This window comes from Giraffa tippelskirchi, chromosome 12 (genome assembly GCF_054371585.1).
Source record: "Giraffa tippelskirchi isolate mGirTip1 chromosome 12, T2T-mGirTip1v1.2.pri, whole genome shotgun sequence".
Classification (NCBI taxonomy): domain Eukaryota; kingdom Metazoa; phylum Chordata; class Mammalia; order Artiodactyla; family Giraffidae; genus Giraffa; species Giraffa tippelskirchi.
The window spans coordinates 90,889,776-90,961,864 of NC_137286.1; the positions used below are offsets into that span (position 1 = coordinate 90,889,776).

Sequence of the window (72,089 nt, forward strand, 5' to 3'; positions counted from 1 at the left end):
TCAAATTATTAAAAAAAACTTTCCACATGCAATTAACCTCCTTTGAATGTGTAATACAAAGCTAAAAACTTAGTAAGTACATAATATCAATTGATGACTAACAGAAATATTTGTTCTGTCAAATTATCTTTAAACTTAAATGTGATTCTATTTACAGACTCATAATTTTAAATTTAAAAGAAATTTTTATTCTTTAACATCTTAAGTATTTTTGATTCTGAAAAATACTTAAGTTAGAAAAATTAAGATATCTGTAAATTATTTTTTAAATGCAAGAATTGGCTGGTAAGTTTAAATAGCTAGTCAAGAAGGCTAGGTGTGAGATTAAAATAAAAGTATAAGATGGAGTAATAGTTACAATTTGGATATTTTGTTAAAAACCTCAATCTTAATTTTTATCAAAATTGAAAAAGTAATTTTTCCACTTAGCAGTAGCTCAATAACAATATTAATAAAAATTAAAAAAAAATTCTGAGGATCACAGGATAAAAAAGTTACTAAATATATTTGTTTAGTATGAAAGCTCTCAATAAAAAAGAGTAACAGGAAATATTAACAATTTTTAAAAATTAAGACATTTAGAAACAGTAATAAATTTAAAAAACTATTACCCAATCAGTCTTAGTAACTACATTTAAATCAGGCTGCATTTTTCTCTTCCAAGTGACTCTAACCATTAAAATAGGAAAGTAAAACTAAGCCAAATCACATATGTTAATGAAATATAAAAAGTGGTTTGTGGTGCTGAGAACTGAAATTTTACTTCAAAATGCTATTAAATAAATTAAAAAAAACTAAGTCCAGATATTAATTAAATACTGCGTTTTGAAAATGCTCATCAGAAAATACAATTCTAATGCATTAGGTCTATATGAACAAACAGATTAAGGATCTATTTGCTAGTCAAAAAAAGAAAACATAAGATACACACTGGTACAAAACTACTTCAAATAAACATTAAAAATTTTTTCATTAAGAAACTGTATCTACTCTTTAATGAATCCTTGGCAACATGGTAAACCTCAAAGAAAATGGTTACAGCTGACAAACTGCTTAAAATAAGTTGTCCTTATATACCTGCATTATACATCAGTAACAAATAATGAATAATTTCAAGTCCCTTCATATGTAGATACGTTAAATTACCTCTATTCTAGTTTATCCAAATATTCTTTTCCCCTAAGGATAACTCTTTCAATAAAACCAGAACACTGAAAGTATAACTGTATTTTATGAAAAGCTAAGAATTTTCCTGAAAATAAACATTATTTAATCCTGAAAATGCATTTAACCAAAAATATAAATATTTCACAAATTAGACAAATCTATCAATGAAAAAATATAACATGATAAATCCTTTTCATCATATCTTGTTATAATGAACTACATGTTAAGGCTTAGTTAGATAACCATGTTTGTAAATTTAAAACAGCCAAAATCCTTACAAAATGTCCTTTCAGGGGTAGTTAAGGGATAGCCAATCACATACAGCAGTAAAAGCCCTTATTAACCTGTCTCCTAAAATAACACACACTACTAATTATGTTAAAGTTTCTTACTCTGAAGAGCTGACCAAATAAAATGGTTAATATCTGCACAATTCTTTTAGATGTTCTTAACTAAGCTAAAAATTTGGAAGTTTATAAGTTTTATAGATGGGACAGTTTTCTAATTCTAAACACTTGTATCCAAACAGTAAGTTTTGACAATTTCAGAGATCACAAATCATAAACTCTCTAAATTAGGAATAACTGTGTGGATTTACATCTTTTTTCACAGTATAAACTCAAAAGCTGTCTCTCTTCCCCCATTTAAGGCTGTGTATAAAGATATCTGGATTCAAAGTGATAAGCTGAACTTGGATTTTTTTCCCCTTTGATAATTGTATTTTTTCACTTTTTCCCAGAAATTATATTTTTTACTTTTCATTTTAATATTCTCTCACCTAGAATACACTGGTTAAGTTAAAGGGGAAAAAATTGTAGTCATTTTCATTCTATCCAAATTAAGCTGCTTTTTTTAAAAATAGCATTTAAAATTAAAGTTATAAAGATTTTCTGCATCTTGTATTTATCTCAAACAACCACTTTACAGTACAATGACACCAATATCTGAACTTCACTCTTATATCAAGCTGATTTCTATCAAATTCTATCATTTTACTTAACTATAACTGTTAACAGATTCACATTCCTGGATTATCAAATGAAACAGAAATATCTGATTTTTTATTTAGATATGTATCTCAATGTTCAAACATTTTAAAACACACATCTGATAATATACTTAAAACATTTTTTTAAAGACACTTTTTAAAGATAAAAACAGTTCTAGGACCATATGATAATTACACTTCACTCTTAAGACTAAATTACACTTTTCTTATGAAAACAAACCTTTGTAATTTCCTGTATCTTAAATGCATAAAGCAAGTATTTTTTAAGTGAAAAAATTTAAAGAAAAAATTAGTGTGTTTTTTTTTTAAGTAAACCTCACTTTATTTTGCAAATAGCGTTTTAAAAACATTATGGTTAATAATTTTCCATGTAATACTTTACTACTCAAAAATTAAGCAAAGAATACACTGTAATACTGTTCAATAAGTTCTCATTACACCAAATTACAATTCAGAAGACAGCCAAAATTTTATTAGCTAACTATCTGAAAATTTCAATTAAAACTATAAAATAAATCTTCTTTCAAAGAAAATAAACATGCTAGAAAAGTTTTATCTGTGATAAAGTATTTTGGAGGTAAAGACAACAAGCCACTGGAAGTTTTGGAATCCTACAGTTTATTTTTAAACAGTTTGCAACTTTTGATATGAACAATTTAAGTATTTTACTCAGAGTCCTATGAGTAAGAGGCTAGTTTCTGCTTAGAAAAGTGGATTTTTCAGTTTCAACCAAATTGCCACTTTTGGTTAGGACAGTACTTGGAATACTTCAAATTCTCTTAAAATATTCTCATTAATTTTATCTGATTTTGCAGGCTCCATCTACTACTATACCTGTCAAAGAGCAAAGCAAAGCACCAAATTCCATTTGATTTAAACCTACCATTTTATAATATAAAAAATCCATTATTTAAGTCTTTTATATATAACAGTGTAACAGTAACCTTAAGAAGAAAAAAGAAAGATTATATATATTCATTTTTAGAATAAGTAAATTCACTTGGAGTTGGACCAAAGACCAAATGATAAGAACATTAATTATATATAAAAAAGTTTTAATAAATCAAGAGAACTCAACTATGGCCACTTCACTGGATGATTTCTATCTATTAATAAATCTTTATTGATTTTAGCTCACCAATAAGTTCCAGCTTTACAAACTGTCTAGCTCAATTATATTGCAAGGATATAAAATTGTATGCTTTTAAATTCATCAGTATACCTTAATCTCCTATCATGTTCCAATGCATTATATGTTCAATCAAAGAAGTTAGGTTGTTCTCCAGAACTGGCTCTCTCCTAAAGGTCAAAACCTGCAATAAAAATGTCATGTATTATAGCATGAAGACACTCAACAGATTTCCGCCTCCTGCAGTTTCACAGTTGATCCCTGAACACAGAGGTAAAATCTTCAAAACAACCCTAATCTTGCCTATGTTCACAGAAACCCTAACTTGAAAATAATGTTTTAAAAATAGAAATATCTTGATTAGAAACACCTGTGATATGCTTTATCATCCGAAGCCTCTTCAAACAAATCAGATTAATATGTTTCTGCTTTCATTTCTCTTTAGGGCATTCATTTTGAAAGCAGTGTAGATGAGTGTGTGTTTATGTAGGTAGTTGTTAGAGGACTGGTCAAGAGGACTCCATAAGGAAATTAGAAATATAGTTTGTCTATGCTTCTTAAACTCATAAAATCCACACAGTTTAATACGTTTTCAAGGGATAGAGCCAAATTTTTAACTACTTTTCTTCCCAAATTATCTTTTAATGATGACAGAAATTACCACTATTTTTAACTTTAGTCTTTTGTCAAGCCTGAGTGAATAATAACACTGCTATTTCCAAATGTGTTCAGATGTCACAGTCTAACAGAAGAAAATTTAGAATTTACTTTTAAAACAAATTAAAATATTTGTAAGTAATAAATGGATGAATGCTGAGCTACTGTTTTGTTTAATGTGTCCAAGTAGAGGTGGTGTAACTAAATGTATGTAAGGGTGTTTTCCTTTGTTTTACCTGAATCTTAATAACTTAGTGACAATCAACTGTATAAAAATATTAAATAGTTAAATTACCAAAGGCTTATAATACATATATGTGAACCACAACACTCTGAGTTTTCCATTTTTATTTAAAATAAAACAATCCTTTATTCCTCTGTAGTCAAGTATCTGATTGTTTAATGACAAAAAACACACATATATAACTCACAAACACTAATCCTGAAACCATGACATTTAAAAATATTAGAATAATTTCTACACAGTCATTGCCAAAAGATACAGTTTTCTATATGTGAATATAGAGAAGATGAAGCTATCTTAATTTTAAAAATCACAGGATAATAGAAGAAACCAATATGTATTCCATGCCAAATGTTAAGATTTTAAATAGTAGGGAAAGAAAAAATACTAAATAATAAAGTACAAAGAGGTTCAGACAGAAGACAAATATTAAACCAAATGTTTATGATAAAAAAGATGTTAAAAAATCTTGAAATACTAAAATTCAAATCTATTACAAAACACAGCTTTTTACACTTTGAACTTATGACAAGTCTTTCCAGTACAAAGACTCTTTAGTGTAATGGGACAGGATTAAACAAAAGTGTATGTAACGTCTCAGAATTTGATAAAAAATATTAAGACTAAAATTCATATATCTTTTTAATATCAATTCCAATACTTTAAACTTGTCCTTCTAAAAGAAAGATGCTTTAAAGTATCTTTAATACAGGCAAAGGAAAAAAAAAGGCAAGAGGAAATAATTTCCCTACCAGAAAGCAGTCTTCTTAGGAAGGTTCTACAGTCATTTGTTCATGCAAATAATAAGAAAAATCCATAAACACATATTAGTAATGTGATACTCTACAACTGATTTACTTATTAATATTAATAATGATTTTAAAGTTCTAGCACTGTCACTTGTAAAAAATGCAAAAACTGCTTAATCTCATTTTTGACACTTATTTGAAAGAAAAGTGGTAGTTTATTACTGATTTCCTTTGGTCTTAAGGGATTTGGGGCTACCAAATCTCAGAAAGTCATAGTCTGAATTCTAATTACATGCCAAAATTCTTGCCTGGCACATAGTGTTTCTAAGTTTGCTGAATTAAAACAAAACAAAGTAAAACTACATGTATAGTAATACTTTGACAATTCTTTCTAAGATGGTGTTTTCTAGTTATAATCAGACCAATAATCTGTTTCTTCTAAAAAAGGGTTAAAGAGAAATCAGTGAAGATTACTCAAGCTTCATTAAACAAAAGGGAAAAAAAAGGACAGTCAATATTAGGCCAATATTTTAAAATAAGACAAATTTTTTATAGAATAAAATTTCAAAATCATGTGTAAGTTTATACTGATGTTTTTAACTGGAGAAAGCTTATGTATCATGTAGAAGAAATATCTAATATAGTCACTGGACATTCTTTTTTTTGTAAACCAAATCAACTGACTAGTTATTTCTGATTGAAGTTATTTTGTGACATTCTGAACAGTTACTACATATTGTTTTATGTAGAGATAAAAACATATATGTCTCCACAAAACTAGAAACAAACAAAAATGCAGTACACAAAGCATGATGAAAGAAGGGCTCCAGAATATGAAAGCTATTTTGAAATTTTCATCCTTAGCTCTAGATGAACATTAAAAGTGATTATTAATTTGATTAGGAAAAAAGCTGTGTTACACACAAACACCTGAGGCTACATTTTGTAAATGTACAACTAAGACAACTTATCAGCATTAACACAAAGTCTAAAACTGGACTTTTATAAAACAGAATGAAGGGCAAACAAACGAAGAGCAATGCTACCAGGAAGACTGATACCTTGCCTTCTCTAGTTCCCTCTGCCCCAAAACATGCAAACATAGCTTTAAAAAGAGCTGAGTTACAGTATCAACACCTTTCCCCACCATTGTTTTCCTGTGGTAATGTAAGACTTTTCTAGTCCTTACAATAAAAAATAAATTAGAACTGTCCATTTTTGCAGAGAAATATAGTTAATATACTTAATATACATCTGTTGGAACTCACATCTACATGCCCACAAGCCTAAAACCAAAATCTTCCTCTTACTAGCGCCACGTAAATGGGAAAATATTGTGAATGCTGTGGATTTTATTTAGGTGCTAGTGTGTTCTCAAGCTTCAGTGTAGTATTTACAATAAAGGAATCTCTTCACTTCTTTTCAAGATGCCTTATTAAACGTAACAATCCCGCACCTATCACCTCCTAGAACAAACAAAAAACCCCATAAACCAAAACATTAAAAAAGTATGGTTAAATTTAACCAGCCTGGTGGAATTTATAGTCTTTCCCCACCCCACCTTCAAAACTCTACAAGTCATTTAATAATTTGAATGAAAATTAAAGCTCAAAACCTAAAACAGCAAAGCCTGCTGACTCTGGTATTTTAGGTAAAATTACATTAAAAATAGAAATAGAGGTTCATACAATTTCATTAAAGCAAATTTTAGAGAGGATAATTAGCATTTCTTATGAAATTTTCAAGAGATGATTCAAAATAAACAGCTCTGAAAAAAAGTAATGAACATAGGTTGTGTCGTTCTAATTCTTGTTTTGAAGGCAATATAAAATAGTATGATTTATAAACTCAGCTATTGCATTTATTAACATAAATTATATTGATAGATTACAGAGATTTACAAAAAAGTCCTAGGATCTTTTCATCTGAATATTTTCTAACAATGTATATTTGACCTAATATGAGAATACAAACTCTTTAAGTGTCAAAATTTCAATTACTATTCATAAAAAGTATAAATTTCTATTAAAAAATCTTTCAAAACCCATCTATGGCTATCTTGTTTATCAGTGAGTTTACCGATTTTCTTTGTAAACCACACCCGCTTTTTATCAAGATACAATTAAACGGGAATGACAAGCTTTGTAATAAATAGAAATACATTCACGGTTGTCTCAAACAACATCAAACAAAAATCAACTGAAAATCAACCAAATAAAACACAACACATCCACAGTGTTGTATACTATACATTTCTTCATAATGAATTTATGAATGAAATCATACACACTGCACCTGTGCTACTTACCTGTTGTATTGTCTAAATTAAGCAACATATATTTCTTGCAAATAAGGTTTTAAGTCCATTGCAATGGCTAAATTAGCAAAACCTATATATTTTAAATTATCTGTGAAACGTTTAAAAAATGTATTCAATTTCTGTGGGAAATGTGGAAAAGCTCATTCTTAACATTAAGAAAATTAAAGTTTCTTTTCATGGAAATAAACAATTCTTCCGTAATCTGCATCTGACAAATACATGTGGCTTAAGATGAAAATTTTCTGTCAGAGGAATAACCCCCCCCACCCCCACGTCAAACTCAGTTTTTAACCAATAGAGAACAGGGGCAAATATATAAAGTCTTGTAATTTCAGCCAGCAGAATTACAATTTTGCGAAAATTGTCTTCTCTAGGTTTTACTTTTAATATACATTTCAAAATCACTCGAAAAATCCTTTATGGAAGAAAAAAATACTACACACCAGCTTTTAAACTCCTCGTCTTAACGTTTCATTACGTGGTTTTCTAAAAGTGTAAATTTTTGGAAAGTCAAGAATTATAATCTAGTGTTCAACATTCAAACCCCCCAGTCCCGCTTCCTTCCAGCCAATCAGGGGTAACAAGTTCGGTGTTTTGGGAGCTCCGTTAGACACCATTTGAAAAACATCACACTGCGCTCTCCTATTCTCTTCGGGAAAAGATTCTAAGTGAGGGCGGGTCCCCCAATCTTTACAGAAATAAGAACTCAATCAATCGTTACATCAATTCCAGGGGCGGGCGGGGGTGGTAAACTTTAGGCAGGCAGTCCTAAGAAGTGTGTGACTGAAAGCGTTATTCCTCTTTTTCGAACAACTGAATAGCTGCTGCAAAAATCAACTCCTGCATATTCGCAACCCAGAGTCGCGCGCCCCATACGCAATACATCACACTAGCAAAGGGTTAATCCAGGGTGCCTTCAGCGCAGAAAAGGACTTAAGATCCAGTACATTTTTAATGAGAAATTTTACAAAGGCCATTATCTACCTATAAAGTATTAAAGTTAAAGCCGTCACTGGCTCAAATCATTCAAGTGCAGTCGAGCAAAAATTGGTATAAACTACGAGGAGGAAAAAAAAATCACTAAAGGGAAAGGCAAATAACAGTCCTTTCCCCTCCGCCTCGAAGTCAAGAGCGCTCCCAAGAAAAGGTGGGGATTGCAAAATTACCGTTAAGTTCTCCGGGGAAAGACTTTTCGGGAGGAAAACATCAACACAGTTTCAAAGATTGCCTTTTTTTCCTTGCGACATGTTTCAAAGGCTGGAGAAGGAAGAAGTCTTCTAAGAAAGAGTGACTCGGAGAAGGAAATCGCAAGGTCGAAGCCCCATCTTTCATCTCACCCAAGAACACTCCCCCCGCCCCGCCACCCCACCAAGAAAGCACGACACCGTGAGAGCTAACGACCAAAATCCCGAGCAAAAAGCGAAAGTCCAGCATCCTTCCTAGGAGCCCGCTAAAACCTCAAAAGCCTGCCCCCGCCCCATCTTGCCCAAATCGGAAAAGCCAGACGCGGGTCAGTGCTACCCCTGCCGGGACCCAGGCGCGCGGAGCCGGAGGGCGGCGTGGACAGACTCACATCGCGAGGGCATCTCCCGCTTTGGCGTCAGAGACGACAATACACACGGCTGGGTCCCGCGGGGAGGACTGTCCGCGTGTAGGACCGGAGGCACCCGCTACGCCGGGTCCTCAATTTTCCGCCGACCTCAAGTTTCTTGTCACGGGAAGACGGCCGCCGCGGGCCGGGGAAACTGCGATAAAAGACGGCTCGGTTCGCCCCCAGCGGGGAGGGGGCGCTCGTCCCCCTCCTCCTGTCAAGGAGACGCGGCCAGCCGAGCCCCAGCGCGCCCCGGCCCTGGCCCCGGGCGGGGGGTCCCGCTGACAGATCCGCTGGGCGGCGGCCGCTGAGCCGCAGCGCGTCCGCGTCCCGCTCAAACTGCAGCTCCCCTCCCCCCACGCCCGCGACTCTCCGCGCTCCCGCCACATCCCGCCCGCCGCCGCCCACTCAGACAACCCAATTACCCCTCAACCCTATCTCCTTGCATTTTTTTTTTTTTTTTGCGATTAAAATGAAGGCGGACCCACTGCCCCCACTCCCTGCACCCCCCACCGCCTGCCGGTCCCACCACTGCCACCTCCCGAGTCCCGCTCTGCTACTTCTTCAGGCTCTTACCCGCTGCGCCAACCCTGACGAGGCTCCGCCAAGTGCCCTTTGCTCGAAGTAAATTTTTGGGATTTTTTAGTGATTTTTCGGCCGAGTCCTAGAGGCGCTGTAGTCTCGGACAGGTTACTCCGTCTCTCCCGCTAGATTGATGAGATCAGGCATCACTCGAAAATGGCGCCGAAAGCGCTGAGGCTCCTCATTCAAATTCGTTAGAGCCAACCCCGCCGCCCCGGGGCATGCCGGGAACGCGGGCTGCCTCCACAGCTGTCAATACCGCCTCCTAACCCCCACTACGCTAGCTTTCCCGACACTTCTGCTCATGCGCAAACTCCTACTCCAACCCCTCGCCCTGAACATGCGCAGAATCCTCGCGTGTTCGCCGCGCTCCCTTCGCTTCCTCAGCAGCGGTAGTCCTACCTCTTTTCCTGCGCGTGCGTGCAGCTCCTGCACTCAGCCGCGGGGCTGGAGGGGCCGTGGGGACTGTGGGCCCGAGGGTCCATAGGTGACATTGTCAGTCGATAGGCATTTATTCTACTGTTCGAGGGAAACAAACGGGTGCAGCTTAGGTGAAAAGAGAAACAGCTTATCGCCAGTGTCTAAACTAACAACGGAATGTGTCTGGGAGCGTGTGTATGGATACGCGTGTACTTTAGAGCAGCCCCGCCTGTGTGCAGAGCTCTTGCTGTAAGCCAACGCTTTACGGGAGCTATCGCACTTAAGAACAACTTTATGAGGTAGGTACTGTTATTCTCCGTTTGCAGACCAGGCCCAAAGAGTTTTAAGTAATTTCCCTAAGGTAGCACAGGTAGCAAGCACGTGGACGAGTCCGCATCTGTCAGATTCTGGAGGCAGGGTCATTCTCTACCTTGTCTCTCTCACCGTCTTCTCATTCTTAAACATTCTGCCGGGGTTTGGAGAGGTGAATGGGTAATGGGCAGTCTTTGGGATCACTTAGGGTGATTAAAAAAAAAAAAGGTTGATAAGGGAGCTTAATCTAGCAAAGATGAGTTTCTATTGTGCCACGCATTGGTAAAGTAATAACAACTAGATAACCATATATTGACTGTACTCTGGGCTGCCATGGTGCTAACTAAACGCTTTACGGGATGATCATGTTTATTGCCCACAACAGCTCTGTGAAGTAGGCATTATCTTTATTTTACACAAGAGGATACCTCAGACTGAGATTAAGAAACTCGCCCCAAAGTCTTAAAACTACTAAACGGAAGCACAAGACCTAGGCAGATCTATCCAGTGTCAAAAAAACTGGGCACTGTGGTAGGAAGGTAAATGATGATAAGTTGTCAATATTGAATAACTTCTTTAAAAACCTTTTAACCATTCATTTGCTTGAGAGAATTATTTCACCTGTTGCCAGGGTAGTTAAGATTAAAAAAAAAGACTGCCTTTGATGTTAAATGATTACATTTTAAGATTATTTTAAAACTGGTTGCTTTTTTCCTGATCCCAAGTTATTATGAATTCTCTAAAGAATCCAACAGTTAAAAATCTGGGGCATTGTTACACTTTTTTCTAGTTTTTATTGTAAGACAACTTGTGATGAATAACTGTTTGAGTATACAAAGACATACATCATTGTGAGAGTTAAATTAGACGAGTGTGAAAATGCCTTAAGTACTATGAAGTAAGGAAATGGGAGAAGGTAGCATGGTTTGCATTACTGAGGTACAATCAGAAGAGAAATGGATTTTAATAATTTAATAATTTGAATCATCAAGTAGTATTATGGCTGCATAGTATGTGACTTATATCTCTATGGTACTTTTTGTGCACTGGTTAAGTGAATGAACTCTGGAACCAAACTGCTTGTGTTGGAGCTCATCTGTTATTTACTAGCTTTGTGACCCTACAAGAGTTACTTTTTTCTCAGTTTGATCTTTTGTAAAAGGATTAATGCTTCATCCAGTTGTTTTATGGATGTGAATGAGCTAATATATTAAAGGTATTTGAACAGTGCATGGTATATTAGTAAATGTTAGCTATTGTTGTGGGTCAGTCATTAACACTAATCTTTGAAGGTGGTTTCTTTAGAGGTGTTTTAAAGACCAGATTACAGTTAGGGCCATTAGGAATTAGCATTTGTGTTCAAGAGCCTCTTAAAATGATAAATCAGCCAGGCAAATTATTTTTGCCAAATGGAGTGATGATTTCTGTCAGATGAATAAAGATGTTAATTTGTTTTGCCATTTCATAAGAGTAACCTATGAAAATGGAATAGTTTTACTGCTCTAATTATTAAAGGGAGAAAAGGGGAAAAATTAGGCCACTCTAAAGCATAAAAACCATTCAAATTTCTATCATCTAGAGATAAACACATATTGTTTCTAATTTAACAATATACCTGTGGAGAAAATCAGCTAGCTGCAGTCTGGATAAGTGGTATATTTGGGGGAACTTATTTGCAAGACTGTACTAGAACATCATGAATTGGTAAAATTTTTATCCAATCCATCCACTTTTAAGATTTATTCTGTCAAGAGAATTCCAAAGTGCTGATATTAATAAATAATAACATTTATTGAGTACCTACTATGTTCTATATGTCAGCTAAGCATGTATATCCATTTTCTCCTTGAATCTTCGTAATAACTCATGAGGTAGGTGTAATTATTGTCTCCATTTTGCACAGACTAAAGTTTATATAGAGGTCTCTTTTAGAAGAATTAAGTCCTGTTTGTTTCAGATCCTATTTAACAAAAGATTAAAAAATCCTTCATTAAAGTTTCTTGATTCACTAATATGGGAGAAAAGAAAGTCAAGTAACTCGCTCCTTATGCCTGAACAAGAAAAACCCAACTGGAAAAAAAAATGGTTTTGAAACTTGAAGAATTTTATGTTTGACCACAAGGGGGTGCAAATTCCTGAACTGAACTTGAAAGCAAAGGAAAAAAAGAGCACTTTTACTTAAGATCTTCAGATTCACAGGTAAAAAACTAGTAAGAACACCTTCCTTGAACTTTAATACTTCACACAGTGATACACTTGATGAGAAGAATGAACTCAGTTATTTAGGGACTCAGTTGGGGCAGACGTTTTCAGCTTTCTTTCATCTTCAATGCAGTGAAGAGTTAATCACCCTACTCCCACCCCTTTCCACCCACCTAGTTTGTTTCTCTGCACACTCTTCTTGACTTGTCATAAGAGTAAAACTGAAGTCATAATTTAAAATTTGAGGTTTTACTTTGGAAACTGCCATGCAATCACCAGCAAATGAATGGTAAATAATGGGTAGTGTGGAGAGCAGAGGTCTTGCAATTTCGATGCTTTTTTTTCCCTCCTGCTGTTTCTTAAGAGTAAGCTGCAACTGATGGAATGTTGGCTTCAACGTATTAGCTTATTTAGATAAACTGTGAAAGTTATAGGTCTGGTCATCTTTTAAGGAAGAATGAAGCCTCTTAAGAAAACACTGTGAACAGGAACCTGAAAACTCAGTACACACTGGTGAATGTTTTAAAAACAATTTGCATAGACGCAAATTGCAGAGATGTAAAAGCTACATAAATAGCTTTTATTTTCCTGTTGGTCTTGTTTTTCTGAGGTAGACTTAACTTTTTAAAAAAACTTTTTTTACTTGGAAATAATTTCAAATTTACAAAAAGTTGCAAAAATAGAAATAGTTCAGAGAACACTTGTATCATTTACTTGCTCTTTTGCAAAAAGTCTCTGTCTCTCTCCAAATATATGTTTCTTTATATGCAATTTTTTTCTGAACCATTTGAGGTTAAGTTACATACATCTTGGCCCTTAACCTCTAAATACTTGTGTGTATTTCCTATCAACTTCATAAATTTACATTGAAAAAATACTTCAATCTGCCATTGATACAGGCGTTTTGCAGGATGGTCCTTGTAGCACTTCCCCCTTCACTATAGGAGCCAGTCTGGGGTCAGGTACTACATTTAGTGGGTCTTGATTCTAGCTTCTTTTACTGGAACACTTTCACAGCCTTTCTTCATCTTTTATGACTTTGACATTCTTAAAGAATATAGTTTCTCCCTCCACCCTCCTTTTAGAGAGAACATTCCTTATTTTGTTTTTGTCTGATGCATCTTTATTAAGTTAAATTGAGGTTTTGCATTCTTAACTAGACTATGGCACAGGTGATATTGCGTCCTTCTGAGTACCACTTCTGGAAGCATGTGATGGCCATATGTCCCTCACTGATGATGTTCATTTTGATTATCTGGTCTTTATGTGGCCAGAATTTTCCAATGTATAGTTAACTGGGTTTTTTTTTTTTCCTTCCTGGCAAATAAGCAATCTGTGGGGAAATACTTGAAGATACAGCCTGCTCATCAAAGTTCCCATTTAAATTTAGGATATGTTACTGCCCATATAGTTTTACAATGATGGTTGTAACATGATTCAACAAATCTATTAGTCCTTTGATATTGACCAGTCAGTCTACAGCATTCTACTGCAAACAGAGGGCCCTTTCTTCTCCTCTGTTTATTTATTATCTGCAATTACCTTATGAATTTCTGTGTTTTTCCACTTCTGTATTTTGTTTCATTGTGTTCTATCTATATTTGCATGTTTATATTTTGTACATTTTTTTCTGAAACATTTCAAGGTAAGTTACACACATCATGACCTTTCACCTCTATTTTAAAGTCTGTATTTGATTAGTTTTGGTGTTTGAATTGTCCTAGATTTAGCTAGTGGGAGCACCTTTAATCTGGGTCCTATGCCTTTGTGGTATGCCTACATCATTTTCTGGGAATACTTACTTGCTTTCTGGTATACTAAGATGCTTCAAGTCTAGCTCCTGCCCTAGCCCTGGAGTTAGCTTTTTCTCTAAAACAGCCTGTTTCGTCTTAGTGAAAATGGTATTAGAGACCAAGGTTAGGTTCATTGCTGCTTCTTGGACCTTTTAGGAGACAGAGTTAGGAAATATATATGTGTATATGCACATTAAAATATGCATATTACTAATATATGTATCTGTTAATAACATGGGTTCAATTTTAAATTATCTTTATTATAACTATAATTGAGAAGATATAGCAGTTTATAAAGTTCTGAATAAAGTCAAATCACAGTTCACATTAACAACTCATGCAGTTTTCATGTTCCCTTAATAAATATCTGTACATATAATTTTATAAGGTCAGAATGTGAAATAGTTTTGTCTTTTTCCACTTAACATGTAAGAAGCATCTGAATTACTATGTTAGTTTTACAATCTCATTCTGAATTTCTCTGCTACATTATCATTTAGTAGATTCTACTTTTCCTCTGTTGGTAGATATCTAGGTTGTCTCTAATTTTTAGTTATTACAAATAATCTTGAAGTGAATATTTCTATGCTTTTCCAATTGACTTTCTTTTTTATTTATTAGATGATTTCTCAGAAGGGGGAATACTGGTTCCCAAAAGGTAGCTATGTTTTGATGAGTTTGATATGTAGTGGCCCACAGATGAATCAAATGTGTGAACAGGATATATAGAGATGAGAAATATGTAATCCCTGTTAGCAAGGAGCTGAAAATCCAATAGAGGAAAGATAAATTCCTTAAAATAATAATTTGAAGTGTATAGGAAAAACATTTAACGCAGGTTAGGAATAGGTGGCTCAGGAAAGCTTTCTAGGAGGTGGTGGTTGAGCTGTGTCTTGAAGGATATCTTGGTGAAGACTTAAAGGATTGGAGTTGTCCAATGTAAAAGAGAGAGCAGAAATAGGCCATTTAGAGCATTTTGAACAGAATCATAAGAAAACAAGAGTCAGAAGGAACCTGGCATGGTCAAGAAGATTCAGGTAGCTTGTGTGATTTGTGGTCTAGATGCCTTTGGAGGAGTTAGGAAAGGTTAGCGTGATCAAGTGGATAGAGGTTTAACCATGAAGGGCCTTACATGTCACTTTTATATTGATGCAGTTGAAAAATCTGAAACCAATGAGTAATACCAGATTTATATTTTAGAAATTCTCTTTAATAAGGGTACTGGAGAACAGATTAGGAAGTGCAAGAGCAGTGATAGAAGGTCCTGCAGAGGCTATGGTATCAATAGTATCCAGGCAAGAGATAAAAAGTACTTGAAGCACAGATTAGAAATGATGGTGAAATAAAGTATAAACAAAATTGGATTTACTTCTTCAGTTTTAATGTGTAATTATTTACAGGTAACTGTTTAGCATCTACTCTGTGTTATGTAGGGCCTCCCTGGTGGCTCAGTCAGTAAAGAATCCAACTGTAGTGCAGGAGACCCGGGTTTGATTCCTGGGTCATGAAGATCCCCTGGAGAAGGGAATGGCCACCCACTCCAGTGTTCTTGCCTGGAGCCTGGTGGGCAAGAGTCCATGGGGTCACAAAGAGTCAGACACGACTGAGCGACTTAACACTGTGTTATATATTGTTTAAGGTCCTGAGCATCTAGGGGTGAGAAAAACAGCCACAGTTCCTCTCTCTGTACTAAGAGAAAACAAGGATTAAGTTAATAATCATACAAATTGCCATTGTGATAAGTACGGGATGCCATGAAAAATACAGGATGCTATGAAAGCATACACAATGGGGACTTACCACTGGAGATTTAAATAAGGCCTTTCTAAGGGGTGGGGGTGGGGGGGTGGCTCAGATGGTTAAGAATCTGCCTGCAATGCAGGAGACCGGGGTTCGATCCCTGAGTCAGGAAGATCCCCTGGAGAAGGGAATGGCAACCCACTCCACCATTCTTGCCTAGAGAATTCCATGGACAGAGAAGCCTGGTGGGCTACAGTCCATGGGGTTGCAGAGTCAGACATAACTGAGCAACTGACACTTTCAAAGGAGGGACAGTTAAACTGAGACTTAGGAATTAGTAAGGCCAAAAAAACGGAAGACCACTCAAGGCAAAAGAGGAGCATATGTTAATGTCCTGTGCCAAAAGGACCAGTAAATTCAATGCCCATATGGTTAGAGCAGAGTAAGCTAGGATGGAGAAAGTTGAAGCTAAGACAAAGAGGTTTAGGAGCCTTTGTATATGGAGGAGAGAGAAGGAAGCATGTGGTAGGATTCCTTTGTTTCTGGTGTGGTACCATTTCCTGAGACAGGGAAAAACAGAACAGGTTTGATGGATTTTGACATGTGAAATATTGATTTTTATATGCCTTTGGGTTAAGTACAATCCTCCCATCCTCTGGAGAGATAACTGGATATTAGAATTGGTGTTTTGATTTGGAAGTCTGGAACTTTAGGGGAAGTTCTGGTGTCCGTTGTTGTCTATAGATTTAGTAGAATTTTATCTGTTTACTACAACTTGACTAATTGTAGATGGTAGTTTAAACTGTGTGATTGAAGGAGATCACTGCAGGAGGTATGTAGAATGATAGAGAGGTTCAACACAGAATCTTGGAGAACATTGTTAGCTACACAAAAAATGTATATACACAGGAAAAATTTTGCTATAAATGGTAAAGACACATGACAAATCAAAAAATATTTTTTAACATATAAAGCAGATAAAGGGTTAATAAGAGATAGGTCTATAAGAAAAACAGAACAGTTAACAAATACACAGCGAAAGAAGAAAAACAAATACAGGTTTTTCTTTTTTAAATAAGTTCTTGGAAACATTTTGTTTATTAATCCAACTTTAAGTACTTAAGCAAAGCAGAAGTTATAGAAGTTATAAAATTCTAAAAGCTAAATATTTAAGAGACCTTTAGAAACCTCCTTGAAAGTGATTGCTGGTAAAATTTATAAAGACTAACCAGAGCTTCAAGTTGAATTTAAAAGTCAAGGAAGAACTAAGTTTTTTAGTTCATAACTTTGATAAGAATTTAAATGACCTCTGAATATTCTTTTCAGTACACAAAAGCCATTTAAAAAAACCCCTCAGATTGATGGTATGAGTGAGGAAAGGCTGGTGGCAATGTAAGTTAAAGCAGACCTTTTGGAAAGTAATTTAGCAATAATAAAAAGGGTGATAGAAATATTCATCTTTCCTGCCAGAAATTCCAATTTCAGGAATCTAGTCTAGATGAAATAAATCTGAACTATGGGAAAAGATCTACACATGAAGATGCCCAGAATATTAAATATAGTACTAAGTAGCAGAAAGGGAGGATTGGGTCGGAATGTCCTGTAATAGTAAGATTATTAAGTAAATTGTGGAAAAATCACTGGATTTACTATTAGCATCATCACAAAATGATGCATACCAACTGGAAAACTGTAAGTGCAAGATGTAGAGGTATAACTAGGATGATTGAAAGTGAAGTCATTCAGTCGTGTCTGACTCTTTTCGACCCCACTGACTGTAGCCTACCAGGCTTCTCTGTCCATGAGATTCTCCAGGCAAGAGTACTGGAGTGGGTTGCCATTTCCTTCTCTAGGGGATCTTCCCAACCCAAGGATCGAACCGGAGTCTCCCACATTGCGGGCAGATGCTTTACCCTCTGAGCCACCAGGGAAAATGATTAGAACTACTTTAAAAAAATACATAGAAGGGAAATACAAGAAAAAACTTTCAACCCATATCAAGGTTTTCTGATCAAAGCTAAACACGTTAAAAAGCCAGTCTAAAATTTGGCATTGTTGATACTATCAAACAATCCTTCTGTGGAACATGGCTATTCTATGAGCTAGTCCAGTGATTCTTAAATGTTCAGAATTTGTTGATAATCGCAGGCCCTGTCTCTGGAATTGTGTGCACATGTGAACTGTTTGCATGTAATTTTATTAGAGTTGGATGATGGTCAATGGAGTTCCTGAAGAAAAGCAGAGGAAAATGGTTCATTTATATGCTTGGCAGGATACTGGTTCTCTGAAAGAAGTCCACATCTTAATCCCTAGAATCTGTGAATATGTTGTTACGTGGCAAGGGGTATTCAAGTTGCAGACAGAATTAAGTTTGCTACTCACATGACCTAAAAAATAGATTATCCTGAATTATCTGAGTAGACCCAATATAATTCCACAGTTTTTCTAGATGTAGAAGAGGGAAGCAAAATAGTGTCAGAGTGGTAAGATGGGAGAAAGACTCAACCAGCTGTTGCTGGCTTTGAAGACAGAAGCGGGCCACGAGCCAAGGGATGAGGGCAACCTCTAGAAGCTGGAAGAGCCGAGAAAACAGATTCTTCTTTAGAGGCTCCAGAAAGGAACATCGCTCTGTCTACACCTTGATTTTAGCCCACTGAGACCCATTTGGGACTTCTGACTTCCAGAACTGTAGAATAATACATTTCTGTTGTTTTAAGCCATTAAATTTATGGTAATTGTTAAAGCAGCAGTAGGAAAATATTGAATAATATATGTAAACAGTAACTTTACATGTGTGTTGATATGTGGCTGTGGTAGTGAATATGCATACATAGAGATGTAATTCCTGGTTTTGAGAATTTTGTAACAGCCTCGACGCTGTCCTTGTTCTGTGTCTTCAGCACAGTTCTGCTTATTCACTCAGTTGTGTCCAACTCTTTGCAAACCCATGGACTGTAGCCCGCCAGGCTCCTCTGTCCATGGATTTTTTCAGGCAGGAATACTGGAGTGGGTTGCTATTTCCAACTCCAGAGGATCTTCCTGACCCAGGGATCGAACCCAGGTCTCTGTGTCTCCTAATAAAGATTTAATGGGAATGAATGGTACTTAGCACCAGTTATTCTGCCACCTGAACAAATTTGAGAATTACCTTTTTTTTTTTTTACTCTCATGTTCTGTGTTCTTATAATCTGTGAGTTAAAATGGTAAGAATATAAAATGTTAAATATTTGTTCTATATTGATTGTAAAGCCTGTTTTTTTTTTTAAATTTATTTTTATTTTTTAACCTTTTATTTTGTATTGGGGTATAGCCAGTTAACAATGTGTAGATAGTTCAGGTGAACAGTGAAGGGACTCAGCCATACATGATCCATCCTTCCCCAAACTCCCCTCCCATCCAGGCTGCCATAAATATAACAGAGTTGAGCAGAGTTCCCTGTGCTATACGGTGGGTTGTCGTTGATTACCCATTTTAAATATAGTAGTGTGCATCCTGAAGGCTGTTTTCTAATTGAAATAAATTGATGTTTTTTGAGCATCTCTTATGGACAAAGTGTTCTGTTTTAAAACTGTTTTGTACTTGATGATTATCATATATTTAAAACATTGTGCTAAAAATAGCTACAGTTAGGATTTGTCCCCTAAAAAATGTTAGGAATATTATAACTAGTAAACTAGAAGAATTATAATAAGGCAAAAAGAATAAGGTTTATTGTATAGCATGTGGAACTCAGCTTAATGTTATGTAGCAGCCTGGATGGGGGGCGGTGGGGGGAGAATGGATGGATACATGTATCTGTATGGCTGAGTCCTTTCACTGTTCACTTGAAACTGTCACAGTATTGTTAACTGGCTATACTTCAATACAAAATAAAAAGTTCATAAAAACAGAATAAGGCTTAACAATAATGGCTGGTTTGAAAATGTTTCTTATCTGTGTCATGTATCTATCCATGGCTATTTAGTTTCTACTATGAGCTTTTAATTTTTCAAGTTTAATATTTACCTGGAAATTTTAAATTAAGCCTCTAATCAGATGAGTGTATATATATTTGTATATACACATATATTGATAAAAATATTGTATATATTGGTAAAAATACCAAATCTAGGTAATTTTCTGTACTTTTTTGTTTAATGGATTCATTCAAAGTACTGTTTTGTCTTTTTTTAGGTCTGTGAAGTGTCAGACCTCAAGATGGACAACAGCTGTTTCATTAGATACAGCATCTAGTTCTCCAGTCATAAACCTGTACAACATTCAATGAAATTTGTTGGTAATGTAATGAGTTCTTCCCACATATTCACCCATTTACATTCCCTTTTTAAAATACAAATGTGTCTTTTATTTCAGATATTGATAATATCTTTGTTCTGTGAAGTAACTTTGATAGTCTTTCTCTGTAATTAAATTGACAAAACAATGATACAATCCTCCTCAGAAGGTACTTAAATGGTTCATAAGTATATGCTTTAGTTAATTAGGTATCAGTTTATAAGTACTTTATTATACAGAAATATTTTGGGAGGACCCTTTAAAAGTCATCAAAGGCAAAAAAAAAAAAAAAAGAAACTACTTTTAGAGTAGCTTCTTTTAGAATAGTTTCTTTTTAGAGTATATCCATGTTAGTTATATGAGAGAAAATTTACACATGGATCAGGAGATATACTTCTGTTTGGGGAAATTTACTTTGCATGGTTTTGAGCCCTAGTTTCTGAAAGTGGCTTAGGACATATGCATACATATTTTCTACTCTGATTCTGTTATGATTTTTCCCTATATGAGAAATTGTTTTGCTTCTGTATTCTTGGCCACAGATTGTAGGACTGAGTTAAAATTCATTTAGTTATTAATGGTAATATTTACTAACGAAGTGTGAATTACCCTGCTCCCAACCCGTTACAGGAAGGATACTTGGAAAGGGATAAACCTATTTGTTTCAGTTATCTACCTTCTAAATAATTAGTGTGAAAGTGTTGACCTCAGAGGATATATTAAATATTGTTCTGAAATATTGTTTTTAAATAATTTAAATTTTCTTAGTAAAGGAAAGTTAGCCTATTCATGTTTGGAATCATAGACTTTTATTAGTTAAAGCACACCTATTTGTAATTGCCCCCTGGAGCTGCTGAGAACAAATTCATTCCCATCTACGTGTGATAACCCCTTAAGTATGACCATTAGTATTTTCAACCATGAGGACAACTGAACCTTTACTCTCCAAATATCCTTAGTTTCTTTAGTGGCTTATGATTTTAAACACTTCATACTCTTTGTTTCCTTTTCTGGTTATTCTCCAGTTTAACAGAGCTCATCTCAAAAAGTGACACCCCAAATGGTAGATCATGTACCATATATGGCCTGAAATACACAGGGGTCGGTTAACTTTTTGTCTAGCCATTAAAATGTGTGTATTTGAGGAACAATTTAAATAATATAAAGGACTGGTAAATAATAAAAATGGGTATATTCTTGACTCTGTGTCAAAGGAAAATTGAAGGGATTTAATAAATAAACTTCACATTGAGTGAAGTGGTAAAGAAACTGCAGGAGACAAGGAGATGTGGGTTTGATCCCACATCTTCCTGGGTCAGGAAGATCCCCTGGAGGAGGAAACAGCAACCCACTCCAGTATTCTTGTCTGGAAAATCCCATGGACAGAGGAGCCTGGTGGGCTATAGTCCATGGGATTGCAAAGAGTCAGACATGACTGAGGAGGCACACATGATAAATAAACTTTACGATGAGTAAAAAACATTTAATGGCTTTCTCAGGGCTTTCTTGACTTGTGAAGAACCTTTTCCTAGAAGTTGAGGAGGATAAGAATCTATTGACATTCATTTCTTACTCATTTCTAGTAGACAGAAGTCAAATTGGAACTCTCTGGGCTCTAGGAGATATGACTGAGGCCATCTGACCAGTTTGGCCTCATGCTACATTTCTATTATTAATATGTAAAAAAATGTTTCTTATAGAAGAAATATATAGGGAAATAAGGAGAATAAAATACCTCACGTTCTCTTTTGGCAAAGAAATGCTTACGTGTTTTAAACAAATTAACTTTTTAAGGCAGCTCTGAAGAAGTAATTTATTTTAAATAGGTGAACAGTTTATAGCTCTTATGGGAACACTTTTTCCTTACTTTTCTTCATCGTAGGATTAGGCCCTATGTTTTTAATTTAAGTCCTTTAATTTTTGCTGTTAACATTTAATTTACTTGATGACCCCATACTGTTAACTTTTGACCCAGTGAACTTGGATGGTATATACAGACCACATAGCTAATTTTAAAGAAACCCTTAAAGAAAAATAAGGTTTGAAGTGAAACAGAAGATTAAATTCATTACAGTGTTCCATGTAGAGAAGTAGCACACATATACTTAACCAAAGAACTTTTTTCCCCTTTTGGAGGATGTATTTTTATAAACACGGGGTTTTTACAATTAGATGTTTATGCTGTTAGCAGAACAACCCAAAACTGGTGTGACTTAACTGTAGTACTTCTAATAAACTGCAGAACCACTGATAGAGTACAGTAGATAGGAAATCTTTTCCTGACAAATTCTTATAGCATGTGGCTAAATCTAATGGTCCTTCCATCTATCTACTTATACTCAGTTTCCTTTCCTATTATATAAGATTGAGATTCCTAAAGTTTAATCCTTAGATGTGAAAAATGTTAGCACGTATCAGTTTCAGTTCAGTTACTCAGTTGTGTCCAACTCTTTGTGACCCCATGGACTGCAGCACGCCAGGCTCCCCTGTCCATCACCAACTCGTGGAGCTTGCTCAAACTCATGTCCATCGAGTCGGTGATGCCACCCAACCATCTCATCCTCTGTCATCCCCTTCTCCTCCTGCCTTCAATCTTTCCCAGCATCAGAGTCTTTTCCAATGAGCCAGTTCTTCACATCAGGTGGTCAAAGAATTGGAGCTTTAGCTTCAGCATCAGTCCTTCCAATGAATATTCAGGACTGATCGCCTTTAGGATGGACTGGTTGGATCTCCTTGCAGTCCAAGGGACTCTCAAGAGTCTTCTCCAACACCACAGTTCAAAAGCATCAATTCTTTGGCGCTCAGCTTTCTTTATAGTCCAACTCTCACATCCATACATGACTACTGGAAAAACCATAGCTCTGATTAGATGGACCTTTGTCGGCAAAGTAATGTCTCTGCTTTTCAATATGCTGTCTAGGTTGGTCATAGCTTTTCTTCCAAGGAGTAAGTGTCTTTTAATTTCATGGCTGCAGTTACCATCTGCAGTGATTTTGGAGCCCCCCAAAATAAAGTCTGTCACTGTTTCCATTGTCTCCTCATCTGTTTGCCATGAAGTGATGGGACTGGATGCCATGATCTTAGTTTTCTGAACGTTGAGTTTTAAGCCTGCTTTTTCACTCTCCTCTTTCAGTTTCATCAAGAGGCTCTTTAGTTCTTCTTTGCTTTAGTTGTTAATTATAATAAAGTTCAAAGCTTCTTCTAAATTACTTGATGTAAAGATACTTTATGTATAACTTTTATTTGCCCTTAAAACTGGATCTGCCAACTTACTTTTGAACATTTCCTCCCTAATTATAAAATAGTCTATGAGTCCTGTCATTTATTGAACTGTGTAAAATGCAGCTTAATCATTACTATAGATAACTTCAAATATGTCACATTTACTTTATTCAAAAATGAACACAGGGTTAAGCAATAACTGCTGTGTGCTAACCACCATTAGGTACAGGGGTATTAACAAGGCTTCTAGTATCTGGAAGTAGTGCAAGCTATATATGTTTCTGTATAAACATTCATAGGGCTTCCCTGATGGCTCAGTGGTAAAGAATCTGCCTGCCAATGTAGGAGACCTGGGTTTGATTCCTGGGTTGGGAAGATCCCCTGCAGAAGGAAATGGCAACCTACTTCAGTATTCTTGCCTGGGAAATCTCATGGACAGAGGAGCCTGGCAGACTACAGTTCATGGGGTTGAAAAGAGTTGGATATGGCTTAGTGACTAAATAACAACATAAAACCTTCATAGTTTGTTAGTAAAATAATGTGATTGTTGTTTCAGAGTGTAAATACTAGAGGGAGTGTTAGAAAATGTGCTTTTATTTTGTTTTTTAAATAAATGGAAGTACTTTTGTGTAGTTTTATAGCCATGGAGGGAAATAATGAGATTTTGTGCTGGGATGTTATGCCTGGAATAGAGATAAGAGTCTTGAATGACTCCCTAGTCCCCAGCTTGGTTGTACAGTACAGTTTTACTGGAATAGAGACAAATGGAGGAGGAATGGGGCTTCTATGTATGTATGTATATGTAAAAGTGTGGAATGGAAAACTAGGAAAGGGGAGGGAGATGAGAAACTCAGTGAAGACATGCTGAATATGGAATATTAAGTGCCAGTGGGGTATCCATGTAGAGAAGTTGACTAGGGAGCTCAGCATCTATGTGTCTGAGGCTGAGGAGAAAGGCCTGGGCTGAAGGCAGATATCATTAAATAGGTGATAGTTAAAATCAGGTGATGCTATTGCTCATAGAGATGGAATATATGGAGAGGAAATGAGAAGCAGCATTAGTAAATGGACAGATTAAGAGGAGGAAGATAAAGAACCGATAAGAAATAGCAGAGGAAGGGAAGGCAGCACCAAGTGAGCTGTGCTTGAGAAGCCGATGGGAGAGAAGATTCAGAAGGAAAGAAGTCAGGAGGGTCAGACAGTAAACACGAGTGGAATAAATTGAAAAACATGATGGCAACTTTTAGTGTTGTTTGCCAGAATGTTTGCAGTGCACATTCAGTGTACTGATGGTAGAATTCTGTTTGTGTTGAGTTGAAAAGTATATTAAAATTGAGAGAGGTTATATTAAATTTATATTATTCCAAGTCTCCTCAGCTCACTCGCTCTCTCTTTTTTTTTTGTCATGCCGTGCAGCTTGAGGAATCTTAGTTCCCTGAGCAGCGATCAAACCCAGGAACCCAGCAGTGAAAGTGCTGAGTCCTAACCACTGGACTGCCAAGGAATTTCCAAAACTTTTCATCTCTTATTCAAAATAGAATTAAAGAATGATAGTTGTAGGGAGGAAGTTAAAAGATAGAGGAGAAGATTCTACAGTGAAAAGAGTTTAACATATTTATAAAATGTGGGGAAGAGACAGCAGAGAGGAGAGATTAAAAAGAGAAGGGATGAAAAAAAAAGAGGAGGGATAAAGGTAAAGCAACACCTTAAGAGATGAGGAAATACTCAATACTGATACGGGATCAAGGTTGTAAGTAGCGCAACTGAGCCAGAAAAGAAAAGGATGGATATTTTTTCCTCTGAGATTAGAGAGGAGGCAAACATGGTTACATGTATAACTTAAATTGTGGGACAGAAATGGAGATTCATGGCTGATACTTTTGATTTTTTTTTCTGATAAAGGAAACATAAAAAATAAATGCATAGGTGAGTTCAAGTAAAAGTATAATACATGCTATAAGGAATGGGAGAGGGAGCAAGGTTATAAGCAGGAGAGATTGATGAGCCTGGGAATCTAGGCTGGATAGGAAATGATGTGAAGGTATGTGAAAGATTGTGGTTTGAAAGAAAATGGAATAGTTGAGAATTGAGGTTAAAATAAGGTAAGAAAGCAGGTGTTAAGGGAGTAAATAGAGTGAATAAATTTTCACACCTGTTTTTTGTTCATATGTATTTCTGAGCAAAAAGTATTCAAGTATAATATACTTTAATGACCGAATACATATTCTATTATAGACTATTAGGTTGTAAAATAAGCAGTTTCTTATTTGGGAGTCTTTACATTGATTCCTGCCGATTTTTCTCTACTGGTAAAAGGAACAATAAAATAATTAAATTTTTGACTTATTTCCTTAGGATGCAATCTTAGAATTAGATTTTCTGGTAGGTCTTCATAATGAGCCTTTTTATCTTGGGGCTTCCCTGGTGGCTCAGATGGTAAAGAATCTGCCTCCAATACAGGAGTCCGGGGTTCAATCCCTGAATTGGGACGATCCCCTGGAGATGGGAATGACTGTCCACTCCAGTATTCTTGCCTGGAGAATTTCATGGACTGAGGAGCCTCGTGGGCTACAGTCCATGGGGTCGCAAAGAGTCAGACGTGACTGAGCGACTAACACTTTTTCTATCTTTATTTTAGGCCTATTTCTAACAGGCTTGTTTATGTGCATTCTTACTCTATCCTGGACTGGAATCAGAAAATTGGACAATGTTGCAGGTTCTGATTGATGAAGGCACACTGACAGCCATGAAATTGAGAACTGGTAAGTAAAAGTCCTTCTTCACGGGAATAGTGATGGGTGTTTTAAAAACTTGGAATCAAGTACACTTTTTATGAGTACAATAAGAAATGATTCATGAGCTGAATAACAGGATATAGTAGTCAATTTAGAAATACATATTCAAATTAAATAAAAATCTCTATGAATAATATGCATTTGTTGACAGCATCCAATTTTAGGAAAGGTTTTAAAAAATCATGAATAATCATCAAAGTCACTGCTCCTCAGACTTTTCCACAACAGTTTGGTTAATAGTAGAGAAGAGTGAATAACTGCCCTAAAATCTGGGTCCCAAGATAGAATTTTCATTTTTTTTAGAATTTTCTTTAGTTTTGCGTTTTGTCTTAAATTTAAAATGAAAGTGCATTATATACCATAATAGTCCTATGGTTAATATAAATATAATGCTTATAATTTTTTTTCAAAATCTCTGAGTAAAATTGATATTTTAGAAGATGATCCAAGTTTATTCAGCTTTTAACACCCTGGAATATTCAAAGTTCCTATTGCCCAAAGCTGGATTTGTACAGGCAAGGTTCTAGGCTATTTCATGGTTGTACAATACATTCCTTTTCAGTTCTTTCTCCTACAGTTTAGCCAAGGCTATTTATAGTAGTATATGGCAGGGAATTGATTAATTAATGCTTACCCACATTGAAACTGAGAGTGTTACAGAAACTGAAAATTCACAGAGTGAAATTTCAACAGACTACACTACAAGAAATGTTAAAGAAGTCCTTCAGACAGAAGGGAAATGATACCAGGTGGAAATACAGATTTACACGAAGGGATGATGAGCACTGGAAAAGGTAACTACGTAAGACTTTTTTCTGTTTACTTCTCTTTTAAGATAATCAACTGTTTAAACAAAAATAATAACAATATGTTTTGAGGGTTACAACATGCACAAGTAAAATATATGAAAACAATAGCATAAAGTCAGGAAGGGAAAAATAAAAGTATGATATTTGCTGTACCTATAGTAGTGTAATATCACTTGGAAGAAGACTGATAAGTTATATATACAGACTATAAACCCTAAAACAACCAGAAGAATAATAAAACAATATTAGATAGTAAGCTAACAAACGAGAAAAAAGGGAACCATAAAAATTTCAATCTGAAAAAAGGCAGAAAAAGGAAAAAAGGAACAATAAACAAATGGAACATAGGATAAATAGAACAAACAGAAAACAGCAAGATGATAGACTTAAATCTAATCATATCAATAATCACATTAAATGTAAATGATCTAAAAATCCTTATTAAAAGGCAGAGATTATCAGATTGGATAAAAGCAAAACACTTTATATACAAAACCACAACAATGTTAAGAATGAAAGGATGGAAAATACCATGCTGATGCTGACATTAGTCGAAAGAAAACTGGTGTTAACATAGCGAAAGAAGTAAGATTTCAAAGTGAAAAATATTACGAGATAATGAAGGTCATTTCATGATAATAAATGGGCCAGTTAATCAGGAATACATAACAACCCTAAATGTTTATGCCCCAAGTAACAGTAGGTTCACAATATATGAAGCAAAAACTGATAGAACTGCAAGGAGAAAAAGAAAAATCTACGATTACAGTCAGAGATTTCAGTATGCCTCTTTTAATAATTGCTTGAAAACGTTGAAGCCTAGCAAGGATGTAATAAACTTAAATAACACTATCCAGCTATATTACCTAATTGACTTTCTAGAACATTCCACTTAAAATAGTAGAATATACATTACCTTTAAAGTATACATGAAACGTTTACCCAGAGTGAGCATATTCTAGGCCAGGGGTCAGCAAACTATTGCCCTACTGCCAAATCTAGCCTGGTTTTATATTGCCCTGTGAACTAAGAATGGTTTTCATATTTTGAAAGGTTTCTTAGAAAAACAGAAAAAATTTGACAGACTTTTTGGCCTGCAAAGGTTAGAATATTTACTTTCTGACCCTTTACAGAAAAAGTTTTCTGATCTCTGTTTTAGGTTATAAAATATGTCCCAGTATATTTTAAAGGATCCAAGTCATGCAAAGTATGTTATGGCCACAAAGGAATTAAATAAGAAATCAGTAACAGAAAGCTAACTGGAAAATCCCTAATATTTTGAAACAAATATAATCCATTGATTAAAGGACTCAAAAGTGAAATCAGAAAGTGTTTTGAACTGAAGGAGAATAAAAATACAACATTATTGAATTCTGAATAAATGAAATGCCTATATTAGAATATACAAAAAAAACCCAAACAACCCTCAAAGCAATGACCTCAACTTAAGAGCAAATTAAACACAAAGAAGCAAAATAATAATAATAATAATAATAATAATTTAGATTGAAGTGGAAATCAGTTAAATGGAAAACAAAAATCAACTGAGAATATCTGTGTGATTAAAGCTTGGTTCTTTGAGGTCAGTAAAACTGATAAACCTTCAGCCAGACTGCTGCTGCTGCTAAGTCGCTTCAGTCGTGTCTGACTCTGTGCAACCCCATAGATGGCAGCCCACCAGGCTCCCCCGTCCCTGGGATTCTCTAGGCAAGAACACTGGAGTAGGTTGCCATTTCCTTCTCCAATGCATGAAAGTGAAAAGTGAAAGTGAAGTCACTCAGTCGTGTCCGACTCTTAGCGACCCCCTGGACTGCAGCCCACCAGGCCCCTCCGTCCATGAGATTTTCCAGACAAGCCAGACTGGTCAGGAAAAAAAAAAAGATAAGACACATATCAGGAAGATTGGTAATCAGGAATAAGAGAGGTGACATCATTACAAATTCTACAGGTACTTAAAGGATGATAAGGGGATATTATGAAAAACTTTAGGCAAACAACAACAGCAGTTTAGATGAAATGGCTAAAGTCCTTGAAAGATATAAACTACCAAGCTTACTCAAGAAGAAAGAGATACAGTAGGAGAAACATAACCTGAATCGTCATTTTTCTGTTGAATTATTAGTTTAAAATATTCCTACAGGGGCTTCCCTGGTAGTCCAGTGATTAAGAATCTACCTTGCAATGTAGGGGACAGAGGTTCAATCCCTGGTTGGGGAAGTAAAATCCCACATGCCTCAGAGCAACTAAGCCCACACCACAACTACTGAACCTGATGCAGCCAAATAAATATATAATTTATATATATATATTCCTACAAAGAAGACTTCTAGTCCATAGGGCTTCACTGACAAATCCTTCCAAAACATTTAGGAAAAGAAAAATAATACCAGTTACACATAAACTCTTACAGAAAAGTGAAGAGGAGAGAATACTTCCAAACTTGTTCTTGGAGGCCAGCATTACCCTGATACCCAAACACTACGGAGACATAACAAGAAAACTCAGGCCAGTCTTCCTCATAAACATAAATGTAAAAATTCTAAATAAAATTTTATCAAATAAAATCCAACCATATATAAGAAGGATAGTATTATTATTGGGTTTATGTTGAGAATGTAGGATTGGTTTTAACATTCAAAAATCAATGAGTATAATTCACCATTTTAAACTAAAAAAGAAAAACTGATCATCTTAATAGACGCAGAAAAAACGTGTGACAAAACCCAGTATTCGTTCCTGATTTTAAAAAACTCAGCAAACTTGGAATGCAAGGATCTTTCTTCAGTCAGATAAAAGGTATCTACACAAAACCTAAAATAACCTCATATCTACTGATGAAAGATGGCATGCTTTCTCCCTGAGATCAGGAACAATACAAGGACTTCTGCTCTTACCACTTTTATTCAGTATTGGGAATTCTGACCAGTACAATCAGAAAAGGAAAAAAAAAATTCAGACTGGAAAAGAGGAAATAAAACTGATAAAATCATCGATCTAGGAGGATTCCCAGGTGGCTCAGTGGTAAAGAATCTGCCTGCAATGCAAGAGATGCGGGTTTGATCCTTGAGTTGGGAAGATCTGGAGAAGGGAATGGCAACCCAACCCAGTATTCTTGCCTGGGAAATCCCATGGACAGATGAGCCTGGCAGGCTGCAGTCCATGGGGTCACAAAGAGTTGGACTGAGCAACTGAACAACAATAGATCACGCATCTCTTCCACTTGGTGGAATTGATGAAGAGCTACTAGGATAACTTGAGTTTAGCAAGATAGTGGGATATAAAATCAATATATAACAATCGTTTATATTTCCACATTCTAGCACCAAACAATTGAAAATGGAAATGTAAAAAATACAGAGCATTTACAGTAGCATAAAAAATAAGAAGTTCTTATGAATAAATCTGAAAAAAGGCACAAAAGTCCTGAAAACTCGAAAGAGCAAATAGTGCTGAGAAGAATTAAAGATGACTTAACTAACTGGAGAGATTTACCTGACTCATGGGTTTATATTAATATGTCTGTTTTCCCCAAATTGATCTAAAGGTTCAATATAATTCAAATCAAAATTCTAGTAGGCTTAAAAAAAAGTTAAGCTGATTCTAAAATTAATTCATATAGAAACGCAAAATATCTAGGATAGCCAAACAATTTTTATTTATTTATTTGTTTATGTATTGTTTTTAGGTAGCTTTTGGAGGCAAAGTAGATTATTAGTTAAGAAAAGTAGCATTGGAATCAAACAGATCTGGACTTAAATCCTAGCTCTGCCTACTTACTATCTACAGATAATCCAGGGAAACAAAGTCTTTAATTTTATTCATTAAGTTTATTATTCTCACTCACTAAGGGGTCTGCTAAAAGGGAGAGGATGTTTAGTAAAGGACATCTTTGACCTGAAGGAAAGAGTTCCAAAGCCAGATTACTTCTTTTGAAATTGCTACCTCATCATACACAGCCATTTGATGTTGTTTATTGCATTCCCTTTTTAGCCCATAGGGTTTCAATCTGTTTTCTATATAATAATGACTTTCACATGTACATCAACAGGCCCCATAGGTTATCAAGAAAGCTTGAGTCCTCTGTCTTCTAGTGATATCCTGCTTAGATCTGACATTAATTTCATTTTTTTCCTTCAAGCTATTTCTTCCAAATTTCTTGGCTATTGTTGGTGACAACACAAATTTTGGAACCTTCAAACTTGCAATCTTAGGTTATTTTTTTCTTTCTTTACTTACCATAGGTAAACAGTTGCTAAACTTGTTAGTTCTTCTAGTATTTCTCTACATTGGTACTTAATACATTCCTTTGCATTTTGAAAATTGCCCATTTAATCCAAGCTCTTAATTGTCATTTATATTGTAGCCTCTTGTATTGCAGCCTCTTGGTATTCTCCCTAGCCCTCATCCCATCTTTTCCTCTTCCCTACTAGCTTACACAAAACACAGAATACTTTCCATCAAACAGTGTACAGAGAAGTATTGCTGGATGAATAAAGAAAACCTGATTAAGTATCAGTAGCAAAAAGGAATCTACATGGAGTCTCCTTTCAGCGATTCTACCTGAAAGGAGGAGAGCAGAACCTTCAGGAATTGAATCACAACTCAGACAAATACCAAGTGGGAGATGTTTCTGGCAAGAGACTGATAATATATGATAGTAACCACTGGAAAGATAAAAGGAGCCATAAAATTGAACTTCCTACTAGCCATTCTTTCCCTTTTTGCTCTCTGCACACTTCAGCTGGGAATCTTTATGCATGTAGTATTTATTTGACTTGTGTTATTCTGGTCGTAATAAAGTTGTATCTAAGAGGCTAAGAGAGCTGACCAACTGAGAAGGGAAAGCAGTTTGTTCTGACCATAATGACAAAAGGAGTTCAAGGCAGACCAAACATCTTTCTCCCATTTAGAAACATCCTAGTATTTAAGCACATAAATACTTGGGCTTCCCAGGTGTCTCAGATGGTCAAGTGTGTGCCAGCAATGCAGGAGACCTGGGTTTGATACCTGGGTCGGGAAGATCCCCTGGAGAAGAAAATGGCAACCCACTCCAGTACTCTTGCCTGGAAAATTCCATCGACAGAGGAGCCTGGTAGGCTACAGTCCATGAGGTCGCAAAGAGTCAGACACGACTGAGCGACTTCACTTTCTTTAAGCACATAGGTAGCTCAGATGGTCAAGAATCCGCCCGCAATGCCAGAGACCTGAGTTTGATCCCTGGGTTGGGGCGACCCTCTGGAGAAGGGCATGGCAACCCATTCCAGTATTCTTACCTGGAAAATTTCATGGACAGAGGAGCCTGGCCAGCTACAGTCCATGGCATTGCAAAGAGTCGGATATGACTGAGTGACTAACACTTTTTACTTTAGTATTTAAGACCTAGTATTTAATTTCTCTCTATTCTCATATTTGTGTTCTCTATTCCCATCATGTCTGTGAGATGACCTGCCTGGTCCTGCTCTGTAGCAGTTTTGTATAGTGTTGCATCTCTAGTGCCTTGAACAGTGCCTAGCATGTAACATATAGGAAGCACTTGGTAAATATGGTATTTGACGAATAAATGAATGGTTATTTTTTCTCTCTGGGAATCCAAACCCATCAGTACTTTCAAAACTTCTATGTAAGATTTTTGGATTCCACTGAACTTCTGTCCATTATCCATCTAGTTTTAAGTTACTTCACTTTCCACATCCCCATAGCAATTATTTGTAGCTTGTACTTGATTAGTGTGTTCTTATTATGTCACTTTTCACATATTCCTGTATCTATTCTCTGTATGTTGTGTTTTCAACTAGAAGATAATGCCTCAATTGTTAAAATACCGTATGTGCAGTTCAGCAGTGCCTCATGTGCTACAGAAAGGTAGACCCTTAATAGATAGGCAGGCTACCTCCTTCTGAAACATATTCTCTGGGTCTGTGTGATCTGCCTTGAAAGGGAGTTTAGATACATAGGTTCTGTTTGTTTTTTTTTCCCTCATATATTGTGTGACTTTGAGTAAATTCATTCCTTCAGTGTTCAGTTTAAGAACAAAGTCAGGAACAGTTTCCTAAAGAAAAACATTTTAGACTTAAAGCAGCATTTATATGTTGGTAACATTTCTTCAGAAATATTTAAGGTAATACACAAATCTGGATTGGTCAATTTTAATCTTTTTCTTGGAATTTCCATAGAAAAGTCCAGGTAGCAGAGACACTGAAATAGTGTTACATAGAAAATACTAACTATAGAAAGAACCATAGTTTCTTCATAGGGAAGTCAGAGATAATATCCTGAATTTTTGCACTACTTAAACAACTCCTTAGTTGTCTCACAACAGAATTAATGTAGGGAAACACATTCAAGGAGTTACTGAAGATCGGAATAAGATGGTGCAAACTGTAAAAATGCTTTCTGTAATGGGTTTTCAAGTATTTAAAGAGTCGTTCACTCTCTAGCCTCTTTCTCCATTTACACTGTCTTCTGGCAACAGTAAAGTTGTGCAACCTATGCATGAAAGCAGTCTCTAACAATGCAAAATCAACAGCAGTTTCTTGGTCATTTCCATTCCCTCCTCCATGAAAATGAACAACATTTAGGTTATTCCATGTATTTTTTTCCATGCCCCCCAAAACTGTTAGGTTGCCAAAGAAAACCGATCCGTTAATGAATGACTGTTTGCCTTCATGTAATTGGTCTAAGTACAATACACATAAAATCAGACATTAACGTGGTAAGAGGAGAGGAAGAAAAACATCAAACCATAGGATTGAGTTTTAGTTTTACTGACATTTATATATCATACTTCCTGTTTATGATTTCAGAAGTGCAGCCAGGCAGTGCTTCTGTGAAAAACTAAGTAATTGGGAACAGTTTTGAGGATTAAAATGGAAACTTACTAAAAAAAAAAAAAAGACAAAAACCCACTAAATTTACTATTTATAGAATTACTATCTGTATTGTGTCAAAAGCTGAATATTCTTCAGACATCATTTATTCGTAATTAAAAGGGAACTTGATGGCCTTGTGCCTTTAAAACAAACAGCCCAGTTGTAAGTCTTAGTCCCGAATTTGATAAGTGATGGGATAACGAAACCAAGCCAGCCTCCTTCTAATCTATATCTATATCTCATATATATGTCTTTATACATATAGATGTATAAAAAAGGTAATTCTTGCAAACATTTGCTTTTTTCCCTCATTTTGAGATTTCAGTTGACTGTTGTTACGCATTAATTAACAATTAGTTCTGCCTGAAGGAGGGACCAGCCTCTTGAGAAATCTGTATGCAGCTCAAGAAGCAACAGTTAGAACTGGACATGGAACAACAGACTAGTTCCAAATAGGAAAAGAAGTACGTCAAGGCTGTATATTGTCACCCTGCTTATTTAACTTATATATGCAGAGGACATCATGAGAAACACTGGGCTGGAAGAAGCACAGGCTGGAATCAAGATTGCTGGGAGAAATATCAATAACCTCAAATATGCAGATGACACCACCCTTATGGCAGAAAGTGAAGAACTAAAGAGCCTCTTGATGAAAGTGAAAGAGGAGAGTGAAAAAGTTGGCTTAATACTCAGTATTCAGAAAACTAAGATCATGGCATCTGGTCCCATCACTTCATGGCAAATAGATGGGAAAACAAAGGAAACCAGTGACAGACTTTATTTTTTGGGTTCCAAAATCACTGCAGATGGTGACTGCAGCCATGAAATTAAAAGATGCTTACTCCTTGGAAGTTATGACCAACCCAGACAGCATATTAAAAAGCAGAGACATTACTTTGCCAACAAAGGTCCATCTAGTCAAGGCTATGGTTTTTCCAGTGGTCATGTATGGATGTGAGAGTTGGACTATAAAGAAAGCTGAGCACCGAAGAATTGATGCTTTTGAACTGTGGTGTTGGAGAAGACTCTTGAGAGTCCCTTGGACTGCAAGGAGATCCAACCAGTCCATCCTAAAGGAAATCAGTCCTGAATATTCTTTGGAAGGACTGATATTGAAGCTGAAACTCCAGTACTTTGGCCACCTGATGTGAAAAGCCGACTCATTTGAAAAGACCGTCATGCTGGGAAGGATTGAAGGCAGGAAGAGAAGGGGACGACAGAGGATGAGATGGCTGGATGGCATCACTGACTCAATGGACATGAGTTTGAGTAAACTCCGGGAGTTGGTGATGGACAGGGAGGCCTGGCGTGCTGCAGTCTACGGGGTCGCAAAGAGTTGGACACGACTGAGTGACTGAACTGAACTGAAGGAGGGAAAGGGTAGAGATGAATCTAATTCTTAAGTAAAAGGCCTTTTCTTCCACTACTAACTTATTCTATTTGAAGCATAATTATATGAGTTAATTTAATTTTGGTGATGACTTTAGAATGTGTGTGTGTATGTATATATGTGGATAGAGTGAGCACCCAAGTGGGCAGTGACTGTTAACTAGGTATCAAAATCCATGCTCTCACTTCTGGGCCATACACATAAGTCTTATCTCCAGCCTCCCTTGCAGTTAGCTATGACTAAGTTACAGCCAATAGAATGAGAATGGAAGTTAACATGTACTACTTGGAGTGTGTGTGTGCGCGTGTGTGTGCGTGTGTGCACGTGAGCTTAGCGTGGTCGAACTCTTTGCGACCCCATGTACTGTAGCCTTCCAGGCTCCTTGTCCATGGAATTTTCCAGGCAAGAATACTAGAGTGGGTTGCCACCTCCTACTCCAGGGGATCTTCCCGACCCAGGGATTCAACCCACGTCTCCTGTATCTCCTGCACTGGCAGGCAGATTCTTTACCACTGGTGTCACCTGGGAAGCCTCTCCCCTAAAAACTCACTTTCCTATAGGCTGAAAGAGAGAAGACCCTTAGGGTGATCTTGGAACTTTGGTTCTGAAAACGACGATACAGAAAGACCTTGAAAACTAATTACTGTAGTGCTTGTTTATTTTAGCAAGAAATGTCCTTGAGCCATGATATATTTTGGTGTTGATCTGTTTTGGCAATTAGCCTTCCTTAATTCAATATACAAAACTTATATTTGCAGTGTCCATGTGTGATGTACAACTCCTGCGGGCAACGTTTACACCCATAGTGTATGTCAGTGCCATTTCCTGAAGCACAATTAAGAGGCTACAGTATGTATACATATGGATATGTATAAATGTCCTCCCCAGATATTGTGCAACACTGTAGCTCTGCCAGACCAACTCCAGCTTCTCTCTGGGGTTTTACTTTGTAGGCACATTAATTTGTAAAGACACTTCCCTTTTGTGTTTGAGGTAATAAATTAAGGTGGAATGGATCATCCAGTAAGAATCTTAAGGGGAAAATGTGTATTTAGGAACCAAAGCAGGTCTTTTTCTTAGGGTTGTTCAACTGTAGCTAACTACAGACTCTTCTTATAACCTGTTACCCTCTGGCATACATTAGGCCAGAAGTGTGTGTTAGGAGCCTTCTTCCCCCTCTGCTCACCAAGCTTACTGTTATGAGTTATAAAAACTTTTCTGGGCTTCATTTTCCTTATCTGTAAGATGAGAGCTGGATTATATGACCCCAAAGATCCCTTCACTGAAATTCAACTATCTATAACTACAATGTCCATAGCTATTGGTAGAAATAATTGTTAATGTGAGTATTCTTTCAGATTCCAAATTGATACTATACAGGTGCTTAAAAGTAACTTGAAGTTATAAAAAAGATGTTTAACTTGTGGCAGTTCACAATCCAAGAGGTACAACAGAGGTTCTACTCTTATCCCAAACAAAAACTATTAAATTGGAAAGATTTTTAACTCAGGATATTTTTTAGAGTAATTATAGAGCACTTTGTCACCTCTCTGATTCCTTTACTCTGTAGGTGAAGTATCAAAGCAGTGTAGAATTTGACATTTATTGAAATAATATATACCATATTACCAAAAAAAAACCAACAACCCTAAATAGCAGATTGTGCAGTTGTTTGCTGAATTTAGCAGTTAAAAATTTAAGTTTTTCTTCTCCTAGTTGTATACTTACGTTCTAATGTTTCAACATAATAACAGTGCTTTAACAAGTTCAGGATCATGGCAAAATCACCCAAGTCACAGTTAACTTTTGCCAAAGTTAACTAAGTCATACGTGACTTAGTGCTAAATCACATTTTTCTTATAACTGACAAAAATGAATCTTTACCTATTTGTCTGCTGGTAGGGATTTTAATCTCATGGATCTCAGCTTTGGTTAAAACTAAAAATATACATTATCCAGACTCGATGCAGGCACAGAATTGGCTTTAATTCACATTCTTTTGCTTTGAGAGAAATGCAGAAATATGGCCTTCACTCAGGGGTGATGCTGTTTTAGAAATGCTAAAATGTATTTATGCATAAAAAGTTCACAGCAACATTATTTATAAGAAAGTAAGGAAAATAGTATAAGCGACCACCTAAGGAAACCCTACTCCACACAAGGATCTTTATGCAGCCATTGCAAATGTTTTTAAAGAGTTTTAAATGACTTGAGGAAGCATTTCTAATAAATTGTTATGAAAAAAGTCAGTGACTGAGGAAAACAGTTTAAACTTCATATGCTTAAAAAACTTCATGGAAATACGTCAACTGTAAGTCAGTTACCTTTAAATAAAGGAATTATTGGTTATTTTATCTATATTTTCCTAAAATAAAGAAAAAATACTTTTTCTTTAAACATGATTTCAAATTTTTCTTTACTTGTACTACTTTTATAATCAGAAAAAGAAACCTATTACTTGGCATAGATATGTGTTTATGTCCCAGTGACATGTTTTCAGTATCATCACATAAGTATAAATATTGTTGCCCAGAAGAAAAGTTTGATATTACTTAAATCCAAATAATGGAGTTTCCAAAACAAACACTGATACATATCCTATAACTTGTAAAATTATAGTGGTTTAGTATAATTTAGTAGTTATTTCAACATAGCAGGCTCTTAGTATGTTTGCTGATGATATGGTTAGAGAAGGGACACCTCAATTAATTTACCAAGTTCCTTGAATCTGTCAGTTAGCAACTCTCCCACCAAGAGATTAATGATATAGTCTGGTGTCAAAAAGCTGTCCATAAAATCTCCCTTAGTTTGTGTGGTGCACTTTTGCAAAGTATTATTTTGTACTTCAAAAAGAACAGCCTTTTAAGTGCTAATTTTTTACAGACACAAAGGGAGAAAAATTGGTTCTTACTTTGTTTATATTGGCTAGCTATGAGTTTCAAGTAAGATTCTGTGATCTGACACCACCAGTAAAAAAGGTTTCTTGTGGAAATAATTGGCAACAATATGTACCTTGTAGGGTTGTTATGGTTTAGAAATCATGTATGTAAATGCCCAGTATAGTACATGGCACACAGGCATTCAGTAAACAGTGGCTATTATAATAATACAATATGTAATATTACTATGATTTCTTATGTTACATTACTATATATAGGGTGAATTAAAAAAACATGAAGTGCAGTCTATTTAAAAACATTCTAGACTTTCAGATAAACATGGGGGAGTGAAGGCAGATCACAAAATCCTCCTCCCCAAATATTTGACAAAACAGTTTGTGCAAAAGAAAGAATAAAAATTCCTTTAAAAGCATTACCAGAAGCAGCAAGGAAAAGAAAATGTCTGCTACCTAAGCCAATGAAGGCCAAAGTCATATTATCATTTCAAAATAAATAAATTTGGAATAGCAAGAAATGAAATAAGCATGGTTGGAAATCAGAATCACCAAAAACAGACTGGCAGCTGCAGCACATCCCCTAGTCAGTTCATTAAGATGATGATGCCTCATCTCCTCTCTCCTACATCTCCCACATTTTCCTGCTCCTCACTTCAAACTCTGATTTTATTGATAAATAGAAGCTCTCACAAGAGAAACTCATCTTTCCCACACTATTTCTATCAACTTGCCTTCATCTGTACTCATATAAACTCTCCCCTTTTGTAAAGGGTTCGGTAGCCCTGCTGTTAACTCAGGCGAGCCCCTCCACTAGTGTCCTGAAGCCCACCCGTTCTTACATAGTCAAGGATTGTGTCCTGTGATTATCCCCTCCATTTCCTGCATCTTCAGTTTCTCTCTCTTTATTGGATTATTCCAATCAGTACTTCCCTGATGGCTCCACGGTTAAGAATCCACCAGCAATGCAGGAGACACGGGTTCAATCCTTGTCAGGAAGATGCCCTGGAGAAGGAAATGACAATGCTCCTCCATGGACAGAGGAGCCTGGCGGGTCCAAGAGTCACAAGAGTCAGACACAATTTAGCGACTAAACCACCACCATTTCCAAACATGGTATACTACTTCCCCTTCTAAAAATACTATCACCCTAGATCTCATATCCCCCTCTGCTTTCATGGTGAGTAGGAGCACATTTTTTCTGTTCTGCTTTATAGTAGACTTTTAAAAGGTTGTCTGTACTTGGAATTTCCACTTCCTCACCATCTATCATCTCTTCAATCCATTCCAATTAGATTATTGTGTCCACAGCTCCACCTAAACTGCTCTTGTTGAGATCACCAATTACCTTCTTGCCAGATCATTTTCTTCCCAAATGTTTGGGACTTCCAGGCATGCATATTCCTCACCCCCTTTTTCTTCTCTATCAATATTCATTCCCTGCCCCTCCCTTAGTCATCTTATTCAGTTTTTCTGGTTTTAAAATATTGTCTGTCTGTGTTTTTAGGACTCCTGAAATTTGTATTCTATCCTTAATACCTTTGTTGAGCTCCAAACTCATATCCAACTCTCTTCCCAGGAACTCCACTCACATATCTAATAAGGACCTCAAAATTCATTCATTCAAAACAAACATGTTAGAGGTAGAGAATGGGCTTGTGGACATGGGTGGGGAAGGAGAGGGTGGGATGAATTGAGAGAGTAGCCTTGACATATATATACTACCATGTGTAAAATAGGTAGTTTGTGGGAAATATCAGCTTGTGCTCTGTGATGACAGGGGTGCGTGGGGGTGGAGGGTATGGAGGTGGGGGTGGGAGGGAGGCTCAGGAGGGAGGGGATATATGTATCCTTACAGCTGATTCATGTTGTTATACAGCAGAAACCAACATAACATTGTAAAGCAATTACCCTCCAATCAAAAACTGAAGAAATTAAAAAACAAAAGCAAAGGAATACAAAGATTAACGAATGAGACATCTGAGTAGTCTAGTCTGGCTAAAGGAAATAGACTTGGGAAAAATGATAAATGTTGCATTTGTTTGTATTTAAATGGTAAATTGGCAGTAACATACCCAAACATACTGATTTTCTTCTCCCTCTCAATTTACTTCTCCCTGAGTTTTCCCCATGTCAATAAATGGCATTATTTTCATCCAGTTGCTCAAGACAGAAACCTAGAGGTCATCCTGAATTCCTCTTTGTTCCAGTTATTAGACTGTTGACTGTTAGCAATAAACCCTTCCCTACTCTGCTTTATGCTGCTGTGGCTGGGACTCTGCAAGCTACATTTTCACTTTTTTCAGCTGAATTCTTGCTATAGTCTGTAAGAAGAATTAGCTAAAAGACTAAAAGTAAGAAGACAGAAAAAGAACTTGCTCCTCCTTGTTGACTTTCCATACCTGCCAGCACTGCCCGTTGTAGACCTTCACCCTGACAGCAGTAGGTAGCTCCAAATTTCAACTATCTTCCACTCTCCTGGAAGCAGCCTCAGTGTACCCTCTCAGAGCTACAAGCAAGTGGGCAGCACCTCCTACCCAGGTCAGGGTTCCAGCTCTGTGAGTCCCCGCTCCTGGCTCCTGCGCATTCGTGCTCGAGCTAAGTCGCTTTAGTCGTGGCTGACTCTGTGCGACCCCATGGACTGTTCCCCCTCCAGGCTCCTCTGTCCATGGGGATTCTCCAGGCAAGAATACTGGATTGAGTCGCCATGTCCTTCTCCAGGGGCTCTTCCTGACCTAGGGATTGAACCCGCATCTCTAACGTCTCTTGTGTTGATAGGTGGGTTCTTTACCCTAGCTCCAACTGGGAAGCTGGGTTCTAGTAAATTCAGGTCTTCCTTGGTTAATCCAGGACTAGATGACTTCCTGAAGTTATTACTCTCTTATCTTAGTGCTCCCCTTTTCCTTTTTCCGTTAGACCACCAAACAGGAAAAGGAGTACGTCAAAGCTGTATTTTGTCACCCTGCTTATTTAACTTATATGCAGAGGACATCATGAGAAACGCTGGGCTGGAGGAAGCACAAGCTGGACTCAAGATTGCTGGGAGAAATATCAATAACCTCAGATATGCAGATGACACCACCCTTATGGCAGAAAGTGAAGAAGAAACTAAAGAGCCTCTTGATGAAAGTGAAAGAGGAGAGTGAAAAAGTTGGCTTAAAGCTCAACATTCAGAAAACTAAGATCATGTCATCCGGTCCCATCACTTCATGGCAATAGATGGGGAAACAGCGGAAACAGTGACAGACTATCTTTTTGGGCTCCAAAATCACTGCAGATGGTGATTGCAGCCATGAAATTAAAAGATGCTTACTCCTTGGAAGGAAAGTTATGACCAACCTAGACAGCATATTGAAAAGCAGAGACATTACTTTGTCAACAAAGGTCCGTCTAGTCAAGGCTATGGTTTTTCCAGTGGTCATGTATGGATGTGAGAGTTGGACTATAAAGAAAGCTAAGCGCAGAAGAATTGATGCTTTTGAACTGTGGTGTTGGAGAAGACTCTTGACAGTCCCTCGGACTGCAAGGAGATCCAACCAGTCCATTCTAAAGGAATTCAGTCCTGAATATTCACTGGAAGGACTGATGCTGAAGCTAAAGCTCCAATTCTTTGGCCACCTGATGTGAAGAACTGACTCATTGGAAAAGACCCTGATGCTGGGAAAGATTGAAGGCAAGAAGAGAAGGGGACGACAGAGGATGAGATGGTTGGATGGCATCACTGACTCAATGGACATGGGTTTGGGTGGACTCTGGGAGTTGGTGATGGACAGGTCTGGCGTGCTGCGGTTCATGGGGTCGCAAAGAGTCGGACACGACTGAGCGACTGAACTGAACACTTGATTAATTTTTTATGCTCAATTTACTGTTGTTGAAATACTTAGCAAAAGCCAGTGTGCCTCCTCTAAAGCAGTGGTCCCCAACCTTTTTGGCATCAGGGACCAGTTTTGTGGAAGACGATTTTTCCACATACCGGGGGTGGGGGGCGGTTTGGGGATGATTCAAGCTCATTACATTTACTGTGCACTTTATTTCTATTATTATTACATCAACTCCACGTCAGATCACCAGGCATTAGATCCCAGAGGTTGGGGACCCCTGCTCTAAAGCACATATGGTTCCCCTGCTCCTTGTCACAGAAGAAAATTCAGCCTCCTCTCTCAGGCCTCCAGCCTCTTTTGTGACCTGGCCTGTCTGATTCTCTGATCTCATCTCTCACCAGTTTCTGATTTCTCATCTGGCTCTTATCATTCTGTCTTGAACACACTGCGTTTCCACCATGGGGTCTTTGCACTTGCTCTTCTCTGCCTCTGCATTGCCCAGGTCTTTGCCTAGCTCACTGCCTGGCTTCATTCACGTTTATTCTCAAGTGTCATCTCAGAGAGACGTGCTCTCACTGCATTATCTAAAATGCATGATTCCTGCCCACAACCCTTCCTTTCCTTACCTGGGTTTCTTTATGATCATTATCTGACTTTGTTATATTTACTTCTTGCTTCCCTATTCTCAAGTAAAAGCGCCACTGCTTCATACTAAGGAAGGATGGGATCTCATTTACCACTCGTGCTGGCACTCAATACATTCCAGTTGACAAATGGATTTAATAGTGAATTGCAGTGAAAATGCAGAAGAAAAGTGGACCAAAGTAATTGCAAAGAAGATAGTGTGCAACTGAGACAAAGACAACACAATATGGCTGGATTCCACTCCTTGAGTACATAATGCAGCAAATGAATCAGAAAAACCACTTAAAGATTAACAGAAGAGAATTTTCACAAAATTATGAAAGAACTGAATATGCAGAATAAAATATTCAAAGAAAAAGGGACATAAATATTCACTATCAAGATATATACTGGTTAAGCTATTAACAGTGAAGAATGAAGGAAGAACTTCAGACCTCTAGGCTGAAAACTAAGTAACATATAAGAGGGAGGAAATCATGCTGGCCTTAGACTTCCTCTAAGCAACATTCAAAGCAAGAATGTTTGCAGTTTTAACGCAGAGCCAGCAAGACCCCAAACTATGATATCTAAATAAGTGTCATTCAGAAATTGACTGAGAAAGGCAAACATAGCATCCATGAATCCCCGGTAGGAAAAAATGAACAAAACTACTTAATGAAGAGCAGATAAGTGATGAATCAAAATTAGTAAGTAGGAATTAAGAATTGAGATGTGTTGTGACACTGGATTTTAAAATAGAGGTCATGACCAAATGACCAAAGGAAGTTAAGGTTACAAAACAGAAACATTAAAACCTTCACTTAAAATAATGACCAAAAAAATACATTTTTTTTACAGCAGTCAACTTGTGTTTCTAAATTGGAAACATACAGATAAAAAAATCTCCAAACTCTTAATTTTATAAACTGGATATTTTAGGAAATAAGATCTCTTGTTGCAAAGAAACATATTTTCTGGAAGTTCAGCAATTCCTTCATCTTATTGTAGTACTATCAAATAATTTTAAATTTAATATTTAAAAAATTTAAAAATAGTGTACACATTCTCATCTTAAATAAGATTATTTTATTTGTATAAGTGCATAGAAATATGCCTGCCATGATGATCACTTAAAACTGATGGTAAGATTTGGGATCTGAAGAGATTTAAGAATCTTCCTGTAACTTTCTTTATTGTTTGATTTATAAATGAACATGAATTGTTTTTATGAAACCTATAGAAACGCTATCCTTAAAATACTATTATATACAACACTGCAAATACACTTAATACTACTGAACTGTACATTTTTAAATTGTTAAGATGGTAAATTTTACATTATGTTTTTTTAATTGTATCTTTTTTTTCACAATTGAAAATAAAAAATATTGTTATAAAAGTTATGATATAAAATTGGTCCAGCCATTATGACTTTCCAGATGGATTTTGACAATCCAAAGTTCTCCCCAAATCAGCTTTTCCACCAAACATTACTCCTCAAGTTATACCCTTCACATAATACTCTGTATTTGCTTGTATCTTATCTGATTTAGTTTTAGAAACAGAGATCATTCACTGGCAGATGTTGTTATAAATATGCAAAATAAAAAGATGCATGTAAAAAGTAACTGTTGTATAACTCTATTATTATCTTAGTGTTATAAGAATGTAAAATGTGTCATTTGATTTATGTATTTGGGAAGAAATCTTTTAATGATTTTTTCTGATGATTAAAATATATGCTTATTTTAGAAAATGAAAAAAAAAAGGTAAAAATTACCATAATTACATAATATACTTTGGTATATTTTCCCCCCAACCCTGGAGGAGAAACAGTTTTATAACCTAAAAGATTTATCTGTACATTAAATTAAACATTAGCATTTCTCTGTGGTATTCAGTATTTTTAGTGGTTACAAAAATTCCATTAGATTGATGTACCTTGGTTTATTTTATTACTCCTTTACTACTGAATATTCAGATGGTCTCCTATCTATAGATGCTGTCATAAACATATATAAATCTTTGATTTCATATTTGATTTTTTTTTTCAGGATTGGTTCCTGTAAGTGAAACTACTGTATCAAAGATTTGGACATTTTTGACTCCAGAAAGGTAATATAGTAATAGATGGGTGTGTAAATTACATTCCCAGTAACACTTAGTTATTAGCACTTATTTTCAGTCTCTGCCAATCTGATGGAAAGACTCTTTCTGTAATTTAGATAAAATTGCATTTTGCTCATACACTTATATTAATAACTTTATCATTTTAGGGACTTACAGTTCTTTACAGAGCCTTGCCAAGATATTGAAGAAATGTATTTTGTTATTGGCTTTGGCAGCATTTGAGATAAATTATATTTTGAACACATAGAAAGGTGAGGAAAAAGTAACATAAAAAGGGATCCAAATTATTTTACTTAATAAAAAGTAAGATTGTATTTCTTTTTTTTTTAGAAACAGAAAAGTTTTATTATGATCGTTTAAGAAGCTTAATAGATATATAAATTGATTTTCCATTATAGAAATGGAGAATACTGCTGCTTTTTACATTTTCATTAAATATTTATGCAATTAATTATTTCTTGGGCACAAAGGAAGTTCAACACAGTGCAAGAAAGGAAAAATTGTACAGGCCATATTCTGACCACAAAACAATGCTCTGTGATGACCTAAATGGCTGGGATTGGAGGTAGGGGTGGGATGGAGGGAGGTTCCAGAGGGAAGAGACACATGTCGTCTTCAATTCTTAATGTAGTAGTAGAGCATTGTTACTATCGACCAGCAACATCGTATTTTATTTATGGAAATCATATTGAATTTATTGCTTAAGGTGCCAGTTTTACTACAGAACTTTTCAGAATGCTTCGCAATACTTAAGTCTATAAGGTTAAGAAAAACATTCACTGGGTAACTACTTTGAAATAATTTCCACAACCCTGCCTTCATTCAAGGGGCCTAGAAACAGACTGGCTCACTTCCAACTTCCTTACTTGTTATCTTTGCTATGAAGTCATTCTATAGATAGGTTAATAAGCATTCTGGCATACAACAAAATTGCATCTGTAAAACTATATGGCATAGTTTGGCTGGGGTTGTTCCTCCTTCGGAACTGCATTACGTAATTTTAAAGTGTTTACTTAAGCTCCTTTGGGCTGCCTCCATGGTAGCTATGAAGTCACTGAGAATTAGGAAGAGTTTGGGGCCTGATAACAAAGTCTATTAGTTTAATGTGAACACTGTCAATTTTTTTTTTATCACTGCCATATAAGGAAGTTTAAAAACAAAGATATTGATTCATTTTATTTCTTAAAAGAGCTTGCTACTTCAAAAATTATGAAATATACACACAAAGCAATCATAAATGTACATTTGCTCATTACCTAAATGTGCTTATTTTAAAACCTGTACATCATGAATTCAGTGAGATTTTGACCCAAGAGAATTGTAAATAATTAAGCAAAATTACCAAAATGTATAGAGCACAGCCTTTAGGAGAGTATGAATTATTAAAACAGCCTAAGCACTATTCTTCTCTAAGTCATAAAGGAAGTTTTCTATGAGAACATCAAAGGTATATAAATTGTAATAATATCAGCTTTGGGAGAATTTAAAAAGATACCATGTTATAAGAAAAGACTATTTTATCTTGATCGAACAAGAGAAAGGTATTTTCAGTTCCTTAGAAAACTCTTAAGCTCCTTTACCAACCGAATAACAGTATGTCATGCAGTTCAGGCAGTAGGCATTGTAAAAGTGAAAGAAGAGCCACTCAAATTTTATATGGTAATAATCAAGTTTTGTATCACTTCAAGGAAACATGCAGATTCTTATACCTAAAATCTCAACCATCACTAGAATTATACTGAGTTTTATGAATCAACAAGGCCAAGTAAAAAAGATCCTGATCTCTAAAAAACATATAACCCTTTTTAAGAACTGTCATTCTGTCTTAATTATATAACATGAATTTATTATAAAATTACTTAATGGAATAATCTCCATAGCATTTTGCTTTTAAACTTTGAGAAGTCACTGATGGTCTTGCCAATTAAGGAGGCAGTGGAAAAACTTTTAGGACCTGGTAATCTCTTTGAAAAGTGCAGCCACTGGGAGTGTCCTACCTAGCTTTGGAGAGACAGGAGTCTATATATGGAGGCCTGACCTGGAGGGGAGGGAATGGTCATGAAGGAGAAAAAGGGGGGAAGATTATGAGATTGCCCACTCAGACTGGCTCTCAATTAGCTTTGCTGAAATGATGAAATACTTGGGTTTTTATATTCCATTCTAATATCAAAAAAGGATATTTGATTTGTTATGTTTAAACAGTTTTTATATACAGTGTATTGTTTAAATCTTATCTGAAGTTAAAATGTGTGGTGATTTTAACATGGCAAATTCTTTGATGCTCTTCCCAGTGAAAGGCAGAGTCTGATTCTCCTTCTAGAATCTGTATGGCTTAAGTGATATGCCCCAGATGAACAGAATGTGATGGATAGGACTTCTAGGATTAGGTTCTGCAGCTTCACTTGGCTCTCAGACTTGGGAGCCTTGGAACTCAGAGCCATGCTGTGAGGAAGCCCAGACCACAAGGAGTGGCCGTGTGCAGGTGTTCTGGCTGAAAGCCCTAGCTAAGATCCTAGCCATCTGTGAGCAGGGATTGCTAGAGGTGGAAGTGAACACGCCTTCAGATGATGCAAGCCTTTAGCCTATGAGCTGCCCCAGCTGACTCCCAGTGGACTAGAAAGAAGCTGTCCAGCAGAGCCCTACCCATACTGCATATTCATGAGCAAGTGTTTTTAAACCATTACGTTCTGGGGGTGGTTTGTTTTGTATCTGAGTCCCTGCTTCCATTAAATCTCTAGCTCAGGTTAGCTGTGACAACTGGGAAACCTTTCCCCTCACTTTTTGTTGTTTCCCTAGCCAGACTGAGATCTTAAGCACTTCTGGGTACTAATTGTGTATGATTCAGTGTGGTTTTGAACGGCCATGAGAAACAAATACCACCCTTATGGGAATTCATTCTAGCCAACATCCCTTTCCTTGAAGGCTTAGTGGTTGAGCAGGGCAAAAACAAAGCTTGATTCCATCTCTCTCTTTTCTTCTTCTCTAGCTATCCAGTTTTTAAAAAAAGAGAGGAAAGCAAGATTTAATCCTCTCCTGCTGTCATATGCCTTCTGAATTAAAATCTTTGGGAAGGTGCTTTCTTTTTCACTGGAAGGGTATACAGCCTTTTCAGTGGATTTTCAGCCACAGCTTTTCATTCCTTTTCAAGGAAGCAAAACAGAGTTCCTCCTCCTGAACCAGAGGCCCATTTCTCCTCCCAGTCCACTGCCCAGACCAGAATGGGGATCCCTTAATCTGGCCCGTCAGTCACTTTCCCATTCCACCAACTCTTTCAAATTAGCTTTCTTGAACCCCTCTCCTATCCCCACTGTCACTAGGTATACAGCAGTGGTCCTAGTTGATTCTTAGATCACAGGCTATTTTATTTTCCATCTTCCTGTCTCCAGAACCCCAACTGGTGTAATCTTTTCAAGGACCTGTATTCTTTTCATACCTGACCATGCATTTCCATTAAAAAAAAACGAAATCCTTTTATGGTTTTCCCTTTTCTGTAGGTTTAAATCCTGAGGCCCAATAATCATTTACACACAGGGTAAACACTTGAGATTGTATGCTGAATTGTAGTAGAGGTCTGTAGGTGCTTTTTACTCTGGAGAGAGACCAGATTTCTTCCCCTAGGTTCTCAAAAGGGTGTGCGTGCCCCCAAAAGCTAAAAACTTGTAGGTCTCAGGGTACATTCCAAACTCCCCACTGGGACTACAAAGTCCTGTGTGACCTGGCCTTTCGTCCAGCCTCCCTTCTCTCCCTTTTCACAGCCCACCCATTCTTACTTGACTGTAGTTGTTCACTACAGGCCTTTGTACCTGCTACTTTGCTTGTTCAGCTCGGGAAAACTCTTTCCTTAGCTGGTGTAACTTCTGCTCATCCAAGAAACCGTCTTCTTTCTTTTAAGAAGCACTTCAGGTCAGCTACCTACAGAAAACTGTTCAGGCTAAGCAAGCTGGGTGTGAATTCCTGCCTTCCTGAAGCCAGGCTAGCAACTGCTCTTTCTCTTAAGCGTCTACCTCTTGGATTTCCAAACTGGGGTGGAGGTGGGAAGAAAATAAAACCGTGAAGTAAAACCTGTAAAACAAGCAGTGACTAATAAATTGTTTGTGCAGCATTTACACTGAAGAATCATCCCAGGCTGTAGTACACACTTTTGTGCTGCTTTCTTAGGATGGAGAGATTGGGTAGCAAAGATGTAATTTATATTTGCCCCAGAGTTTTGATGATAAATACAACAGACACCTTCCTGTTAAGAGAATTTCCTACAGGAATTTTCAACATCATCCCATTCTCCTTTATCTTATGCCCAGCCACCAAATGGTGTTATGTATTTAACAAATACTGAAATTAATAAACAACATAGTTCTGATATTCTGCCATCTACTAGGATTGCTGGGTCATTTATCTGAATTGTTTCTCCTTGGTTCACACAACATCACCGCCCCCAAAAGGTCTAAAACATCGTGATGTGTCCTTAAAATTCTCCATCTACCCAGGAAGACGCTCCTACTTTTTGAGATACACTGTGTACTTGTGAGATATGCTTTCTCTCACAGCACAGGCTTTTAAGTGAACCCTTTTACTCGTTCAGAAAAAGTTAAGCCTTAATTGCTGCCTCTTTTCCCTCCTCGGGCGGACGGATCTGAGCGAAGTGTATTTCTCTGCTACTAATGCACCAACTTATAAATAGCGCTTACCGCGCTGAGTCACCAAAACCCGGAGTTTCCCCAAATAGCTTTATAACGACTGCTGGAATCGAGTCCTCCGGAACGGTGACAAACGCCTGTCACACACCCGCGAGGCTGGGACGCTAGGCTTGCACCGCCGAGCGGGGTCCCTAGCCACCCGGCTCCGGGAGAACGCAGGCACGGCAGCCTATGTCCCAGCCTGGAGTTTAGAGTCGGACCTCAGGAGCGCGCCCGGCGTTCTCGGGACACGGCCAAGACTTGGCCTTGACCGTCCGGGGCCGTCCCCGCCCCCTCCAGAGCTGGGAGCCGCAGGGGGCCGGCACCAGCCTCCGCGCGGTGCCGCCCGCTCGCTCACACAATGGGGCGCGTCAGGGGAGGGCGGCCTCGGCCACCGCTCTGGGCCCGGGCCCGGGGCTCCGGGCAGCTGGGGACGCAGCCAGGAGCTGGGGCGGCATCGAAAACCCCCTCCACCCGTCTCCCCTCCACCCACTCCCACACTTCGAAATGGCTGCAGCCGCCGTTTCGGGGGCTGGGGGGAGGGAACGGAAGTGCCACCCCCTGCAGTCAGGGGGTGGTGACGTCACCCCTGCTGTCAGCCTGTAGCGGGGGCGTCTGCCCATCACGTGACCCCCCCCCCCGCTCCCAGCCGAATCGCGCGCACCCGCGCGCGCTCCCTCCCCCACCCGCTTCTCCCCAGCTCTCGCCCTCCCCGCTCCAGCGCGGCTGTCAACAGCGCCAGCTCCGCCCCCTCCCCCGCGCCCAGTGTAACCGCCACGGCGGCGCGGCGGGCGCTCGCGCTCGGGTTCGGGCGCCCCGGAGGAGAGCGTTCGTTGCCTTCTGTCCTCACCTCGCTCCCCCACCAATTGCCGGCGCGCCGGGTCGCGTGGGCACCGGAGCCAGGGGTGTGCGGTGGCGTGCGGCGACAGCGCTTCTCTTCTCAGCCCTCCCACGGCAGCTGCGCGGGACGAGGTGGGGACGCAAGGTCCGAGCTCCGAGGGGGCGAGCTGGGCTCAGCAGCCCCTTGGTCCTGGCGCCTCGCCCCTGGGGGGTCGGTTCCCCAGGCGGGAGCTGCAGCAGGGAGCCCGCCGTCGACCACTCGCTCGCCCGCCCGCGCCGCCGCGGCGCTCCCGCCTCCACTCTCCTCGCCGCCTGGGCGGCGCAAGCTAGTCCTGGCTTCGTCTCCGGCCACGGCGCAGCCACCGGCTGTACGACGAGGGGGGCCTGGCGCGGACCGTCTCCGGAGCCCCTCGGCCACCCCGCCGTGCACTGCTGGGCTTCCAGATTGGGTGGCTGTCACTGCTGCGCCTCGCTCTATTTTTTTCCCCCTTTATTCCCTTCTAAAAGTAGAGGCTTGGGGGAGGGAAGAGAAAACCCAGTGTAGAAAGGGGCGGTGCAGACTGACCTGTCAACGGCGGAGGAGGAAGACCCCCCGATCCGGGCGAGTTCTCGAGCCCGCGCAGGGACCGGAGCCCTGGGTTCGCGCGGAGAGGCGCGGCGGCGGCGGCGGCGGCAATGCCTCAGCCAGGTGTCCCCCCTCGGCGGGGCCCGCGCGGCCGCGCCCGCCCCCTCCCCCGGGCGCCGCGCTCCCCGCCCCATCGCCAGGGACCAGGGAACCCCCCAGCTCGATTTTTTTGTGCAGTTTCAGCAAAGCTCCGAGGAAGTTGGTCCTTTTGTTCCACTATTTATAGATTGCGTCAACATTGCGAAAAGGAGAAGGCGGAGCGGTGGCCCCTCCCCCCTCCCCTCCTCCAGCCGACTCCTGGGAGAGAAAAGCCCCAGCACACGACCTAAGTACACAGCGCGCCAGCCGCCCGCCCGCCCGCCCCCGGCCTCCTGCTCGCCGCCTCCCCCTCCTCCCTGCCCGGGCCAGAGCGCTGCCAACCCCGTCACGTGCCCGCCCGGGAAAACCAGCTCCCCGGGGCTCTGCGCCGCCCGTCAGGCTCCGTGGCGGCGGCCGCCTCGCTCAGCTGTGCGCCCGGCTCGTGGGCTCCAGCCAGTGGCCCAGGCGTCGCGCACAGCGTGGGCACCCGCATCCTAGTCACCCGGGGGGGACCCGAGGTCCGCGACCCTCGAGAGTGCTCGCCAGCCATCCGCGCTTCCGCCCTCCTCAAACCACCCCCCCCCCCCGCCCGATCTCGGGAGCGCCACCGCCCTGGTCGCCGAGTGTGCGCGCGTTCGGGCCTCGCTGCGAGCCGGGGGCCTTACTGGGCCCTCGCGCGGCCGCTTCCCCAGACGAGGGGATGCCAGTCCCCCTTCCCGTTTTTCCCCCGGCACGATCGGCTGTGGGCGGGGGACTGAGGGACGCCGGGGTGGGTGGCGGCCGCCCGAAGGCTGGCGGGTGGAGCGCGAGAAGTACGGTGCGGCCGTTCCGAGACGCGCAGAGACGCCCTGCCTCCTCCGCAGGTGCAGCGGGACGTCGCGCGAGCTCACTGCCTCCCAGACATCTGCGGACCGAGGAGTTTTGCAGACCTGAGCCGCCGTGGGGGTACTGGAGTTTCTGAGGAGTTACTGGAAGTTAGATCTGTGACAAAAAACATTCGAACTTACTTCTCAAACCTGATGACGAAGTGATAGGCCCCGCCATACGCCCCGAAATGAAACTGAGCTCCCTTGCTGGCCTAAAGCTTCTGTTCCTGAGCTCGATGTAAACGAGGGCGGTCAATACGAGAGGAAGGCCTTATTTAAAATAATAATAATAAAAAAAACCAAGTGCAAGTAGCTGGTTTGAGTGTTAATTTACCTTCGCAGCTTCCGGTCATTTCCCTTAGTGATTTATTTAGATCGCAGTTTAACTTTCCAGAGTCGGAATAAAAATAATTTAGCCCTTCAGATCACGGGTGGAGAAAAGTTCGAACTTAGCTGGGACGAGTGCAGGAAACGCGTCGGACCTTTCCGGGCAGCTGGACAGTGTGGTAAACAGTCTGCAAGAGTTATTTGCTAAGGAGTTTGGAGAGACTGTTCCCTTGCACTCACCCTCGTTCGGGCTCAAGTGCAGGCCGCCGGGGGAGGAGGGCGGGACTCTGTCCCGGCCCTTGCCCGGGAGCGGCGCTTCCTGGCCCTGCGCTGCGCGCGTGCAAACCTAGGAGAGCTTTCGCACGGGCCACTCGGGGCAGCAACAAGTTTGCCTCTATTTGAGAAACCTTTCCAGGTTTGGCTTTTTTTTTTTTTTTTTTTTTTTTTAAGGGGGAGCCCTTAGGCCATGGGTTCATCAGTTTAGGATACGTGTGGTTTGCTCACCTAAAGAGAGAGGCGAGATAGTGAAGCGAGCCTGTGCAGTGGTTGCTGGGTTTTTCCAAAGCGCAGAGCTGAGTGGACGAGCAGCAAATGGGACTGGGCGTTGGTCCCCCCTCACACCTGATGGTACTCAGAGCTTGGGGTGGGAGCCGGATCCCGGCTCTCGAACCTTCTCTCTCGGTTTCCTTCCAACTTAGTGAAAGGCTCCGGCTGCCCCTCTTCCGGCCCTTCTACCCTGCTTATTCGTCTGTATCTGCCAGACACAGTCCTCCTAAGCAGTCGAATTCGTTTCCGCGCCAACTTTGTTGCTTCAGTATCTACAAATCACGTTTCTTTACACTAAGAAAACAAGCCAGGGCCTCCTGGCCCTTTTCGCCCATGCAAGGGACAGGGATACCCAGGCCTCAGCCTGAGCCTCCCCCTCTCCCCGCCCAGCCTGGGACCGAACCGCGGTGTCCCCATCACTTTTGTCAGGACACTCGTTTTTCACTCCCATTTTGTTCTTCCGCAGTCGTCCCAGCTGCGGAGAGAAGGGAGCGAAAGCAAAACGAAAGCACCCGGGGCGCATCAGTCGCGGCAGCTTCCCTGAGCACGGCCGTGGGAGGTCAAGGTCTGGGGTCGGGAGGCAAGGGTGGGCGCGGGGGCTGCGTGGAAACCGGGTGGCGGGTGGTCCCCGCAGGGCCCCCAGGAGCTGCCCGGAGCTCCATCGCTTCTCCTCCCCTGGGAAAGGCGTCCGCGTGTGAGAATATACCAGCCCCGAAGGGAAAGTTTGGCCTGGGTCTTGAGTTGAAATTCGAGACTGATTGGGAGGCCCAGGAGTGTGGCGCGGGGGCGAGCGTTGGCCCCCGGCGACTGATCTGGGGGAGAGGCCGGGGCGGGCGAGGGCGCGCGGAGGCCGCCGGGGACCGGAGGCCCACGGAATTGTCGCTCCACTCAGATTGGATAGGCAGCCTGCTTACCCGCAAAACCTAGAGTACTTCGCTGTATGAAGACTTCAGGAAACTTTGGTGCCAAGCTCCGCGCCCGCCCCGCTCCCTCTCGGTAGTCACCGTGGGGACAAAGGCGGCCTGAGTAGATTTGGACAAGGCGCGGCCTCTGTGGGCGGCCTTCGCGGCCTCAGACTTCTTCAGTTAAGAAAAGGATGAGCGTCTTTACAAAGTGAAGTTAACCACCCCCCACCCCACCCCCTCACGTGTGACAGCCAGAGTGTGATCTGCTAAAAGGCGTCCTGTTCCCCTACCGTCCCTTGCAATGAACCAACACTGGGAGACTGGCCTGCAAGATGCTCGCCCTGTCACTCGGGCACGCTTACGCAGCCAAAAGCGCGAAAAGCCCCACCTTGCCCTAATAAACAACTAACTTCATTCTTGCCTGGCACCTTTCTTGTCGCAATAGCTGTGGGTTTTGGCAAGTGTTAAAAATACCATTTGATCCTAAATGAGTCAAACGTGCAAACAGTTTTCTGTGCGAGTAGTTTGGGTCTGTGCTTTCTTTCACTGGCACCTAATACACGGCGCAGCCCACAGCCGTGACACCTCAACCCGTGCTGGGGCGCTTTCGCACCGCACCTTTTCACTCCTTAAATAAGTAGACTTGGAATTGTGTGCTTGTGTGCATTGTTTAGGTCCTGCATCGCTGGTTATTCATTTCACCAAAAGGACTCAAAAACGGCTATAATTTTAAAAGATGCAAAATTGAATTCTTATAAGCGAACCTCGAGAAGGCAGTCTTGATTTCCTGGTGATGTTATGCCGGTAACAGGGAGTAGTCAATCCCAGACTAATTCTGTTCGTTTATATTCCTTCCCTGTTCACCACAACTGCAAATACCAGAAAGTTCTGTGAAAAACATGGCCCACTCCACCCAAATTTCTTTATACAATAAAGAGAGGAAACCTGCAGGTGAAATAGACCCGTAGGCTATTACTTTGGGAAGGAGTCTTCTGTTTCTTTAAAAAAAAAAAAAAAAAAAGCAAACTCAGCAAAATCTATTTTTTGACTCAACAGAGATTAAAATGCCTGCTTTCACCATGCTCGCCTTTTGGTTTCATATGTGGCCACTGTTCTCACTTTCTTGAAAGTTTCTCCCCTTGTAACTTATTTCTGTGAAACAGAGATCCCATCAGGTTATCTTGCTAAACTGGGCGTCTATAGATGAAATTGATCTTTTCTTCTCCACCTCACTTAAAAAGTACACACACGGCTTTGAAAGCCCGTAGTTGTCCTTACTTCGCACCTCACCTTTTTTTTTTTTTAGATTAAACCTCCGCATTCGCAAATGATGCTTTGCCTGGGCTAGATTCAGACTACAGTATCTAAAACGTTACCCGCCCGGGCAGTCCCTTGAGGCATCGAAACTCCAACCTTGCGCAGGCCACTGGAACCCGCACCAGAAACCTCGATTTGGAGTCCAGTTTGGAAACAAATCTGTGCTTTTCGCGGTGAAATGGGAACTTGCCCAAGCGATGCATCTGGCTTTAGATTTTATGGGGAATATGATCTCGAAAAGGGAACGCCTGTTTCAGGCGCGGCAACGTGCCCCGCGCAGATCCCCCAGGGCTCCCTCCTGCTCAAGAGCTCGCGGGGCCTCGACCCGCAGGGCCTCAGCCAACCTCTGGGCGCCCGGGTTTGGGTGAGCCCCACACCCTGGCTTTCTCCCTTTCCGGCTTCGCCTGGGGTCGCTCTCCGCGGCTGATGAAGCTGTTAGACCCGAGGAGAAAGTTAAGAGACTGAAGATCAGATGTCCTTAAAGGGGCTGGGGAAAGGGAGAGGCTTTAGTGCCGAGAAACTCGGATACCCCGCGGTCTCCGCGAGGCGAAGAAAACTGTCCTGGGGGAGCACCAGTGTTCCCGAGATTTTGCCAAAGTTTGGAGAGCCCGGAGGTAGCGTGTCCCCCACCCCCGCCCGCCACCGGGTTGTTTCACAATCCCCTCCGGGCTGCCTTAGGCGAGGGCCCGCGCGGGTGGGGCGGGGGTGGGGTGAGGTGGGGAGGATGGGTCTCCTCCGTTTCCGCCCCCTCCGCAGCGGAAACGTCGAAGGGGTTAAAATGGCGCGGCGGAATGCGCGCGAGGAGAGGTGCCAGTGTTCGGCCCCGACGGGCGGGAGAAGTGGGGTGAGGGTGTGGGATCCCGGGAAAGGGCTGGGAAAGCGGGGACAAAGAGGAGGTGTGAGGCCAGCGTGTCTGCCATTGGGGGTGGGTTTCAAGGCAGTTGCCGGTCGTAATGGGGACCAGAGCGGCCGCAGGGAAGCCAAGCAATGGTTAGTGCCCGTCTTGGCCCGCCCTGGGGCCGGGTTATGTCAGGAAAGCGTCCTGGCACCGAGCTCCCGCTCGAGGAGACGATACTCCCTCTCGCGCGCACTCCGCGAGCGGGGCCGGGTAGGCGCGGAGGGGCGGGCGGTGCGCCGCGCGAGCCCAGGGCGCTGAGGTCGGCAAGTCGCCTTCGGAGCGGGCGGCGGCGCTTCTCCAGACTACGTGGAAAAAAAAAAATTGAACTGAAGAAGCACCCCTCCTCGGCAAGCGGCCCTTTAGCCCTGGAAACGAAGATAGAAAGGGACTCAGGGAACCGGAGACGCTCAGTATAGTACTTCCCAGAGTTTCCAGGTTTGTCCAGCGACTGGGAATCCTGAGAGCTCTCCAAGGCTGAGCCCATTTCCCCTTCCAGAACAGAAGTAGAGGAGCGTTCCTCCGGAGGAAGGCTGCAGTTCAGGCCCCGCGGGGAAGCCGAACAGCCCCCGCCGGCTGACTTCGGGCTCGCTTCTTCCCAGGGCAGCGGGGAGCGTCCTTTCTGAGCCGCCCCGGGCTCCAGGCGCGCGGCTCGGGGCGCGCTCTGCGCTGGGCCCCGCTGCGGGCTCGGACGTAACGGCAGGAAACGCCTTGTCCCGTTTTCAGTCTCCCAGTCAAAACATTTGGCTGAATCTCGAAATAACTTTTTTTGATAGTCCGGAAAAGAAGCACGACAAATAGACTCACCATCGAGTCTTGCGTCAGCGAACCATTTCCCCTGGACTACAGTGAGGTTGGTTTTTTCATTAGTTGCAGGAACTGAATTTTTGATGATTTACCTGCCTGCTCAGGCTCCTGGTTATATTCTCCTCCCCTTCTTTCCCACTTCATCTGGTTGTCAACTCGGCTCTCTCTCTCTTTTTTTTAAAGCTCCGGATACTCAACTTCATCGTATCCTTTGTAACACACGAAGCCTCTAGTCTAACTCAGCCTTTGTAAATGGTCAGTATAAGCCACAGTGTTTGCATAGTCCTTACAAAACGAGTCATGTTTTCGGTTCCTTTGATCCACAGAGACGGAAAAGTTTTGGTTTGCATGCTTCCCTCCCCACCCCCCACCCCCCATTGCTTTCAGTGACGGCGCTCTCTTCCTAGTTACAAGTTCCCTCTCCTGCCAAACATAATAAAGATTTCTTTATTTTTACACGGACCTAAAGAGTTAGGAGAAATTCGTCGAGTGCTGACTCACCTTTACTGCCCCCCCCAACAGGATTAGCACTAAACGATGTAATCAGTTAAACCAACAGACTTTAATATCATTAAACATGGATCTCTCCATTAACCTTGGCAATGTCACTTCGAAGAAGGAAGTAATAAAAACGAAATTCTTGCGAATAAAACAAAATTATGGAAGCTGTCCACTTGAGGTCTTGGATGCAGAAGAAAGGGTTTAGTCTTTTTAAAAAGAGCACCTATTGATCAACAATTATTACTATGAAATAAAATTTGTAAAGCCAGCCCTACCAGGGTGTCTGCGCATAGTAGGTACTCAATGAGTATTTCGTCTTCTTTTCTTCTCCACATCCTTGGAAATTTTGGCAGGAGATACAGACTTCCCAGTGGCTAAGGAAATTATGCTCAAACTTCGCTTCTGGTTCATGTAATCTCCACTCACTCAAAAAAAAAAAAAACTCACAAAATTTATCCAGGGAACTTTAACAGCTTATTAAAACTTAATGGAAATAGCTAGACAAAATAAAAAGTATAGTGATTACATACGTATAAATCCGAAACATTAAATTATTTCGAACTTTCTCAGTGGCCGTAATAGGCAAATTATTACCGTTCGATTTCGTTTACCGATTTCTACAGTAAAAACGAAAATTGTGGGCTCCTGTTCATTTCTCGCGTTTCTGCTAGAGCAGCCTTCACCCACACACTGATCTATCTCGACCTCATATTTTTCATAGCGCAAATTTTACCGGACGCTGCTCGGCTTTCCACTTTTAAGACTTGTGCTCGCTCTCTCTCTTTTAATTTTAAAAAATAAAATGAGAAAAGAGAGAAGGTGATTGTAGCACTCACGGGCGGAGGAAACCCACCTGCCCGCACGTCCCTCCCGGGTGTCGGACTCTCAGGAGGAGAGTCACCGGGAGCAGCCGGCGTTGGGGATCTCGCCCGGTCATCTGGTCCGGGCTTATTTTCTTTGGGGCCCATTCGCCCGGAGTAAACAGTCACGTCGTAGTGAGTTTCCTAGCAAGTTTGCACTGCTCTTTAAACAACAGAGAATTCCCGCACGTTCGTCTCTGCTTTCAGGCTCCTGTTTCAAATTGTTAAGTATTTTTAAAAAGTGTCCCGAGCAGCCCTTTGGCCCTTTCGCCTACATGACGACGAGGCGGGTCACGACGGGTGACCTCGGTGTCTGCGGCAGGTCTCAGCCTCCTAGAGCTGGGCTGCCCCGTCGGCGGAGCCGGAGAACCCGGGCGCCGAATTGGTCCGTGGCTCGCGCCGAGGTGAGCGCGTGGGCACAGCATGCACTTCTCCAGCGCTGCGCCAAAGTCCTACGCGCCGCGCGGGAGGAAAACTTGGGGCATCAGTCTCCTTTTCCGACAAGCGCCCGGGGCGATCTGTGGAGAGACCTAGGGGCGCGGTCGTGCTTCGGGACCAGGTCTTTACTTTTGAGATCTATATATCTCGTTCTAGAAAAATACCTCGTACGGAAGCCCACCATACAAATACTTCCCCTACTTGCCCTCCAGTGGTCTGCAAGCTCCTCCCCTGCACCGGGGTTCCCGCTCGTGCAGAGCCCAAGGCGGGCCGCCGAGGTCACGTTAAGTTCAGAGCCACGGATCCAGGTCAGATCGGATAAAATATAGATTTGTAGTCCGGCCCGGAGATGCTGTCTGGGGCTCAGCCCCTCTCCCACTCAAAATCCTCCCCAGAGCGTAGCAGTTGGTGGTTACTGGACTTCGCGCAAACTGGACGCCGCGCTTGAAGGGCCGGCGGGGTCACTGGCTGGCCTTCAGTGGAGTGGACAGGTCCTTAATGTTGCAAACCGAGACGTGGGTGGAGCCCCCGTGCTCCACCACCCCCGGGGCCCGGAATAACTCCAGAGCTCTCTGGTTTGGAGGGTCAGGGGTCGGGCGGGCCAGGGCTCCCAGGACCCCCGGGGTCCCGGCCGGTCTCGCACCGAGGGGCGCGGGGCAGCGGGGACGGCGTCGCGCACGGAGCCGGGGCCACAGAGCAGTGGCGGCCGAGGGCAGCCCACGCGGGGCCTGGCGCTGCGGCGAAGTCGGAAGCGCTTCCCAGCTCGGCCTGGAGTGAGAGGCGCGCAGGGGGAACCGCTTCTCGAGCTTCGAGGCGCAGGCCAGTCTGGAGGGGAGAGGAAAGCGGGGCGGGGAGGCGCTCTCTGTTCCCGCGGGTCCGAAGGGTCAGCGGAGGCGCTCGGGGTGAGGGTCGCAGGAGTCTCAGAGCTTGAAGCGGCCACGCCGGGCCTGGCCCGAGCGACCTGGAGGCGCTCCCAGCCCGGGCGACGCGGCGGCCTCCGCTTTTGTGGTGCGGGCCGCAGTCTGGCCGCAGGTCGTCCAGTGGCGGCCGACCTGGCCCTCAGGGAGGCCCCTGCAGATGGCCGGACGGCGGGGAACCCCCAGGCCCCGGCCTAGACGCCTAGACGCGGAGAATTCACAGGGGTATTTCCAGGCCCCAGCGGCCTCTGGGCAGGGGTTAGTTCAGAGTCAGGTTTCTGCTTCCACCAGAAAAGAAAGACGCAATTTCCCAGATCTGCGGTGAACTCCAGGCCGACTGCTTTCTTAGGATCCTCTAGGTATTTTTGCCTGTAGAAGTGAGTTTGAGCCATTTCTCTTTTAACCTCACGTGAGCTGGCCACAGGCCTGTTCACGCTTCGCCCCGTTAGGTCTGTGCCTTCTTGGGGCCTTGTGTGTCCCACACGCTGCTGGGCCTGCGGGGAGGTCCGGCACTGGCGCGGTGGGCGCAGGTGGGCTTCTCTGCCAGACTGGTCTGATGCGAGTGAGAGGCCTACCTGGAGGGCAGCAGGGAGGCATGGCAAGGAGCGAGAGGGCCTGAGCTGTGTGTGGAGGGCTGGGGGTGATAAGGGCAGCCTCCTCCCTGAGAAAAAGAGGCCTGTGGAGCTTTGCTGCTTGGACTAGGAAGACAAAGTGGATATGCCCAGTCTAAAGGTGGGTGGGGCAAGGCCCCAGCTCCCAGAGACCAAACCAGGATGGCAAATCTCTGTTTTCCTGGCTGTTTCTTTTGTTTTAATCCCTTCCCATTTGTTTTTTGTTTACTCTTTAGTCAAGTGTTTCTGAAAATCTTGCCAAAAGGAAGTCATTCCTTTAAACAGATAGTTACTGAGAGCCTACTATATGCCTGGAGCAGGAATGGGATAATGAATAGGACAGTTCTGTCCTCACAGGGCTTACCATCCAATTTTCTCTATAGAGAGAAAAAGGCAATTAAAAAATGCTGTGAAAAGGGACACGTGGGCGTATACATGATGAAGTGAGCAGGATGGTTTAGGGCTGTTTGTAAGAAATTCAGGAAGAGGAAATGGCAACCCACTCCGGTATTCTTGCCTGGAAAATCCCATGGACAGAGGAGCCTGACAGGCTTCACAGTCCATTGGGTCACATAAGAGTCTAACACAACTGAGTGACTGAACAACAGCAACAAGAAATTCAACATTTCTGGAACATAGAGAGGAGAGGACTGGGTGGGTGACTATCCTGGACCCAAGAAAGGAGTTTAAAGGGCAAGCAGTGTGCCATGGAGCTGTCCTGGTGGTGGCGCAGGAAATGATGCTGAGGAGGCCTTGGTGCTGCTTTAGATCAGATGCCCTCTAGATTTCCCTTCTGGCGTTAAGATTTGAAGGATTCACTTTTATTTTATTAAGGGGCCTGGTATTCTGTGCTACCATCTGCTGAGGCAAGTAAAAGTGCAACTGTTAATTGCTGGGTCGTGGCCAACTCTTTGTGGTCCCATGGACCGTAGCCTGCCAGGCTCCTCAGTCCATGGGATTCTACAGGCAAGAATACTGGAGTATGTTGGCATTTCCTCCTCCAGGGGATCTCCCCTATCCAGGGATTGAACCTGGGTCTCTTGCATTGCAGGCAGATTCTTTACCATCTGAGCCATCAGGGAAGCCCAATACAGGTGCATGTATAGATAAATAAAACATATCTATGCCTATTCTACCTACATGGTAATATTTCAGACCTTGAAAAGAAAAAGCCCCTAAAACTAATGTAAAAATTTTTTTTAATTATTTTTGATCATACCTTGAGGCTTGTGAGATCTTAGTTACCCGACCAAAGATTGAACCTGGGACTTTGAGTCTTAACCACTGGACCTCCAGGGAATTCCCCTTAAAAACTGATTTTAAGAGAACTCATCTAGTAGAAAATTTTGTGACAACATTGCAGTTAGAAAATTGATATTTGAGGTGAACCCTAAAATAGTGAGGAAGACACTGTTCTAACCACATGAATTTGCAATACAGTGGAAGATACAGAGAAATAAATACAAGCTGTTCTGCATCTGTGATATATAAAGGGCAGCAGACAGGGTAGGCTTTACACTCTCAGAAACCAGATCATGGAGTTGGGGCAGTTAGCTCATAGTAGTTCAGAGAAGTCCCATGGAGAAATTTGGAGAATATTCAGAGAAAAGAGAAAGCTTTCATGGATTGACACAATCCTTTTCCTCTCAGAAAATGTTGGAGCCTTCCCGACATTTGGGAGTCTCAGGACTGCTGGAAGCTAGTAACTCTGCTCTAGAGGGACAAAGGAAAAGTTTTGTAACTAACTAGAGTTTAAGAAATGTTACATTAATGTCCCAGTGCTTAATTATGAAAATACCTAGATGTACCTTTAATTGGAGCTACTGAATCCTTTCATAGCATTTTGGCAGGGGCAGGTTCAGTTCAGTTCAGTTCAGTTGCTCAGTCGTGTCCAACTCTTTGTGACCCATGAACCGCAGCATGCCAGGCCTCCCTGTCCATCACCAACTCCTGGAGTTTACCCAAACTCATGTCCATTGAGTCAGTGATGCCATCCAACCATCTCATCCTCTGTCCCCTTCTCCTCCTGCCCCTAATCCTTCACAGCATCAGGGTCTTTCTGAGTGCTTGCTGTGTTTCATAGGCACGTCACATGCATTACCTTTTCTAACCCACATAACAACTCCCTGAAGTAGGTGTTTATATTTCCATTATATAGATTAGGAAACTGAGGCCTAGTGAATTTATTATGCAAGGTCACTTGGCAAGGAAGTGGCAGAGCTATCTGACTTCAAGTCTGTGTTCTGTTTACTCTTCTCTTTTCCCAAACCAGAGGGTGATGAGCCTTGAAAGGAAAATCATATTAAGAGAATTCACATCTGAGGGCTTTCAGTCCCTGTGGAAAAAATAGGGTTGGGTGAACTTATAGTATCTATTAATTATTACAGGGTTGCCAGTATAAAAATTAGGAGATCACAATACGTAGGAATGTTTTATACAGATTGAATTCACACATGTGATTAATTTGTCTTTACCATCTTTGCTTGCTAGAAAAATTTCAGAATAAAGAGATGTTGATGTATTAGTTTTGTTTTATTATACAGAGAAACACATATGTATAGTCTTTTATCATATTTAGATGGAAACTCCCTTTTTGTCTCCCGGTTTGTAGTCTCTGGGTCACTTTCCCTGGATTGATGTGCCCAGCACTCTCCTAGACACATTTACTCCTTCAGACAAGCATGCTGTTTGTCCCTGTGCATAGTGTATCTGCACACAAACATAGAGGCTCAGAAAATTTAAATAATTTGTTCAGTATTACACAGCTAGTGAATGGAAGAGCTCCAGTTCAAACACAGCAATCAAGAGTGTGTATTTTCACTAAAACACGCTGCATTCTTGACTGTGCAAATACTAAAAATTGTGAGTACTTGCTAGTCATTTTATCCCTCCTTGGCCTGTGTCCTCAACTAAAACAGCTGGATAACTATTCTTATCCTGTTTACTTCATGGAACACTCTTAAAACTCAAAAGCACTGTAAGAATTTTTTTTTTCTTAAAGCTAATCCTAATTGTTTAGCTTAATTGACTCTCACAAGAGAAAAATCATATAAACTTTAATAGCAAGGTTATTACTAATAATATATTGATGGAAAAAAAAAAAGCTTCTAGCCCAATAGGATCAGAACCTGATGAATTATTGCTGTTCTTTGTTTTATTAATTACCATAATGCCAAACGTTTATTGGACATAGACAATTGCCTTGAGCCTGTAGACACAGAAACTGTGGCAAGTTACTTTTCAGAAAGAGGCTTCAAATCTAGTGGGTGAAAGAGAATATATAAGCAGTAGATTATGAAAATGTGCTAAAAGAGAGGCCCAAGATCTCCTGAGATCTAACAACATTCTGCACCTCCCTCACCAAGGCTAGAACCTTTGTATCCCCAAAGTGTTTGTCAATCTAGAAGACACCTGGGCTGCTCATTGAAAAGTGAAAGTGGAAGCATTAGTTGCTCAGTCATGTGCTGCTCTGCGACCCCACAGACTGTAGCCCACCAGGCTCCTCTGTCCATGGAATTCTCCGGGCAAGAATACTGAGATGGCTTATTAAAAACATAAAATCCCACTCACTTTTGTAGAATCAGATTTTCTGGAAGTGGGCCTGACTCTTCATTTAAACAAATTCTCCAATAGCTCTTATTCTAGTTCTAGACCAGAATTTGGAGAAAATAACTAGACCACTTGATTACAGTCAAAGTGGCCTAAAGGAAAACAGTTCCCCAGTGCCTAACTGGGATGTGGTTATACCCTACCATCAAAAGTTAAGAATTCAAACCCACTGAGGGAATTCAGTGTGCTAAAGAGTAGGAAAGTTTGACAGGAAATTTTCAAAACAGATGATGATGATGGCGTACAATTATAACACATTATATTGGGGGAGCATTTTGGCTGATAGTTTTACCCGTGAGTTCATTTAAAATTTGTGAGTGGATGCCATTCAACTCCATCTAGTTGGTTAAATAAGGGTCGAGTAGAGAGTTCCAAATGCTCTTTTATTTTTTTTTAGGTCAAGGAATCTTTTATTCCAATGAAACTTTAATGGAAGGCTGACGTATAAAGAACTGCTGTGGTTGAAGAAAAGGATGGGTGAGGAAGAGGTGGGTTCTCTGAAAACCACAAGTGCAGCTGTGAATTCAGCAGCTTGTGAGGGACATAAGCCAAGGACTGGGCTTGTGTTCCAAGCCCTGGCACTGTGTGGGCACATAAGTGCACAGTGTTTGATGACTCCTATGGACTGAATGTATCCTCTCTATCATATTCCTATGTTGAAACCTAATCCCACACTAATGTGTGGGTATTTTGGAGATGGGGTCTTTAGGAGATGATAGATTATGAGGGTGGAGCCCTCATGAATGGGATTAGTGCCCTTGTAAAAGAGACCCCAGAGAGTTTCCTTGCTTCTTCCACCAGGCAAGGCTACAGTGAAAAGACTTCTGTCTATGAGCCAAAAAGCTGACCCACACCAGACACTGACTCTGCTGGCACCAAGACCTTGGACTTCCCAGTCTCCAAAACAGTAAGAAATACATTTCTTGTGTTTATAATTACCCACTATTTGATATTCTCTTATATCAGTCCCAAACTGACTAAGACAATGACCGAGTGAATAAACGAGTAAAATGTCATAATTTCTGTTTCAAAATGTAATTGAGAAATGCAAAGCTTGCTAATTTTTTTTTTTAAATCAGTAAAGACTAAAATAAATAATCCATTTAGTGGCTCATTTTCATCTGCAAATTCTTTTGGCCATGTAATGGTCCTACTTGCCTTCTTTGAACATGAATTTATGAAGCATTTGGTTTTTACAGTCTAATTTCCTCTAGGACTGTTTCCATTTGACTTAGTCATGAAAAGAACCCAGGTGAAGTCAGGAAAACTGGCAAAATGCAAGCTGATTTGTATGTGAGGGTGGTAGTAGGTTAGGACAGAAAGGAAGAAAGGAAACCATTTCTCTGTATGAATGTCACATGATTAATTTTAATAAAATTTGTTTTTTACCTGATGGTGAAAATAGTATATTTTCACTGTAGAAAGTTTGGAAAATACAGTAAAGCACAAAGAAGGAAATAAAAATTACTTTTTCCTGTCATTACCCAGAGATAATGCTATTATTGGTATCTATCATTCCAATCATATCTTTATACAATAGTCTTTAAAAATTTTTTTAAAAATTAATTAATTTATTTTTGACCATGCTGGGTCTTTGTTGCTGTGTGGGCTTTTCTCTAGTTGTGCAGTCTTCTCATTGCAGTGGCTTCTCTTGTTAATGAGCAGGGGCTCTAGGGTGCCTGAGCTGCAGTAGCTGGGGCCCATGGGCTCAGTAGTTGGGGCTCATGGGCTCAGTAGTTGGGGCTCTTGGGCTCTAGAGAACAGGTTTAGTAGTTGTGACGCATGGGCTTGATTGCTTCACCACATGTGGGGTCTTCTTGGACCAGGATTCAAACCCGTGTCTCCTCCATTGGCAGCTGGACCCTTTACCACTGAGCCACCAGGGAAGCCCTATACAGTAGTTTTTTTTTTCTTAAATTAAGATCACATCCTAATGTATTTTAAACTTGCTTTTATCATTAAATAATATACATGAATATTTCCTATGTCATTAAGTATTCTTCTATAACATCATTTTAAAATTTCTACATTATAATCTATGGAAGAAAGTACCACGTTTTGTCAAACTAATTTCTTATTGTTGAACATTTGGATTGTTTTCCATTTTTTCACTAGTCTGAAGAGCGTGACATTGAGTATCCTTTAATCTTTGTGTGTCTGTGTCTCAGTATTTAAGGAATGCATATTTTTTAAGGCTTTTGACCCCCCGGAATGGTTGGACTCCTGCTGACAATGGATGCAAGTTCTTGCTACTCACCCTGCAGTGACAGTCTGGCTGTTTATGGTCTGTACTGGTTATTTGATAGTGAGCGCACCACTCTGTTAGCTTTGGGAAGAAAGGGAGAGTATTAAAGCCCTGGATGTAGTATAGATATTTTTTAGATATTTACAGTTAAAAAATCTATCTCAATATTTTGCTTTTTCTTAAAATGCAGCATTGTCTGAGGAAGGCTGATTAGCTGGCTCTGTGGCTGCTGCCTCATGCCTGCAGGGTGTTCTGACTGTTTTCATCTTGATTTCAGAGCTTCATGCTTGGGCCTAAATGAGACATTACCCTAGAAGAATTTCTTCCACCATGACCACCACCACTTCTGAACTGAGTCTGTCTTTGGCTGTAAATTTGCTTTGGGGACTTCTCTAGAAGTTAAATTTGTTTGTGTGGAGGTTGAAACTAGTCACTTGACCACATGTGTGATATGAGTCACTTTAGAATAAAGATTTAGGAGGGTGGTAAATTGTTCTGCCTAAATTGCATCAATAATGGCAGTGGATATTATCACTTACAGCTTACAAACAATATCTTTCCCAGTCTTCTCAGTTCAGTCTGGGTTTGACTTTTTTTTTAATGATCTGTACACAAAAGGGGCGCGTGTGTGTGTGTTATTTTGGAAATTTTGAACAAGATTTCCATATGTCATTGTGGTGTACTGCTATAACCAAGTGTTAACTCAATATACACACATTACCCATTTAGGGAAAGTACACTGACTTTCTTTTTTTGATGCAAAACTGAAAAATTGGCAGAACCTTTAACTTGTTACTTGGCAGTATTGCAATTTACAGGCAAGAAAGGCAAGCTCAATTGGGTAAAAATTGTTTGAGAAAAAAATTTTTGAGTCTTAGACAGTGAACATCATGTAGCTGAGTGTGCACATTTGGGCGTTTTCTGCTTGATTTTTAACCACATCCATTGGCACTGCCAGAGGTAGTTAAAGCTTCCCAGTGGAGGCGTGTGAGGTGCAGGGGAAGGTGTGAGGATTTTTGACTGTCCTATCCATGCAAGTAATGTTAAAAGTACTGTTGGTTTACTTGTTTTGAAATATCGATTGGCGAAATATGAAATGTGACTTTATCTGAGCTTCATAAATTCACCTTAATCATGAATTATATAAACACAGACTTGGGAATTGGGAGGTCAAAATCAGACCTTTTCCAGACCTGAGCTTTCTCTGTGGGTCCTTGGAACCTTCATGGTGCCTGAGACGCAGCAGGAACCTAACAGCTCTGAGAACAGACTTTCTCTGCTGAATGCTGGGGGCTTTGAAATCATCTTCAGATGAGGGGAGTCATGAAGTCGTGAAAAGCTCTTTCCTTTTTAAAATGTTCAGACAGCAGCGCAAACATCTGGGAATTTATTTAAATACTCTGGTTCTCTGAATTACCCATTTCCTTAACATATACTTCAGTTATTTTTGCAAGGGGGATAAATTTCCACTTTGTGTTTTCCCCAGTTCCACCATGTTAGACTCTTCATTTTAACATTTAGTTTGCTTTATACTTAAGAGTACTAAGGAGGTTCTATCACTCGAGCTATGATTTGGAGGATAAGAGGGGATGGGATGTTGTCAGATGTGTGAAGCAAAGTGATTTTTGTGTGTTCATGTTTCATTACATTACAGTTTCATTTCTTATAAATCAAATAAAGAAAGAGATGGCCAAAAAGAGTGTATCTTTTTTTCCCCATTTTTAAACACCAACAAATTATTAATCAACACCAGACAAAAATGAAACAAAATAGGTAAATACAAAATAGAATTGATTATAAATCTTAGTAATGAAAAATACTGTCACTGAAATAAAAAAGTAATTACTTCAGTTATCTGTTACATTGGAGTGTATCTTTTGAAAAATAATTAAACAACAATATTTTACTCAATCCTCAAATTAAGCAAAACTGCCACTCTCTTTCTCCTTTTCAGAACTTAATTCCTCTTTCCAATTTCAGAAGTCATGAGACTTCTCTTTCTTTCTCTTTCCCTCACCCTGCAATGTCTCAAGTGGTGAAAATGTATGAGTAGTCGAGGGAGGTGGGGAGTAGTGGTCAGAGTTCTCAGGAAGCTAGAATAAAAGAAACCAGCTTGATTTCTGCACTTGGAAAATAGTTTATATCTATTTACGGATGTGAGATCTGGACGGATGTAAAAGTCGGGACATACTTAAATATTTCAGCATGTAATATTAGATGATGAGAGAGTGCAGTGAATATAGCTTCCTGGTTTGTCAGTGTGGTTTGGTCTCTTTTTCTCTTTTACTTGTCATATTCATAGTAGGTTAAGTCAGTGTGGTTTTAAATATTCAGGACGGGGCTATTTTAAACTAATAGGACTTTGTTATTGTATGTGGCTTGCCAGTTTATGATCAGTTAAAATCTGAGAAAAAATACGAGATCTCTTGATTAGGATGACGATACTAATAGAATTTAATCTAGTTGATTGATTTAGTAGCCATCTTAGGACATCACAGTTATTACTGTGAACTTCAATGGGTTATAGGCAACAGTTGCTACTGTGCAGCATCAGACATGGAAATGTGGGGACTGGGCTTAATATATACAAATTCAGTTAGTATAACGTGGCAGTTGCCTATTTTAATATCCTGTTGCCAGTTGAAATACTGTTCATTTGCCCTCATCTCATCTCATAAAAGGAGGTTGAAGGACATATTTTTAAAAATTCTAGCTACATGAACTGGTTAGTTTATTTTTAAAAAGTTAAATAATAATTGTGATTTGTGGGTCATTTCTTTTCCTCCATTATTTTAATATTTGCTTAAATAAATGAAGGAATATTTTGGGTATTTCCTCCTCTACACCAAATTTAGGAGTATTGTGAAGTGAGACTGTGACTGACTATGGAAAGGTATATATTTGTATTGTATTATCTGGGTTTTCTTCTCAGCGTCTCTTTCTGGTTCAGATGGAATTATCAATTTTATATCTAGGTCTGGTGAAATAGAAACTGAGGGAGAGGGGCCTTCTAGGCCCCCATTTTCTGAAGTGTCATGTTGCCTGATGTGAATGAATACGCAGTCACACTCTTGTACCCTGTGACTGTCAGTGAATATAGGCACAGATCCCAACTGGGAGAAAAAGATAGGCCTAAAGCCCTTGAAGTATGAGGATGTGTTGCAACAAGTCCCAGAAGTAGTAGTTCATCACTGAGATCCAGAGTTACTCATTTTGTGTTGTGATACACAGAAACAAAGCAAGGTTGTCACTAGCCGGGGTGAAAGTGCCCAAACCAATCTGGTTAATGAGAGGGTGATAGTTATGGATGGTTTTGTTTGTTTGGGTGTGTGTGTATGTGTAGAGGGTGTTTGGTGAGAGCCAGGCAGTGTGAGAACAGTTCTGGGGGTCTGATCCCTTTGGGGACAACCCCAAGTTTCTCATCTGAACCTGGTAATCTTTGACTCTCATTTAGCACACACAGTACTCGGCTCTTAACGAGGGGCTTGTTTCCTCGCTGTGGTATAAACTGATCCCTCTGCCACGTGGTGGCCTCTTTCTTGTCTCTCCCCCCTGCCCCCAAATTTGGCCTTTCCTCTTGAGATTTGGGTCACAACCTTTGTGGAAGGGTGGAAAAAAGTAGAATTGGCAGTTATCCCAGTGATCGGGATTCTAATTAATTAAAGGCTACTTTTATTCTACTTTTTTTTTTTTTGGTGGGGGTGAATAGTGCCTGTAGGCATTTTGCGGGAAGGATGCATTTCTTAATGACTAACTCTACCTCTAACTTTTTTGGACCCAAAGGGGGATATAAAAAATAATTAGCTACAAGGGGCACAACTGAAAGTATGAGATTTACACTCAAGCCAAGAACTTTATTTGCATATCAAATAAACAACAGAGTCATGCTTGATGTCTCAGAATCTCTAGCTATCATAATCAGTAAAGAAAGTGAAACCAGATGTTTTCATTTAAGCTTTGAATTGTGTTACTATTAAAATAAAAATCAAGTTTTCTTTAAGTATTCTTCTAGGTCCGATGTAATCATTTTTTTTTTCTAGATAGAATTCTCAGAAAGGCCAATGGCATTTTGAGAGTGGAACCTGGAGTTTTGCTGGATTTAACAGTTCTCCATGAAGCTAATACAAATTTTGTTCATTTGCCCTTTTGCTGTATATTTCTTAAAGTGCTATTTTTGTTGTGGTTTCAGTGATTCTCATCCAAAAACATAGCAGTCTCATGTCATGGAAAAACACTGGACTGGGAGAATCAATTCTCGTCTCAGTCCTTCCATTAAACGAAAAGATTTGAGCTTTTGGAAAACCACTTTAACTCTTTGGACCTCAGCTACGCTAGCTGCATGTCGGTCTGCCACGTAAGGTCACTTTTTTTGTCTAATATTTTATGTCTTTATTAGAACAAGCACATTACAGCGAGCTACAAGGATGCTTGTCTGTAGAAATTTGACATCTCAAGTTTCAGAATAGCACTGCTTAGCTTTTAAAATGAGTGTCAGTGTTGGCAGAGTGTGTACATCTTGGCATTAGAAAAGCAAATACCATTAACTTATTGAACTGACAGTTTGAAAAAAAATTAAATGTATATAGAATAACATTTACTTTTTTCTGTTATGCTATGTTCATTGCAGAACATTTATGAAATTCAGAAAAATAAAAAAAAAGGATCTTAATATCACCACTCAGAACTAATCAGCAATATTTTGATATATTTTCATTCCTTTTGGCTCTTTATATTTCTCTTACATTCTATGCCATACATGATTTATTTTTTCAAAGTTTGTAAAGTATTTTTACATTGTTTATGCTGTTTTATATTTTTTTCACTTGAGAAATCACTGTGAGCTACTTCCCATGTCCTTATTCTGAAACATAATTTTTGAAATCTGTTTATTTTCATGTTTGAACTATAAAACAGATATTTGCCAGATATAAAGATTTAAGCAATAACTAGTTTCATAAAGCAGAAAATTAAACTCTCTTCACATACTGCCGACTCACTTTGTCTCAGTCATATTCCCTGGAGGTAACTCCATTTAAAGCTTGGGGTATATTCTTATGGTCATTAAAAAATGTCAGTATTTAAATGTATGTGTATGTCTGTGTATGTGAGTTTTTTCTAAATAAGGTCATTACATTCAAGCCACTTTATACTTGGTGGGTTTTCAGGCAGCATCACGGGTGCATGGTTTCTTTATTTTTTTCTTCCAGCTTTATTGAGGTATAATTGACACATAGCACTGTATAAGTTTAAGGTATACAGCATAATGATTTGACTTACATGCATTGTGAAAAGATCATCACAGTAAGTTTAGTGAATATCTATCATCTCATATAGATGCAAAAGTAAAGGAACAGGAAAGATTTCCTTGTGATATGAGAACTCGTAGGATTTACTCTATTAATCGCTTTCATATGTAACATAAGCAGTGTTGATTATCATATTGTATACTACATCCCTAGTGTATATTTATGACTAGAGTTTGTACCCTTGGACCACTTTCATCCAGTCTCTCCTCCCCTTATCTTCGCCTCTGGTGACCACAAATCTGGTCTCTTTTTTTTCTGTGAGTTTGTTTGTTTTTGGAATATAATTGATCTCCAAGACTATGCTAATTCCTATATGCAAAATAGTGATTCGATATTTATATACATTTCAAAATGATCAACGGGGTGGATATTTTCTATAGTATGTATAGCCAGAATTATCCTACCACAGTGACTTCACAGTGATTCCATCCATGGGGTTGACCAATTTTATTTAATCAGTCTCCTATTGATGGACATTGTGGTTGATTTAAAGTTATTTTATTTTGCTTTTAAAAGTGTTGCATAAATATCCTATACCCTAATTTTGGGGTCGTCTTTGATTATTTCCCTAGAATGAATTCCTAGATGTAAAATGACTGGGTCAAATGTGATTTTTGGTATTATTGACAGTTTTCCTACAGAAAGGTCATTTTGATTTGTGTTAGTCACTCAGTGTATCTGACTCGTTGCCACCCCATGGACTGTAGCTTGCCAAGCTCCTCTAATCATGGGATTCTTCAAGCAAGAGTACTGGAGTGGGTTCCATTCCCTTCTCCAGGGAATCTTCCCAACCCAGGAATTGAACCTGGGTCTCCCACATTGTAGGCAGATTCTTTATGTCTGAGCCACCAGGAAGGCCCTGTGATTTTTGGTACTTACTGAGTTTTCCTACAGAAAGATCATTTTGGTTTATATTCCTGAAAACCATATATGAGAAGCTTTGTCCATTTCCAATTCAGAACTTGTCAAAATTTAAAGCA

The 72,089-nt window shown here is 40.1% G+C and overlaps 1 protein-coding gene and 2 long non-coding RNA genes across 4 annotated transcripts; all 3 read left to right on the forward strand.

The window, feature by feature from the left end:
* Positions 1 to 8,911: 8,911 nt before the first annotated feature.
* On the forward strand, positions 8,912 to 33,917 carry LOC145528732 (uncharacterized). The gene is made up of 5 exons (XR_014070585.1): positions 8,912 to 10,167; positions 20,089 to 20,191; positions 26,051 to 26,174; positions 26,901 to 27,001; positions 31,447 to 33,917. It is a non-coding gene; the product is annotated as an uncharacterized LOC145528732 (long non-coding RNA).
* Positions 13,683 to 17,676, forward strand: LOC145528733 (uncharacterized). The gene is made up of 2 exons (XR_014070586.1): positions 13,683 to 15,767; positions 16,187 to 17,676. It is a non-coding gene; the product is annotated as an uncharacterized LOC145528733 (long non-coding RNA).
* An 11,144-nt stretch (positions 33,918 to 45,061) lies between the features above and the next one.
* Positions 45,062 to 52,134, forward strand: LOC145528728 (uncharacterized). 2 transcript variants are annotated; one of them, XM_081547596.1, is made up of 2 exons: positions 45,062 to 50,401; positions 51,823 to 52,134. In XM_081547596.1, the coding sequence occupies exons 1-2, from the start codon at positions 49,778 to 49,780 to the stop codon at positions 51,988 to 51,990; spliced, it is 792 nt and encodes a 263-aa protein (XP_081403722.1). In that variant the 5' UTR covers positions 45,062 to 49,777; the 3' UTR covers positions 51,991 to 52,134. The 2 variants fall into 2 exon arrangements, with proteins under 2 accessions (XP_081403722.1, XP_081403723.1); XM_081547597.1 differs by having other exon boundaries at positions 45,062 to 50,388.
* The last annotated feature ends 19,955 nt before the right edge of the window (positions 52,135 to 72,089 follow it).

Excerpts from the sequence above, each read along its gene's own strand:
- LOC145528728 (XM_081547596.1), top strand. The coding sequence starts at position 49,778 with ATGGGGCGCGTCAGGGGAGGGCGGCCTCGGCCACCGCTCTGGGCCCGG. Across the intron at positions 50,402-51,822 it reads GGACGAGGTGGGGACGCAAG|GTGCAGCGGGACGTCGCGCG; the intron begins GTCCGAGCTCCG and ends CCTCCTCCGCAG.